This window comes from Lithobates pipiens, unplaced genomic scaffold, assembly GCF_037356315.1.
Source record: "Lithobates pipiens isolate NorthernLeopardFrog02 unplaced genomic scaffold, aLitPip1_a1.2 Scaffold_25, whole genome shotgun sequence".
NCBI lineage: Eukaryota > Metazoa > Chordata > Amphibia > Anura > Ranidae > Lithobates > Lithobates pipiens.
The window spans coordinates 96,088,670-96,160,758 of NW_027507787.1; the positions used below are offsets into that span (position 1 = coordinate 96,088,670).

General features: G+C 46.4%; 1 protein-coding gene, 1 long non-coding RNA gene and 1 other non-coding gene across 4 annotated transcripts; 1 reads left to right on the plus strand and 2 right to left on the minus strand.

The window, feature by feature from the left end:
• Positions 1–15,200: 15,200 nt before the first annotated feature.
• Positions 15,201–55,357, minus strand: LOC143929922 (uncharacterized). Of its 2 annotated transcripts, none has more exons than XR_013262646.1 (3): positions 55,259–55,357; positions 55,021–55,102; positions 15,201–15,361 (listed from the first exon to the last, which is right to left on the minus strand). It is a non-coding gene; the product is annotated as an uncharacterized LOC143929922 (long non-coding RNA). The 2 variants fall into 2 exon arrangements; XR_013262645.1 differs by lacking the exon at positions 15,201–15,361 and adding an exon at positions 42,675–42,746.
• TRNAE-UUC (transfer RNA glutamic acid (anticodon UUC)) lies at positions 22,809–22,880 on the plus strand. The gene has a single exon. It is a non-coding gene; the product is annotated as a tRNA-Glu (tRNA).
• On the minus strand, positions 34,774–35,783 carry LOC143929921 (zinc finger MYM-type protein 1-like). Its single transcript, XM_077453860.1, has 2 exons — positions 35,736–35,783; positions 34,774–35,306 (listed from the first exon to the last, which is right to left on the minus strand). Exon 2 carries the CDS (start codon positions 35,277–35,279, stop codon positions 34,779–34,781), a length of 501 nt encoding a protein of 166 aa, XP_077309986.1. The 5' UTR covers positions 35,280–35,306; positions 35,736–35,783; the 3' UTR covers positions 34,774–34,778.
• Positions 55,358–72,089: the final 16,732 nt, after the last annotated feature.

The window sequence follows — 72,089 nt, forward strand, 5'->3', positions numbered from 1 at the left end:
TTATATTTAAAAAAATAAAAACCGCTGAGGAGATGAAATACCACCAAAGGAAATCTCTATTTGGGGGAACAAATGATACAAATGTCATTTGGGTACAGTGTTGTATGACCGTGTAATTGTCACTCAAAGTGCGACAGCGCTGAAAGCTGAGGATTGGTGTGGATAGGAGGGGGAGGGGGGTTTAAGTGGCCGGTAAGCAAGGGGTTAAACATGACAGCATTTTCTACACATATGAGATGGCTGTGTGCTGTGCAGGTTTTATGCCCCTTACACTGTTAGGAAAATGTTGTCACCCACTCATTTCTTCACAGAGCACACCACCTCCTTTTCCTCTGCTGGCTGAATGTGATGTGGGGGGCGCAGGCTCAGGCCCTGGCTCTTATAGGTGGTAGGGGGCCCAGTCATGTAAGCTGATTTCTAGCAGCGGTCCTGGGTGTGGGCGAATGGCCCTGAATGCAGACAGTGCATGTCATATTAGGAGAAGTGGCTGCGTGCGTGCAGCTGTGCGTTTCTACTCATTGTCAATGGACTGCCTGCATGCAGCACCTGGAAGATACAGATGTTGTAGAAACGTCCCGTTCATGTTATATGGGCCTCATCACCCTTGTAAACAAGGCCAGACAGACGGACAAAACCAACACAAATAAAACCGCACTAATTCATTATCCATCAGCATTTTAAAGAGGAAGTAAACCCCTACAAACAACTTTGACCTACAGGTAAGCCTAGATTAAGGCTTACCTGTAGGTCCAAGAAATATCTCCTAAACCTATATGTAGACAGCGGCGCGCAGGCGCACTAAAGGCGGCAGTTCCAAGAATGGAGCTGCCGCATTTGTCGACTCCCGTGCGCTTGCGCGGGAGTGACGTCATCGCGGCTTCGCCGAATGACAGCGGCGGAGCTGCGAGACGCCGCTCCCGTGCGTATGCGCGGGTGTGACGTCATCGCGGCTTCGCCGCTGTCATTCGGCGGAGCTGCGAGACGCCACAAGCAAGATGGATGCTGCGGACTACAGGGGACAGCGGTGACTTCGCTGGCTCCTGTGTCAGGTAAGTGACACATAGTAGTCCATTATGCTTTACCTTTGCAGGGAAAAAAAGAGGAAGTAAACTCATCAGGGTTTACTTCCTCTTTAATATGCACTATGCCTTTACCCCAAGTGCTGTCATTAGAAGTGTCTGCGCTCCTAAAGCCGGCCATAGACACTTCCAATCTCACCCGGCTAAGCAAGGACCAGCCAAGATTCTAACCATGTATGGGCAGGCTGATTACGGGCTGGGTACAACCAGCCCCTCTGATTTTTCATGCCATTATTGCCAGCCAGTGGGTCGGGATGAGTGGCAGGCAACCAGCATTTTTATACAAAGTACAACATTAGTCCTCCTTGTGTCCCTGTCCTGTAGAGTTTATTCATGGTCTCTGGCACCAGCGTTTTCATCTCTTCTCTCCATAATTTGATGTTCTACAAAGAAAAATATATGAAATGTAGGTGAAGGTGCTAAATCTAATTCCTCTCTTTTTTTATTGTAGGTGTACGCGGTATTGACTGCGACCAATTCGTGTCCGCTCCTCCAGAGTGCGACCGATTCGTGTCCGCTCCTCCAGAGTGCGACCGATTCGTGTCCGCTCCTCCAGAGTGCGACCGATTCGTGTCCGCTCCTCCAGAGTGCGACCGATTCGTGTCCGCTCCTCCAGAGTGCGACCAATTCGTGTCCGCTCCTCCAGAGTGCGACCCGGACGTGTCCGCTCCTCCAGAGTGCGACCCGGACGCGTCCGCTCCTCCAGAGTGCGACCCGGACGTGTCTGCTCCTCCAGAGTGCGACCGATTCGTGGCCACTCCACCAGAGTGCGACCCGGACGTGGCCACTCCACCAGAGTGCGACCCGGACGTGGCCACTCCACCAGAGTGCGACCCGGACGTGGCCACTCCACCAGAGTGTGCCCAAGACGTGGCCACTCCACCAGAGTGTGCCCAAGATGTGGCCACTCCACCAGAGTGTGCCCAAGACGTGGCCACTCCACCAGAGTGCGACCCGGACGTGTCCACTCCACCAGAGTGCGACCCGGACGTGTCCACTCCACCAGAGTGCGACCTAGACGTGTCCACTCCACCAGACTTTGACCTACATGTGTCCACTCCACCAGAGTGCGACCAAGACATGGCCACTCTACCAGAGTGCGACCAAGACATGGCCACTACACCAACATGCCAGGGGAACGTCTCCAGTGAACATAGGGGCAAGGTTACAAGACAGGATAGGCACATACTAGTGGTAGGGGATTCAGTTATTGGAGGGATACAGAAGGCATTCTGTCACCAATCCCCTTATCGCAAAACAGTATGTTGTTTACCGGGCGCCCGGGTTCGGAATATTGTAGATTGCATTGACGGCTTATTGGATGGGGCTGGGGAGGACCCAGCTGTCATAGTACATATTGGAACCAATGACAACATTAGAAGAAAATGGAGCGCCCTACAAAATGATTTCAGGGACTTAGGGGCTATACTAAAGAAAAGGACCTCCAAGGCAGTATTTTCAGAAATACTGCCTGTACCTCGAGCCACACCAAGGAGGCAGCAGGAGCTTAGAGAGCTTAGCAGGTGGCTGAAGAACTGGTGCAGGAAGGAGGGGTTCGGCTTCATGGAGACTTGGACCGACTTTTCAATTGGTAACTTTCTCTACAACAAGGATGGATTGCACTTAAATGAGCAGGGTGCAAATCTGCTGGGCAAGAAAATAACCAAAAAGTTGGAAAAAATGACAAATCAACCAAGTGTCATTCACATCGAGACCCCTCCAGCATGCAACGACGTGTCCACTCCACCAGAGTGCGACCCGGACGTGTCCACTCCACCAGAGACGGTAACACAAGCAGTGTGAGACGGTAACACAAGCAGTACTGAGTGAGATAATTTGGCACACTGGCAATGATCTCCCTACACCATACATAGAACCATACATAGAATGTATACATAGGGCCATACATACCACCATACTCAGCATGCCCACCTAGTACCAAACATACCACTATACATACCACCATCAGGGCCACCAATAAGGGGGTACCACTGGTTCTCCTGTAGGGGGCTGGGCACAGAAAACATGAGGAATCGGTGCGGCGGGCGGATGCACTGATCAGTGGGGGAGGCACTGATCTGTGCGGATGCTCAATGCATATATTCTGAATGATCCCCAAATATGATTGTAAACAAGCAGGTAGGTGTGTTTTATTGCATACATACCTGCGTATATAGCACCATGCATACCATCATACACAGCATGTCTACATACCACCACCAGGGCCACCAATAACGGGGTACCACCAGTCCTCCTGTAGGGGGCTGGGCACAAAAAACATAAGGTGCGGAGGCACTGATCAGTGTGGGGGCGCTGATCTGTGCGGATGCTCAATGCATATATTCTGAATGAGCCCCAAAGATGATTGTGAGCAAGCAGGTAGGTGTGTTTTATTGCATACATACCTGCAATACATATGTTCTGTATGGTTCTATGTATGTTTTTTTTCTCTATATGAGATGAACTGGGCACCCTAGACTGATGATTCAGGGACAATCCGATCGCCTTAGGGGGTCAGGAAGGAATTTTTCCCCCCCTTGGAGCCCTTGGGGGGTTTTCGCCTTCCTCTGAATCATCTTAAGGTTTAGGCTTAGTGTAAAAAGGCCCTGCCTTTGAGGAGTCCTAGGACAACCGTCACTGATCTCCGATGTTCTCCGAAGCCCGACAATCATTTCCATCTATAGATTTATCTCCAATAAAGATTGGTCGTACCTTAATTGTCTTTGTATGTGTTTTTTTTTCTTCTTTTTTCTAAGAAATATAATGAGGAATGGCAGCAGGGTGAGGAATCTTGCCCCATACTTCACCACTAGGGATGAGCTTCGATTTCAAGAGGAAGATCGAACATTATGGTCCGTTCGTGCCAAATTAGAGCGGCGTGTCACCGCCCATAATGCACTGCGTCATAGCAGTGTATTGCTGGCTGATGATTGGCCAAGCATGCACGATGACCCGCATGCTTTGGCCAATCACAGCTCTGTCAGCGAAGAGAGCCATTATTGGTCACAGGCCAATTTTTGATGCAATACTTTGCAGCAGGGCTCATTCCTGCGCCCCAACTAGAGGATCTGTAAGGGGTTGCAGTGTTGTGGCACCAGTGCCCAATTTTTCTGCCCCTGTTCAACAGAGGCATGTAATTACAATTCTTGATCTAATATTTCACAGCAGGGCCCATTCCTGCGCCCACCCAGAGTAACTGTGAGGGATTACAGTGTTGTGGCAACACCAACACCTAAGGCCCACATTTTTGCGTTTATATTTTGAGTATATAGGGCAGGCCCCTACTTTCAAACATCCAACTTACAAACAACTCCTACTTTCAAACAGAAGGAGACAACAGGAAGTGAGAGGAAATCTACCCCTAGGAAGGGAAATTCTCTCCTGTAAGAGTTCCTTGTTTCACAAAAAAACACAAATTTTAACAATCCAATTGTCATTGGGACAGAAAGTGAGGTGAAATCTTCTGAACAGGTGCGCACAGACAGCAAAACAAATTATACAGGGGTGATAACCCTTCCCTATGTTTTACAAAAAGCTTAAAAATAGATTTTTGGGCTGGAGCGACACTTTAAAAATGTACCAGTTAAAAATTACAAACAGATTCTACTTAATAACAAACCTACACAGTCCCTGTCTTGTTTGGACCGCCTGTATACTGCTGTTCTGAGTATATAGGGCCTGGGGGCCTCAGGCCTTTCCTTTTTATAATTTGGGTGTGCGGTTCTCCTTAATGTCCATACAAGACCCAAAGGGGCTGGTAATGGGCTTGGGGGCGGGGTACCCATGCCTTTGTTCTCAATGATTTTCATCCATATTGCCGGGACCAGACATTACATTAAAGCCGTAAACAGTTTTAAATGACTTTTATTCCTTTAGAAATGTCATTTTGTGCAGGGACAGTTCTAAACACGGGAAACACAGGCCACTTTACAGGCATACTATAGACACCCCCCAGGCATGATATTTAAAGGAATGTTTCACTTTTATTTTTTCACTTTAAGCATCATTAAAATCACTGCTCCTGAAAAAACAGCAGTTTTTAAAAATTTTGCATTAATACATGTACCCTGGGGCAGGACCCGGGTCCTCAAACCCTTTTTTAGGACAATAACTTGCATATTAGCCACTTCACACTTTTGATTTCTCACGTTCGAGTCCCATAGACTGTAACGGGGTTTGAAAGTTTGCGCAAACTATCGGTCCGTTTGCAAGTTCTGGTGCAAACAGAACCGGGGGGTGTTTGGCTCATCCCTATTCACCACCCTTCAGCCATGGGATAGCGATAGGAAACACCCCAAGTCTAGACTCTGTAAATGAGTCATATTATGACAGCAGGTATAATGTTTGCAGGTACAGGCTGTGTATATATATATACACACATGGAGTGTAGTCTGGGGCCTGATTGTCAGGGCTGGTCAGCCCTTCCTTCTCTGAGCTGGCCGCTCAGCTGTCAGATAATTGGCAGTTCTCATCTCTCTCCACAATTTAGCAGCTGTTGTGGATGTGCTCGTCAGTCCCGCCTACTTAACCACTACAATACAGGGCACTTTCGCCCCCTTCCTTCCCAGCCCAATTTTCAGCTTTCATCGCTCTAGCGCTTTCAGTGACAATTGCGCGGTCATGCTACACTGTACCCAAATTAAATTTTTATCATTTTGTTCGCACAAATAGAGATTTATTTTGGTGGTATTTATTCACGTACGCAAATGATCATGTACATATGTGTGCAGGTGATCACGTACATATGTGTGCACATAATCATTGGGACAAGTGATTTTAGTGGGACATATGTGGGGGACATGTTTTTATTATTAGGGACATGTGTTTTTATTTTTGGGGACATGTATGTTTTGGGGACATGTGTGTTATGGGGACATATGTGGGACTGTGTTTACACTGTGTGGTGTGTTGTGTGTTTACACTAGACTGAAGATCAGTGAGTAAAAAGCTGTAAAAAACAGCTCATACTCACTGATCAACAGCCGGCTGCAGCGATCTGCTCTCCTCTCCTCAGCGATGACTTCTGTGTGAGGAGAGGAGGAGCCGATTGCCTAGCAACCGGCTGTTTGTTTACATCACATGACGGCCGTGATTGGACACGGCCGTCATGTGATCAGGAGGGCCAATCACAGAGCCCTCCTGCCGATCTGAGATGCGCCGTGTCCCGGTGACACGGGCGCATCGGGATCGCGCCGCTGCGCGGGCACGCGCGTGCGCGATCCCGCTCCTCCTGATGGACGTTCCTGAACGTCCTATCAGGAGTAGACGGCTCCCACCCGGCCGTATATGTGCATTGGCCGGGTGGGAAGTGGTTAAAGATCTGCAGGTCTCTTCATTCCTGCCTTCGCCTTGGTCACATCACAAGAAACCATCTCCTGCGTTCCTGTTTAACCACTTAACAACCGGCCCATAGCCAAATGACGGCTACAGGGCGGTTGTTTAACTCTGGGAGGCCGTCATATGACGTCCTCCCAGAATTCCGCTCTCGCGTGCGACCCCTGGGGCACGCACTCCAGAGCACCCGCGACCGCCGGGTCCTGTATCACGGATCACGGTAAATGGCCGCTCATCGCGTCAAATGACGGAGTGATCACTTGTAAACAAACCGGCGTCATGTTATGACGCCGGTTCCTCCCTCCCCCTCTCTGTACCGATCGGTACAGAGAGGGGGAAGAGATCGGTGTCAGCAGCGCTGTGGGCTGCATCTGCAGTGCCCACATCGCTGCTCACCGAACTGTAACCCCTCAATTCCCTGCCAATACTCTGCAATACCCGCCAATACGCCAATACTCTGCAATACCCGCTGTGAGGGGGTTCGCTCGGTAGCGGGTGTGTGTGACCCCCTGGATGGGTTCACAACACAAAGTCAGGCACAGCAGACAGCGGTGTAGGTGCAAAAAACAAAAGATCCGGTTTATTTAGGCTACATGCAGTGATACATATAACAGCCAAACAAAATAAAACAAGAAAATAAATCCTGGTCAGCTTGACCTCTAACTACACACGTAGACTCCCTGTCTAACAACTGGGTGCAGCCTTGTGCTGCCCCAGTCCCTGTCTCTATTGTAGGGGTTTGCCACACAGGCGTTAACTCACCGCACAGAACAGATCTCAGACTCCCCAGTCTATACACACAAAACTGGTTCCAGGATGGAGCATCTCCCTATGCATGCTGGGGTTTTTTGTAGAGGTCTTAATGAGCCCACTTACTACAGCTGGGCTCATTAACTCTTCCCCTCTAATTGTAAAAGTCTGCATAAAGCCTGAATCTAGGACACACATATTTCCCATCCTGAATACAACCAGGTGATTTTACCTGCGTGCTGCCACATAACCCCCCCCCCCTCTTGTTTCAACCTTGGGGTTGTAACACAAGCAGCCAGACACGCATGTATCCGAGACAAAGCATCCACATTCCCCATTTTAACACCAGGGCGATGCTTAACTGTAAAGTTAAATTCCTGTAGGGCCAGGAACCACCTATTTACCCTTCTATTGGTCTCCTTGTTTTGAGCCATCCACTTTAAAGGAGCGTGATCAGTCACCAGGTCAAAGTGCCTACCTAGCAGATAGTACCGAAGGGAATCTAGAGCCCACTTCACTGCTAAACATTCCTTCTCAATCGTGGAGTAATTTACCTCATGGGACTTTAACTTCCTGCTGAGGTAAATGACTGGGTGCTCTTCCCCGTTCCAGACCTGGGATAACACTGCTCCTAACCCAACGTCTGATGCATCAGTTTGTACAACAAAGTCCTTAGAGAAGTCTGGTGAGTACAACACTGGCTGGCTACATAAGGCTGTTTTTAAGGACTAAAATGCTTCCTCAGCCTCTGGGGACCATTTAACCATAACCGACTCTTTCCCTTTTGTCAGGTTGGTGAGGGGCACAGCCTGAGAAGCAAAATGGGGAATGAATCGTCGATAATAGCCAGCGATTCCCAGAAAGGCTCGTACCTGTCTCTTGCTGTTGGGACGTGGCCAACTCTGTATGGCCTCGACTTTATTGACTTGGGGTTTTATCACCCCCCTCCCAATAGTGTACCCAAGATATTTGGCCTCCTCCTGTCCAATGGTACACTTCTTTGGATTGGCCGTAAACCCAGCTTCCAGGATAGAGTCTAGGACTGCTTGTACTTTTGGCAAATGTGAGACCCAGTCTGTGCTATGGATAATCACATCATCCAGGTAAGCTGCAGCATATTTATGATGGGGCCTCAGAATCTTATCCATTTTCCGCTGGAATGTTGCCGGTGCATTCTGTAACCCAAACGGCATTCTCTTATATTGGAATGCCCCATCTGGGGTTACAAACGCAGTTTTCTCCTTGGCCGACTCGGCCAGGGGAATTTGCCAATACCCTTTGGTGAGATCAAGAGTTGTCATATATCGGGCTGTTCCCAGCCGGTCAACCAACTCATCTATACGTGGCATGGGGTAGGTGTCAAATTTTGTAACTTTATTTAATTGTCTAAAATCGTTACAAAAGCGCCAGCTCCCATCAGGTTTGGGCACTAGTACAATAGGACTGGACCAGTCACTCTGGGACTCCTCTATCACACCCAATTCCAGCATCCTTTGAACCTCCCCACGTATTGCCTCCCGTCGGGCCTCTGGTATTCTATAAGGTTTTAGTTTTACCCTTTCTCCTGGCGGGGTGATAATGTCATGCTCTACGCCAGATGTTTGTCCCGGAAGCTCAGAGAAAATCTCTTTGTTACGAAGTACAAACTCTTTAACCTCCTGTTGTTGGGGTTTCGATAAGGTGTCTGCTATTCCAACCTCAGGAACTAAGCAATCAGGCTGTACTTGTGACAAAGTCTCTGCGACTAGGGATTCCCTATCCCTCCAGGCTTTCAGCAGATTGACGTGATAGATCTGCTCCGGCTTTCGCCTTCCTGGCTGTCTAACCCTGTAGTTCACCTCACTAATTTTTTCAATTACTTCATATGGACCTTGCCATTTGGCCAGAAATTTGCTTTCAACCGTAGGGACTAGCACCAAGACCCTATCCCCCGGGGAAAAAGTACGGGTCTTGGCCCCACGGTTGTACACTCTCTGCTGTGCTAACTGCGCTTGGGTTAAATGTTCCTTTACAATTGGCATTACCTGTGCAATTCTATCTTGCATCAGGGCGACATGCTCAATCACACTCCTGTGAGGAGAACTCTCATTTTCCCAAGTTTCCTTGGTGATATCCAGCAGCCCTCTTGGGTGTCTCCCATAGAGCAACTCGAAGGGTGAGAAACCCGTAGAGGATTGGGGTACCTCCTTAATGGCAAACATCAGATAGGGTATTAGACAATCCCAATTCTTTCCATCTCTATCCACCACCTTCTTTAACATTTGTTTTAGGGTTTTATTGAATCTTTCAACCAACCCATCTGTTTGGGGGTGATACACAGATGTACGCAATTGCTTCACTTTGTACAACTTGCATAATTCTTTCATAACCCGGGACATAAAGGGTGTACCTTGGTCCGTAAGCAGTTCCTTACAAATACCCACGCGGCTAAAAACAGGGGATAGCTCTTTGGCTATGGTTTTGGCCGAGGTATTTCGGAGAGGAATTGCTTCCGGATAACGGGTGGCATAGTCCAATATAACCAAAATGTACTGATGCCCCCTAGCGGACTTCATTATCGGAGCTACCAAATCCATTGCGATCCTCTCAAAGGGGACCTCAATGATAGGAAGAGGTACCAGTGGGTTACGGAAATGTGGCATAGGTGCCGACTTCTGACACACAGGGCAGGAGGAACAATACTTTTCTATTTCCTTCATGACCCCAGGCCAATAGAATCTCTGCAGTACCCTCTCTCTGGTTTTCTCTGTCCCCAGATGACCTCCCAGAATGTGTCCATGAGCCAATTCTAACACCAACTTCCTGTAAGGTTTGGGCACCACAAGTTGCTCAATGGTTTCTTCTGCCCTTTGAGCCACTCGATATAGCAGGTCCCTTTCCATAGTGAAGTAAGGATAAGGGCAAGTCTTATCTGGGTTCACTAACTCGCCATCTATTTTCACCACATTTTCCCGTGCTTTTATTAGGGTGGGGTCTTTTAACTGTTCTGTGGCAAAATTTTCCCTGTGAACCTCAAGATCCGAAAACTCCACAGACGGCATGTTTTCATCTGAGGATGTTGGCTCCTCCCCAGTTTCTCGAGTTTCCCCCGCCAATACCGACAAGGGAAATTCAGGAGAGTCCTCACCACTCCCAGAGGAATTCTGGTCATCTTCCTGGTTTATAGGGGCACCAATGGGGGCCTCAGGACAATCCCAGAGTTCCCAGAATTTTGGAAAATCCCTTCCCACAATAGCATCATGTGGTAACTGAGACACTAACCACACCTGATGAGAGAGGTTACCTTTGGGGGTCTCAAAAAACACTGAAGTTACAGGATACTCTCGGGTGTCCCCATGCACACAAATAACAGCCACCCTGTTCTTCCCAGAGACCTCTGTAGTAACTAATTCAGCTTTTATCAATGTTACCAGGCTACCTGAATCTAGCAACCCATCAACATGTCTACCATTAATACACATTTTACATAAATGTTTCTCAGGTCCCCGAATGGCAGTGCATGCAACTGTCGCAAACAGCGACTGACGTCTCTCCCTTATAAAGTCACATTGCATAGGCTCATCCACAACTGGGCAATTGGCTGCAATATGTCGGTAGCAAATAATTTTTTTCGCTGCCTCTTGCAGCATGGGCTTCCTGGGCTGCTCCCGCCAGACCTTAGGTAGAACTCCCACCCTCTCACTCTCTCCACCCTCACCCCTTGGAGTCATCTTACCCGCCACTGGGGATGATCTGGTCTTAGGGGGGAAAGTCCGTGAGTCCCTGGAAGAGGTGGTCAGGTTCTCTGTAGCCAAGTACCTCTCAACCAGATCCACAAGTTTATCTGCATTTTCTGGGTCTCCATGGCTTACCCATTTTTGGATGGCAGTAGGAAGAGCTCTCAGGAAACGATCCATAACAACACGTTCCACAATGTTTGGTGCGGTCAAAATCTCTGGCTGCAGCCACTTCCTGCTCAGGTGAATGAGATCATACATTTGAGACCTGGGAGGTTTTCCAACCTGAAAAGTCCAGTTATGCACACGCTGAGCCCGGACTGCCAGGGTGACACCCAGCCGTGCCAATATTTCTGCTTTTAGCACCACATAGTCTTTTGCTTGGTCAGGCTCTAGGTCATAATAAGCTTTCTGCGATTCCCCAGTTAACAGAGGGGCCACCAGTCCAGCCCATTGCTCCTTAGGCCACTTTTCCCTTTCAGCAGTCCTTTCAAATGTGGTCAAAAACACCTTCGGATCATCCTCTCCAGTCATTTTTGTCAGTAAACGGCTCACACCAAAGGTTGCGGTATTATTGTACCCACTTGCTTCATTGGTCTGCGGACGTTGCTGTATCAATGTCTCTATTTGCTGTTGAAAACTCTGCTCTTGCTTCTGCAACAGGTCTATGAAGCGGGCTTCAGATCGCTGCTGGGCTTGTTGCTGAGCTTCCAAACTCTGCTGCAAAGTTGCATTTGTCTGCTGCTGATTTGCATTTGCCTGCTGCTGGGCTTGTTGTTGAGCTGCAAGGCTCTTTTGTAAAGCTGCATTTGTTTGCTGCTGGTTTGCATTTGCTAGAGCCAGCTGTCTCAGTATCTCCTCCATGCTGGCCTTAACAAAAAAAAAAAAAAAAACTGCCAAAATTATCCACCAACTGTGAGGGGGTTCGCTCGGTAGCGGGTGTGTGTGACCCCCTGGATGGGTTCACAACACAAAGTCAGGCACAGCAGACAGCGGTGTAGGTACAAAAAACAAAAGATCCGGTTTATTTAGGCTACATGCAGTGATACATATAACAGCCAAACAAAATAAAACAAGAAAATAAATCCTGGTCAGCTTGACCTCTAACTACACACGTAGACTCCCTGTCTAACAACTGGGTGCAGCCTTGTGCTGCCCCAGTCCCTGTCTCTATTGTAGGGGTTTGCCACACAGGCGTTAACTCACCGCACAGAACAGATCTCAGACTCCCCAGTCTATACACACAAAACTGGTTCCAGGATGGAGCATCTCCCTATGCATGCTGGGGTTTTTTGTAGAGGTCTTAATGAGCCCACTTACTACAGCTGGGCTCATTAACTCTTCCCCTCTAATTGTAAAAGTCTGCATAAAGCCTAAATCTAGGACACACATATTTCCCATCCTGAATACAACCAGGTGATTTTACCTGCGTGCTGCCACACCGCCAATACTCTGCAATACCCGCAAATACTCGGCAACACCCGCAAATACTCCGCAACACCCGCAAATACTCTGCAGTACCAGCAAAAACTCTGCAATACCCGCCAATACTCTGCAATACCCGCCAATACTCTGCAACACCCGCCAATACTCTGCAACACCCGCCAATACTCTGCAACACCCGTCAATACTCTGCAATACCAGCCAATACTCTGCAATACCAGCTAATACTCTGTACTACCCTCCAATACTCTGCAGTACCCGCCAATACTCTGCAATACCCTGCCATAAATTGCCATACTCGGAGATACCCAGCCATACTCAGATATACCCAGCTATACCCAGCCATAGTCGGAGATACCCTGCAATACCCAGCCATAGACATCCCCCCCTCCCGCCGCCCTCCGTTGCTTCTACCGACTCGCCAATACGATCAAAGCCAGAATCTTTTTTTTTTTTTTTTTTTTCAGGCTTTCCAGCCTAGAGGTGAGATGTGGGGTCTTATTGACCCCATATCTCACTGTAAAGAGGACCTGTCATGCCATATTCCTATTACAAGGGATGTTTACATTACTTGTAATAGGAGTAAAAGTGATCAAAAAATGTATTTTTGGGGAAAAAAATGTCAAACTAAAATAAATAAAGTAAAACGAACAATAACATTTTTTTTTTTAAAGCGCCCCTGTCCTCATGTGCCCCCCCCGGGGGCCGGGCGGTTGCGGGTCCCCCCCCCCCGGGGGCCGGGCGGTTGCGGGTCTCCTCCATGTCGGCGATCGGAGAGGAAGAACGAGGAGATGACAGAACACCGATCCATCTCTGTGATCAGTGACGTGTCACACACAGCCCCTCCCCCCACAGTTAGAATCACTCCCTAGGACACACTTAACCCCTTCATCACCCCCTAGTAATTAACCCCTTCCCTGCCAGTCACATTTATCCAGTAATCAGTGCATTTGTATAGCGCTGATCGCTGTATAAATGACAATGATCCCAAAATGGAGTCAAAAGTGTCTGATGTGTCCGCCGTAATGTCGCAGTCCCGATAAAAATCGCTGATGGCCGCCATTACTAGTAAGTCCATAAATCTCTCCTGTATTTTGTAGACAATGTAACGTTTCCACAGACCGATCAATAATCACTTATTGGGATTTATATATTTATTACCAGAAATCTGTAGAAGAAAACGTGTCGCCTGAACTGAGGAAATGATTTTATATTTTATTACAGCAAAAAGTAAAAAATCAAATCCCACCAATAGAGATCTCTGTGTGGGGGAAGGGCGTCCGCTGTGATTGGGAGCCGCGTCACACCACCGCGCAATTGTCAGCTAAAGCGACGCCGCGCCGAATCACAAAAACTGCTCTGGTCTTTGGGCAGCCAAATAGTCGGGGGATGAAGGGGTTAATACAAAGCCCCGCCTCTTATGATGGACAGAACAGTCGTCCAATGGCAGCCCAGGAAGGGGGACTTCTTATGAGATGTGTCCATTTATGAAGCGCAGTAGATCTCTTCTCCTCCGAGTGCCAGTTTATGAAGAGCAGTACATCTCTTCTCCTCCGAGTGCCAGTTTATGAACCAGAGATCTCCTCCAATCATCGTACAGAAGAGAGAAGAGAAGATTGTACGAGGTGACGGTCTATGGAGGAGACATCTCTACCCCCCCCTCTACACCACTTCGATCACTCTATAGCCGCCATCTTCCTCCTCCCATACCACTTCCGGGATCTCACCTCCACCGGAAATACATCACCGGCTGGAACTTCCTGTCACCCTCAGCCGCCATTTTCCTCCTCCCATACCACTGCCGGTGTTCTAAAATTTCCTGCGACTTGTGAAAAACACTCATCCCGTCACTTCTGATGCGGCTCCGTCACTGTAACAGCTGACCGCGGGCCGTTAATGCGCATGCACCAAGTCCGTGATATTAACGGCGCATGCGCAACATCTTTATTTAAGCGGTGGTTAAAAATTATACACTCAAGTGGGCGGAGACTTGCGGGTGGGCGGGCGGAGCTGAACAGATGCTTAGAACGTCAGCAGCAGCCCCGCCCACCCCACTAACATGCCCCTGAATCGCTGGATGTTTGTTTATGGGTCGAGAAAATTTATGGCTTCAGCTGCTATTAACAGCAATCGCGCATGCGCGGGATCTTTGTTTACTGACCAGAAAAATTATGCACTCAAGCACATTCTTATTGGTGATGAAAATTGATAGACTCGGGCGGGCGATGGCTTTATTATATCATCGGCAGCACCAATATGTATAGTATTTATTAAAGCGGGACTCCGCCGGGACTCCGCGTTTTTGTTTTTTTTAAAAGCCAGCAGCTACAAATACTGCAGCTGCTGACTTTTAAAATAGTGACACTTACCCGCCCAGATCGTCTCTCGGGGTGCTGCCGCCGCCATCTTGGGTATGGGAATCAGGAGGTGGAGCCTTTGCGGCTCCATTTCCCGGTTCCCTACTGCGCATGCGCGAGTCGCGCTGCGCAATAAGGACGGTCCCCGCTGTCTCTGGGACCCGTGTGTTTCCCAGCAGGCAGCGGGGGACTTTCGGAAAGGGGCGTAATCTACGCCCCTTTCCGCAGAGAGCTATCCCGGAAGTGGGTGCAGATACCTGTACTGTACAGGTACCTGCACCCCCCTCCCCCCTGAAAGGTGCCAATTGTGGCGCCGGAGGGGGGAGGATTCCAATGAGCGGAAGGTCCACTTTAGGGTGGAGCTCCGCTTTAAATCAGCAGAATATGCAGAGTGAATACACTAGGGGGGGGGGACTCTGGTGACCAGAGACCACCTTCCGCAGACTGAATACACTAGGGGGGGGGGGGGTGTTACTGAGATGATGGGAAACCTTTATATGAGTGCCCTCTTGTCACTGACCTCCTCTCCAGTGCAGGGCTCAGTTAGACGGCTCCAGGTTGGTGCTTCTGGTTTTTATTCTATAGTCTCTTCTCCACAGTCCATACACATCTGACTCCTCGCGTAATCCCAATCCCGGCGGTGCTCTCACTCTTGATTCCTCTCCAGACTCCCCCTAAGAGACTGCAGACATGTTAAAAGACAAGAGATAGTCAGAGATTGCAGACAGGACACAGGAGGTGGCTAGAGGCTACAGACAGGACACAGGAGGTGGCTAGAGGCTACAGACATGGTACAAGAGGGGGTCGGAACATGTGCACAGGATACAGGAGGCAGTCAGTGGATGTGAAAATGGTACAGGGAGTGGTCAGAGTATGCAGACATGTAGAGGGAGCAAACAGAGGGGTTCCCTGTGTAAGTTTTGGACACAGAGGGATCAGTCATGTAGGGGGATCACACAGTGGGGTGAAGTCCTTATAAGAGCTGTCACAGGAGGGCCCTCACACAGGACACATGGCTGGCAGGGCAGTGAGGTTGGCGCACACAGGGTGATCAGGTTCCTGTTCTTAGGGGAGGTGGGGTCCTGATCCCCAGGGCAGATGGGGTCCCTAGGTGAGATGAAGTCCCCTTTCCCAGGGGAGATGGAGTTCCTGTCTCCAGGAGAGAAAGGGGTCCCTGTCCCCAGGAGAGAAGGGGTTCCCTGTCCCCAGGAGAGAAGGGGGCCCCTGTCCCCAGGAGAGAAGGGGGTCCCTGTCCAAGAGAGAAAGGGGTCCCTGTCTCCAGGAGAGAAGGGGGTCCCTGTCCCCAGGAGAGAAGGGGGTCCCTGTCCCCAGGAGAGAAGGGGGTCCCTGTCCCCTGGAGAGAAGGGGGTCCCTGTCCCCAAGAGAGAAAGGGGTCCCTGTCCCCAGGAGAGAAGGGGGCCCCTGTCCCCAGGAGAGAAGGGGTCCCTGTCCCCAGGAGAGAAGGGGGCCCCTGTCCCCAGGAGAGAAGGGGGTCCCTGTCCCCAGGAGAGAAGGGAGTCCCTGTCCCCAGGAGAGAAGGGGGTCCCTGTCCCCAAGAGAGAAAGGGGTCCCTGTCCCCAGGAGAGAAGGGGGTCCCTGTCCTCAGGGGGGAGAAGGGGGTCTCTGTCTTGGGGGGAGGGGGTCCTCAGAGGGGGGGGTTCCCTCTCCTGGGGGGGGGTTGGAAGGGGGTCCCTGTTCTGGGGAAAGATGGAGTGGGATATGGGATGGTCTCACTTACCATGACATGCAGGTCCCTCATTTATGCCCGTCTGGGCTCCCTCCAGCAGCACAGATGGGTGATCAGCATAACCCCAGGGAGCACAGCTACGGCTTGACAATCTGGCAGCAATTGATGGGTACAGTGGCTGTGTTTGATAGCACAGTGGTGGCAATTTATGGGCACAGTGGTTGCGTTTGAAGGGCACAGTGGGCCAGGGTTTGCTGGGCACGGTGAGGCGGTGTTTGCTGGGCGCAGTGAGGCATATTTATTGGCAGAACAATGTACTGTATATGTAGTCAGTGCTATGCACGGGGCCCCGCCCCCCTCTCCAAGTCCCGCCCCCCTTTCTAAGCTCCGCTCTATCTCTCCCTCCCAGCAAGTCTCCGCCCGCTTGAGTCCATAATTTTGGTCGACCGCTGAACAAATATCCCGCGCATGCGCTAATACAGCTTGAAGCCATAATTTTTCTTGACCAGTGAAGAAAATCTTGGGGTGGGCGGGGCTGCTGCTGACGCCCGCTTACCCGCAAGTCTCCGCCCACTGGAGGCTGGAACGCAGGCATTGTGCCGCAAACGCACACACTGTCCCCAAACGCAGGCATTGTGCCCCAAACGTACACACTGTCCCCAAACGCAGACATTGTGCCCCATACACTGCATATTCTTCTGATTTAATAAATACTATACATATTGGTGCTGCCGATGATATAATAAAGCCATCGCCAGTCTATCAATTTTCATCACCAATAAGAATGTGCTTGAGTGCATAATTTTTCTGGTCAGTAAACAAAGATCCCACGCATGCGCGATTGCTGTTAATAGCAGCTGAAGCCATAAATTTTCTCGACCATAAACAAATATCCAGCGATTCAGGGGCATGTTAGTGGGGTGGGCGGGGCTGCTGCTGACGTTCTAAGCATCTGTTCAGCTCCGCCCGCCCACCCGCAAGTCTCCGCCCACTTGAGTGTATAATTTTCAACCACCGCTTAAATAAAGATCTTGCGCATGTGCCGTTGATATCACGGACTTGGCGCATGCGCAGTAAAGGCCCGCCTTCAGCTGTTACAGTGACGGAGCCGCACCGGAAGTGACGGGGTGAGGGTTTTTCATAAGTCGCAGGAAATTTTACCACACCGGAACTTCCTGTCACCCTCAGCCGCCATTTTCCTGGAGATTTATTCTTCCTCTGTAATGACACATTCAGCGACCAGGCGCCCTTTGCTACGGAAGTGACGTTCCGGTGTAGTAAATTTTCTGCGACGCATGCAGAAAACATGCGCGGGAGCTGATCCAGAAATAGTATGCTCACACGCTGCGAACTGCACATGCGCGAAACGTATGCACGTACAGGGTCCAGAAAAATTATGGACTGGAGGGGGAGGGCGGAGAGTTGGTTGGAGAGGGGGCGGGGCCCCATGCATAGCACTGAGTACATGTACAGTACATTGCTCTGCCAATAAATACGCCTCACTGTGCCCAGCAAACGCCTCCATTTCAGCCATGGGACTGTAAGGGTTAAATCTCATTCACAATAACATGTTCTCCCAGGAGCCGTATATCCCTATTACATCCGTATACCCATCCTACAGGCTGAATTCACAAAGCTCACAAATAAGGACGTGGCCCTTTAAGAAAAATCGCCAGTTAATTTTTTTTAAAAAAAGGACGTGGCCCCTTTAAGAAAAATTGTCAGTTATTTTTTTTAGAAAAAGGACGTGGCTCCTTTAAGAAAAATTGTCTGTTTATTTTTTCAAAAAAAGGACGTGGCTCCTTTAAGAAAAATCGTCAGTTAATTTAAAAAAAAAAGTCACATGATTTCATTGGCTGAGTCACTGTGATTTCATTGGCTGAGCCAAAGTCACTGTGATTGGCTGAGCCAAAGTCACTGATTTCATTGGCTGAGCCAAGAAAAAAAAACAGCTGAGTCCCCTATATATATTCAGCGGCTGGGACAGAAGGCATCAGAAGCTGACTGACCACTGACCAGTGAGCAGCTTGGCTTTTATCTCTCCTGAGAGATACCTTGTGATATTATTGGATTTGATTTCGGTCGATTCAATTTCATTGCAATATCTATTCTCATACATTTAAAGCGAGTTTCTTTATTCTTAATAAGGAACCGATTTAAATGTAATCAGATTCTTTCTCTGAAAAACACCAAAGAGAAACCCAGCAAAGGAAGGGCCATGGTAGGAGGTATTAGTGAGCAGCCTGCAGATACCCCAACCAAAAAGCCCTCCAAGATGAAGAGGACCGGAGCGTTTGTGCGTGGCTGTTTCAGAACCGTTGTTGGATGTTTCGGTAAAGTCAATAGACATCGCCGAAATACAGACACTGAGATTGGTAAGTGTTTTTTTTCGAAGATTATTTTTTTTTTTCATAGATTTTTTATTTTTATTTTTTCAAAATTTTTGTTTTTTTTCAACATTTTTTTTTTCAATTTTTTTTTTTTTTCAAAAAATGTTTTGGGGTCACATTCCCATAGGTACAAATGTTTTTTTTTTATATATTTTAAATCAAGTCCTTTTTTATGACATTTTTTAGTTACAATCAACACAAGACATACACCAGGGCTCCACAAACCCCAGGTGCTAGGTCGCCAATGCCACCAGAAATCACAACCTGGCGCCTAAGCTGACACCAGCCCACTCACTATGTGGAATCAGGAAGTGGAGCCTTTTCGGCTTCATTTCCCGGTTCCCTACTGCGCATGCGCGAGTGGCGCTGCGCAATAAGGATGGTCCCCGCTGTCTCTGGGATCCGTGTGTTTCCCAGCAGGCAGCGGGGGACTTTCGGAAAGGGGCGTGGATTCTGCTGAATCTATGCCTGAAGTGGGTGCAGATACCTGTACTGTACAGGTACCTGCACCTCCCTCCCCCCTGAAAGGTGGCAATTGTGGCGCCGGAGGGGGAGAGAGTTCCAATGAGCGGAAGGTGCACTTTAGGGTGGAGCTCCGCTTTAAGCTCAATTCTGACAGCTCCTCTGTTACATTTCAGTAACAGAGTGCTCCACGTGAAACCTGCCAGTGCCACCTGCCAGCGCCAACCAGTGGCATCTGCCAGTGCCACCGCCAATCAGTGCCACGTGCTAGTGCCAACCAGGGCCACGGCCAATCAGTGCCACCTGCCACCACCAATCAGTGTTGTATGACCGTGTAATTGTCACTCAAAGTGCGACAGCGCTGAGGATTGGTGTGGATAGGAGGGGGAGGGGGGTTTAAGTGGCCGGTAAGCAAGGGGTTAAACATGACAGCATTTTCTACACATATGAGATGGCTGTGTGCTGTGCAGGTTTTATGCCCCTTACACTGTTAGGAAAATGTTGTCACCCCCTCATTTCTTCACAGAGCACACCACCTCCTTTTCCTCTGCTGGCTGAATATGATGTGGGGGGCGCAGGCTCAGGCCCTGGCTCTTATAGGTGGTAGGGGGCCCAGTCATGTAAGCTGATTTCTAGCAGCGGTCCTGGGTGTGGGCGAATGGCCCTGAATGCAGACAGTGCATGTCATATTAGGAGAAGTGGCTGCGTGCGTGCAGCTGTGCGTTCTACTCATTGTCAATGGACTGCCTGCATGCAGCACCTGGAAGATACAGATGTTGTAGAAACGTCCCGTTCATGTTATATGGGCCTCATCACCCTTGTAAATAAGGCCAAACAGACGGACAAAACCGACACAAATAAAACCGCACTAATTCATTATCCATCAGCATTTTAATATGCACTATGCCTTTACCCCAAGTGCTGTCATTAGAAGTGTCTGCGCTCCTAAAGCCGGCCATAGACACTTCCAATCTCACCCGGCTAAGCAAGGACCAGCCAAGATTCTAACCATGTATGGGCAGGCTGATTACGGGCTGGGTACAACCAGCCCCTCTGATTTTTCATGCCATTATTGCCAGCCAGTGGGTCGGGATGCGTGGCAGGCAACCAGCATTTTTATACAAAGTACAACATTAGTCCTCCTTGTGTCCCTGTCCTGTAGAGTTTATTCATGGTCTCTGGCACCAGCGTTTTCATCTGTTCTCTCCATAATTTGATGTTCTACAAAGAAAAATATATGAAATGTAGGTGAAGGTGCTAAATCTAATTCCTCTCTTTTTTTATTGTAGGTGTACGCGGTATTGACTGCAATCAATACGTGTCCGCTCCTCCAGAGTGCGACCAATTCGTGTCCGCTCCTCCAGAGTGCGACCAATTTGTGTCCGCTCCTCCAGAGTGCGACCAATTCGTGTCCGCTCCTCCAGAGTGCGACCGATTCGTGTCCGCTCCTCCAGAGTGCGACCAATTCGTGTCCGCTCCTCCAGAGTGCGACCGATTCGTGTCCGCTCCTCCAGAGTGCGACCAATTCGTGTCCGCTCCTCCAGAGTGCGACCCGGACGTGTCCGCTCCTCCAGAGTGCGACCAATTTGTGTCCGCTCCTCCAGAGTGCGACCAATTCGTGTCCGCTCCTCCAGAGTGCGACCAATTCGTGTCCGCTCCTCCAGAGTGCGACCCGGACGTGTCCGCTCCTCCAGAGTGCGACCCGGACGTGTCCGCTCCTCCAGAGTGCGACCCGGACGTGTCCGCTCCACCAGAGTGCGCCCAAGACGTGGCGGCTCCACCAACATGCCAGGGGAACGTCTCCAGTGAACATGGGGGCAAGGTTACAAAAAAGGATAGACACATACTAGTGGTAGGGGATTCAGTTATTGGAGGGATACAGAAGGCATTCTGTCACCAATCCCCTTATCACAAAACAGTATGTTGTTTACCGAGCGCCCGGGTTCGGAACATTGTAGATTGCATTGACGGATTATTGGATGGGGCTGGGGAGGACCCAGCTGTCATGATACATATTGGAACCAACGACAACATTAGAAGAAAATGGAGCACCCTACAAAATGATTTCAGGGACTTAGGGGCTATATTGAAGAAAAGGACCTCCAAGGCAGTATTTTCAGAAATACTGCCTGTACCTCGAGCCACCCCAAGGAGGCAGCAGGAGCTTAGAGAGCTTAGCAGGTGGCTGAAGAACTGGTGCAGGAAGGAGGGGTTCGGCTTCATGGAGACTTGGACCGACTTTTCAATTGGTAACTTGCTCTACAACAAGGATGGATTGCACTTAAATGAGCAGGGTGCAAATCTGCTGGGCAAGAAAATAACCAAAAAGTTGGAAAAAATGACAAATCAACCAAGTGTCATTCACATCGAGACCCCTCCAGCATGCAATGATTCTGTTGAGACTCGGGCAGAATGTAACGTTCCCACTAAGACACCGGCAGATTGTTTCCTTACCACTGAGACTGAAGAGAGAATCTTCAATTAAAGCCCATCACCAAAATCCACCATGTCATCAATCTCTTGAAAGATTCTCATCAGCAGCTTCTGAATCACAAACTATCATTGGAATTGGACAAACAAAACAATTGGCCCTCCATTTTTGTTTTTGGAACTTCTAAATCACCATCGATGTAGCGGGACAAACAAGACAATTGCCTGTTCCTAGAAGAAGACTCAACAAAAAGTCTGAGGAACCTTCAAACAAATCACATTCTAAAAGGGAAAGTTAGAACAAAGGGAGTATGGAAGAGGGAGAGAGGGAGGAAAAGGGGGGGAGGGAAGGTTGGAGGAAGAAGGGGGATGAGGGTTGGGGGGAACCCCCACACCCCTTCCTTACCCCCAATCTCCCACCCCCCTCCTTTCCTCCCTCTCTTCCTCTTCCATACACCCCCCTCCCCCTTATACCTTTCCCAAGTTTGTAGGCTGATAGGCTTTTGAGGCATGTGCTGGACCGCCAATGGGGGGAGGTTGGAGGCCGGTATGTTTTTGAGGTGTGTGTTGGACCGGCTAAAGGGGAGGTTGGAGGCCGGTATTTTTTTAGGGTGTATGAATCTGTAACCCATGTGGGGGCTGTGTTTACCCTAAAAAGGACACCCATGCGGGTGAAGTTGCCCGAACGCGGGCCGTGCACTGGCACCCACACAGATGTCACATTGGGTACAGCCGCTACACCCCAGTTGACAGCAATGGGACTGCCTACACAGGATGCTGCGAACACCTGTGCATCCGTCTTTCCGGTAAACGCAGCCCTCACACGGGGTACAGATTCATACCCTCCATGTAAATAAGACCTAAGTGTGAATGGAATAATTTGCTCCATTGTTTTACCTTGACAACCCTTTGGATTTTTTCCAGAGGTGCTTTGAGTGGACATAACTGATGTACTCTGCTCAGCGGGGGAGGGCCTTAGAGAACAGAGGAAGCATGTGGGCAGCACAGAGGCTTAGGGGTTAGTCTTGCAGCACTGGGGTCCTTGTTCCAGATTCTGACCAGGACACTATCTGCATGGAGTTTGCATGTTCTCCCTGTACTCGCATGAGTTTCCTCCAGGTACTCCGGTTTCCTTCCACAATACAAAGACACGCTACCTTGCGTTGGTGGTGCAGTGGTGAGCATAGCTGCCTTTCAAGCAGCTGACCCGGGTTCGATTCCCGGCCAACGCCATCTCCAATACTTGGAGTCCTCAGAGAGGAAAGCGCTATACAAGGTCAATGCGGGTTATATATTAGCGGTGGAATAAAGAGCGAATGTGTGGAATGTTTGAGGAAGAATCTATAGAAGGTGAACCCAACAACTGATAGAAGACGCTTAGGCTGCAATCACACCTAGGCCTTCCGGATCGCGGGCGCAATTACTGATTGTGATCCCATTACTTTCAATGGCATCCCAATCACGGGACAATATTGTCACCTGACAAATCACACCAACAAAATCCTGGGCCGCCTGTTTACCAGAAGAAATCCTGTCATTTTGTTGCAATTTGTCAGGTGACAATCACGGCAAAATCACCCCTCAATTGGGGCAATATTGAAATTAAAGGGATTTCAAGTGTGTGCCATGTGACCAGATCCTCGCCGTGTCCATCAGACAAAGAACTTCCTACCCAGATGCCCCCCCAACATGAATATTACACCCATACCCCCCAACATGAATATTACACCCATACCCCCCCAACATGAATATTACACCCATACCCCCCAACATGAATATTACACCAATACCCCCCCAACATGAATATTACACCAATACCCCCCCAACATGAATATTACACCCATACCCCCAACATGAATATTACACCCATACCCCCCCAACGGGAATATTACACCCATATCCCCCCCCCCCAACATGAATATTTCACCCATACCCCCCCAACATGAATATTACACCCATACCCCCAACATGAATATTACACCCATACCCCCCAACATGAATATTACACCCATACCCCCCCAACATACATATTACAACCACACCCCCCAACATGAATATTACACCCATACCCCCCCAACATGAATATTACACCCATACCCCCCCCAATATGAATATTACACCCATACCCCCCCCAACATGAATATTACACCCATACACCCCAACATGAATATTACACCCATACCCCCCCCAACATGAATATTACACCCATAGCCCCAACATGAATATTACACCCATACCCCCCCAACATGAATATTACACCCATACCCCCCCAACATGAATATTACACCCATACCCCCCCAACATGAATATTACACCCATACCCCCCAACATGAATATTACACCCATACCCCCCCCCAACATGAATATTACACCCATACCCCCCAACATGAATATTACACCAATACCCCCCCAGCAGAAATATTACACCCATACCCCCTGAAAGGTTATGTTAAGCATCCATCTTGTTTCTGTCAGCCATCTTAATATTCACAAACTTCCATTTTACAATATGTACAGTTTGAACACCCCTTTAACTTCTCAGATAACTGTCTCAACATGAGATTCTTCTAACTCATGTGTTCTCACACACTTATCTATAACCTTCACACTGTTTCTCAGGCCGCGTACACACGCGGGGACTGTTCGCTCGTGTGTGGGCTTTCAGCGGACAGTTTCAGCGGACAGTCTGCTAAACAAAGTTTTTCGGAAATTCCGAAAAACTGTCCGCTGAAACTTTGTTTCAGCGAACAGTCCCCTCGTGTGTAGGCTTGTTCGTCAAACTAAGTTCCGCGCATGCTCAGAAAGGATTTACACGCCGAAGTTTGCATTGCAGTGTATAGGACGTCGTTTTCTAGTCCCGTCGTACGTGCCGTTCACGTCATCGCGCACGGTTTCAGCGGACTGTTCGTTCGTCGTGTGTGGGCAAGTCCGTCCATGCTAATTTTGAGCGGACTGTCCGCTGAAACTGTTTGACGGACAAAGTTGGGCGAACAGTCCCCGCGTGTGTACGCGGCCTCAGCATTCTTTAGCTACAGAAGGAATTATGTATCTTTTCTTATATTAATTCAGCTAGCTTAGAACAAAGAACAATAGCGTTTTTGTCTTGACCAGCTGTAATCGTCTTGATGTCTACTGCGCATGTTTTATTCTGTATGACGTGAAATATACTATATCAACCACTTTGTAATAACTCAATACAATTAGTTCTCGAAGGACGCCATGGTGTGTGTGTGGTTTTATTTGTCCTTTGAGAATTGATTCCAGAGCGCTCTGAATTTATACAATACATTGGATCTAAGGTCTGAGAGGTTGAAGGGACCACCCTAGACACAGGATTAACCCTTTCAGAACTGGGGGCTTGTCCCCGGATGGATGTTTATTTACCCTTAACGGACGTGGAAAGCTCGGTAAGTGAATTCTATTCTTATTGAGTGAAATTGACTTGCCGGGGTCCGGGTGTCAGGTGTGTGACTTGGCTTCCATCCCACAGAGATTGCTGTTGGGTTATAGAACCTCTTATAAGTATACATAAGTTGACCGGTCATGACCTTGGGGGTCATATAGTGTTTTGGGGACACTTGTAAAGATTTTGGTAATCTTAAAAGAATAGGTTTTGGGACCTAGAAAAATTTACAGAGTACTCTAGAGTTTTAGTTCTGTTCGGGACAGAACTGGTGACTGATGATCAATGTATTGTGTAAACTTTGTGTATGATTGTATAACTGCTTCGCTTTAAAAGTATCACGCTGAATGAATTGCGCTGAGTGTGTATATGTGGACTGCTATTTTGTTTCCAGAACCAAAAGGCATACTTGGTGAGTAGTATTCCCGGAGGTTATAAAGTTATAATTTGGGTAAAGTTATTTTGTGAAAGGTAAACAGATTCATGTACATTGCAAGTTAAATTCATCTGTGGTTTAAATTTGTCTGAAACAAAACAGCAGCTCCATGAGCAAGATTGTGCGTTTATTGTATGTCTGAAATACTCTTGAACTTGTTCCAAATTTATTCTGTTGCAGTCTTGAAGTGATTGTAGCTGTATTAGTATAAAAAAAGTATCACGGACAGTACTGATTTCTTTTTGTTAAAGGAATCTAAGTTGAGTTATTGTCTGATTGATTCACACCGTTGTCTGATTGTCTGCACCGTTAGGTGGCAGTCAAGCATGGTAAATTGTTTTGTTTTCATAGGAAAATTAAATGTGCGGAGCAATGCCTAGTTAACCCTTGGGTGGATCATATGGCAGGATGGACAGAAAGCCGGTTTGGGTGTTCTGACAATTTTGGATCCATTATTGATCCAGACTTTCCTGAGTAATCTCAAACCCCATTTAGTGGTCCCAGTCAAACAAATGATTACTGAATGGTCAACACTTTCTAGAACTGACTTTGGCAAAGCTCTTTCACAGAAAGATGCAGCACAACATTTCCAAGGGAATACGAAGGGGAACTTTAGAGGCAGAGGAAATTTTAGAGGCAGATTTAAAGGCAGAAATGGAAGAGGGATGAGTCGCTCTAGAAACAATGGATGTTTCAATTGCGGGGCTGAGGATCACTGGGTGAGTCAGTGTCCTCACCCCACCCCTTCTCAGACTCCCGATTCCAGCTCTGTCCCTAACCAGACACAACAACCACAGGCATCCATCCAACAAGGTCCAACATTTCCAATCAAATAGGGAAATCAACAACAATGATGGGGTCCGGAGGGTAGTGTCCCAGCTTTTCCTTTTGTCTCAGATGATTTCACTGACAGTCCAATGGTTGCTATTTCAATAAATGGGATACTCCTCCCCTATCTCGTTGATAGCGGGGCCACTAGGAGTACTATTTGTGAAGATCATTTCAGAGGCAAGTGGGAACCAGCGGAACCCTCTTTGGGAATTAATGGGATACTGACAAAAACATATAGGACTCCACCCCTACCAATAGAAGATGATGAAGGGTACACCATATGCACACATTCTTTCAGGATAATACAAAGGTGTCCTGTAAATTTGTTGGGAAGAGACTTGTTTGGGCCACTAGGAATCACAATTAGAACCAACTCAGAAGGAGGTCTAGACATTTCCTCAGATAAAATCACTATAGTAGCATGCAAACCAGGTTTTTTTGATGCTGTCACAAGAAAATAGTGAAGAAGATTTTGAGGATATAGACCCCCAGGTCTGGTCTACATCAGATCTGGATGTAGGACTTGTTTCATGCACACCATACAGGGCCACTCTCAAAGAAGGTGCATTTCCTATCTATTACAAACAGTATCCACTTTCTAAAGAAAAAATGGATGGCATAGTGCCAATGGTGAAAAGGTTTCTGCAGGATGGAATCCTGGAAGAAATTATTTCTCCATACAACACACCTGTTAACCCTGTAAAGAAGCCGGATGGCTCCTTCAGATTTGTACAGGACTTGAGGGCCATAAATGACCTCATAGTCCCAATAGCACCCATTGTACCTGATGTTCCATCTCTACTGTCCTCCATTCCAGCAACAGCCAAATGTTTTACTGTAATTGATTTAAAGAATGCTTTTTTTCTCTGTCCTTGTAGACAAGGAGACAAGGCCACTCTTTGCTTTTACTGTGTCGATTGACCAACACAATCGCCAGTTTACCTGGTGTAGAATGCCCCAGGGATATATAGACTCACCTGTGGTCTATTCTATAGTACTCCAAGCCACCCTCAGGCCTTGGACTGCCCCTCATGGTTCTGTACTGTTGCAATATGTTGATGATCTTTTGATTTGTAGTTCTTCAGAGGAGGACTGCCGAGCTGATAGCCTATCCTTATTGAAATGGTTACATACGTGTGGTCACAAAGTGTCTAAGAAAAAATTACAATGGTGTAAACAGGAGGTTGAGTACCTAGAGTTTGTGCTGTCTCCGGGAGTTAGGAAAGTCAGTCACAAAAGAACTGTTGCTATAGTGGGTCTGCCCCGCCCACTTACCAAGAAAGACCTGCTAACCTTTCTTGGAATGATTGGTTACTGCCGCCAATGGATACCTGACTGTTCTTTCTATGACAATATATTGAGACAAGCAACCCTCTCTGAAATGTCTGATATTGTAAAATGGTCTGATGAAATGTTAAATGCTTTTACCATGTTGAAAAGTGCAATGGTTACCAGCCCGAGCCTCGGCCTCCCTGATTTTAGCAAAATCTTTCACTTGTTTGCTAGGGAAAATTGCAGAACCATGGCGGGAGTACTGGCCCAGGAACATGGTGGGAGACTGCGCCCTGTAGCTTTTTTCTCAAAGGTGGTTCCAGTACAGGTGCAAGGCATGCCTGCTTGTCTCGTTGAAGCTTGAAGCGTTGGCTTCTTGTTCTATGGTTGTAGAGTTGGCAGCACCATTTACCTTGGGCCATAACACTACTTTACACACCTCACACAACGTTACCACACTCCTCAAAACTCAGCATATGTCAGCACAAAGATTGAGTGGGTATGAAGTCATCCTCCTGTCCATTCCAAACCTGAAAATAAAAAGTTCAAACATAAACTCTGGCCCAGCTCCAATTTTGAATGCCTTATTAGGTCTTAAAGGAGAACAGGATGACTTACCACCACCTCATGACTGTATACAATCAATACATCAGGACACTTCACCTAGAGCAGATATGCTTTCAGTACCAATTCCTACTGCACAAACTGTTTTTGTTGATGGCTCTTGCAGCAGACCAAGTGATAATGTCTATCATGCAGGATATGCTGTTGTCCAACTGCCGGATACTGTCCTCAAGGCCAATCCAATACCCTATCAGTCTGCACAAGCTGCTGAATTGATAGCATTAACCCGTGCATGCCAGCTGTTTGCAGGAAAAGAGGTAAACATTTACACTGATTCCAGGTATGCTCATGGTGTGGTTTGAGACCATGGTGTAATATGGCTTCGCAGAGGATATGTGGCAGCAGATGGAAAGAGCATCTCACACTCTGACCTAGTCACAGCATTACTAGATGCAATTCAGTTGCCTCCAAAACTAGCTATCATGCACTGTAAGGCACATACAGGCCAAATGACTGATATAGCCAAAGGTAATGCACTAGCTGACAGAATAGCTAAAGAAGCTGCATCTACACAAAAGGCAAACATTCAAATGCCCATGCTAACACCTCAGCCATGTTCCCTGAAAGAGACACATTGGCTCACGGAACTACAGGCTTTTGCCACCCCTGATGATATTGCGCAATGGAACTGTGATGGGATGGTACAAAAGGATCCTAAAACAGGATTAATCTGCAAAGAGGGGAAGCCCTGTATTCCTGTTGCTAGCGCCCCCCCTGTTCATTGCACAATACCATGGACTGGGTCACAAGGGATGGCAGGCCACATGTGAACTTCTAGATGCAGATTTTTTCATTGCAGGATTACCTAATCTAGTCAAAGCTTTTGTAAGGGGATGTGTCACTTGCATTAGGAACAATCCAACAAACCCAAAGAAATCAAAGCATGAACATCTTGAGTACCCAACAACACCGTTTACCCATTTACAGATAGACTTTACACATATGCCCAAAGAAGGAAAGAAACAACAATATCTTTTGGTCATAGTGGACATAATGTCACGCTGACCAAAAAATCTTTGTCACCAACAATGAAAACGCACAAACTGTAGCGAAGATCCTCACACAGGAAATTATTCCTAGATGGGGATGTCCATTGCAAATAAATTCAGACAATGGCCCAGCTTTCACAGCTAAAATTTGCCAAGATCTTGTAAAAGTACTAAAAATAGACTGGAAATTTCACCTCCCCTACCATCCACAGAGTTCAGGAATTGTAGAGAGAATGAATAGAACAATTAAAGACAGGATAAGGAAAGCTACGGGTGGGAATTTTGGCAAGTGGAAAAAAGTTCTCCCAGCTGTATTAGCTGAAATCAGAATGACCCCTCACAGTGTGACGGGTTATTCCCCCTTTGAGGTACTCATGGGTAGGCCATTCCCCACACCGTGGGCTAATCATCCCTTGATGGTAGAGAAAGGTGATTTGGAACAAATACTGGAGGAATATGTAAAAAAACTGATTGAAACTCTTGATATTGTTGAAAGAAGAGTTGCTCGCACCTCTCCTTCTTCTTCACAGGTACCAACCCACCCGTTCCAGGTCGGTGATCAAGTTGTGGTCCAGAGGCTTCAGAAAGGTCGAAAGCCGCAAGAGGTTCCATTCGGACCAGTGACCAAAGTGGTAGCCGTCACCAGGACCGCCATCCTTACAGAGGAAAGTCCTACTTGGATCCATGCCAGCAGAGTAAAGAAGGTTGATCTAAGCCCAGGAATTCAAGAAAGGCTGAAAAGAGGTGAAGCAGGTGTTTTAAGTCCTCAAAAGACAAGCACAGACATAAAGGACAGTGATGTCACTCATTTCACCACAGACTTCTGGGAAGGCCTTTTGCCTTCTGGTGATGTTTCTACTTCTGATCTTTGTCCCAGTGTGGATAATAACTAACTGTATCTTTCATCCTGAAGACTTAGGTGCCTTGAAACTCATATGTGGTAAAAGCGAAATACACACCAACCATACTGACTTTCACCTCAGAAATCGCAGTAAAAGAGATGTCTCTAATGAATTGATCAAAGAAACAAGTTTTTTCTGAAAAAATGTTACTGTTAAAATTTAAATATGCTTATGCTAGAAAGTCAGGATATGAAAAATGCTGGATTTGTAGTAAGTTGCACCCAGAAACTGCTGTCCCTCTGAACCTCAAGTCATTATTGGAAAATACTCTAGTCTTAAGTATTAAGAATGTCTCGGAAGGGTACCACAATCAGAGTATTATGTTTTACACTTTAGGAAAGACACATGAACCTGAGTGGTGTGTTCAGTTAGGCAATACATCCAACGGAATAGATATGTGTTCCAAGTCTGTATTTAACATTTCAAAGGGTATTCCCTTCCACACCAGTAACATTATCATAGGTCATATGTGTAGTTACAAAAATCAATCCCTTAACAACACCATTAGTGAACTTACTACATACAGGAACACAACATCTGGGATACTTGTGAGTAAACTTGTAAGTGCTGCATTTGAGGCTGGAACTGAGCCCCAACGTAGTTCTCTAAGAAGTTTTTCATTGGGAAACAATACATACGTATGCTGTGCTAAAATTTGTTACCCATGGATCCCCGCAGGAGTGAAAGGATGGTGTTATTTAGCACAGTTGGTACCAGTCATGTCAGCCCTAGGCCAGAATCAGGAACATCACATACAAGTTACTTCAAGTCCAGTACATAGGTTAACTTATAAATACAAGAGAGAAACCCCACCTATGTTTTCTACTTCAGATAAGTCATGGACATGGTTTCCATCCTGGACAGGATGGGGCATAACCATGATGGACAAATTAAATAACTACACTAGTTTAATAAATGATGTTATGGAAAAAAACTCCCAAGATATAGGACTACTCAATGTCGAGCTCAAAGCAATTAGAAGACAACTAGAGTTACACGAATTGGCTATTGAAAGCTGAGTGCAGCTCTGACAGGTTTATGCGAAATGACCCAAGATTATGAATGTTGTACATGGTTTCACAATACCAGCCTGGAAATTCCAGACTACTATGATGTTATTAGTCAACACCGAACACAGGTAAATGAATTAATGAAACAAGCAAGGGACATAGGTAATTATGGTTGGAACCCCTTTTCTAGTTTGGGTTTAGGTGGAATGTTTTCATGGTTAAAGGACATAGTGATTATGATTATCATAGTACTATTGTTAGGATTGATAGGCTACCTGATTTTCAAGCTTATTCTACTTTGTATTAGCAAGTGTACTACACCAGACCAACCTTCTCACGCATATACACAATATCTGCAGCTTTATGTAAATGAATATAACAAACGTAGCAAGAACCGTAGATTTCAGGTGGCTGCGGATCTGTAGAAGTCATTCCATGACTTAAGAGGGGGTTGAAAGGTTATGTTAAGCATCCATCTTGTTTCTGTCAGCCATCTTAATATTCACAAACTTCCATTTTACAATATGTACAGTTTGAACACCCCTTTAACTTCTCAGATAACTGTCTCAACATGAGATTCTTCTAACTCATGTGTTCTCACACACTTATCTATAACCTTCACACTGTTTCTCAGCATTCTTTTAGCTACAGAAGGAATTATGTATCTTTTCTTATATTAATTCAGCTAGCTTAGAACAAAGAACAATAGCGTTTTTGTCTTGACCAGCTGTAATCGTCTTGATGTCTACTGCGCATGTTTTATTCTGTATGACGTGAAATATACTATATCAACCGCTTTGTAATAACTCAATACAATTAGTTCTCGAAGGACGCCATGGTGTGTGTGTGGTTTTATTTGTCCTTTGAGAATTGATTCCAGAGCGCTCTGAATTTATACAATACATTGGATCTAAGGTCTGAGAGGTTGAAGGGACCACCCTAGACACAGGATTAACCCTTTCACCCCCCATCAGGTATATATGGGAGATATAGTATATAGAGATATATACATAGGACAGTGGATATATAATATATATCCCTTTCATGACTAAGCCTATTTTTGACATTTGATGTTTACAAGTTAAAATACATATTTTTTGCTATAAAATTACTTGGAACCCCCAAACATTATCTACATTTTTTTAGCAGAGACTCTAGAGAATAAAACGGCGATTGTTGCAATATTTTATGTCACATGGTATTTGCGCAGCGGTGTTTTAAACACAACTTTTTGGGAAAAGGGACACTTTCATGAATTAAAAAAAATTAAACAGTAAAATTAGCCCAATTTTTTTGCATAATGTGAAAGATAATGTTACACCGAGTAAATAGATACCAAACATGTCACACTTTACACCTAAAAATCTCAATAGGCGATGCTTTAAAAAAAAATTCTGGTTACCAGGTTACAGTTACAGAGGAGGTCTAGTGCTAGAATTATTGCTCTCGCTCTGACGATCGTGGCGATACCTCACATGTGTGATTTGAACACCGTTTACATATGTGGGCGGGACTGAATGTAGAAGAATGTAAACATCCCTTGTGACAGTAATAGGTGGTGACAGGCACTCTTTATGGAGAGATTGGGGATCTAAAAGACCTACATATGACATTAAAGACATATGCCGCGTACACACGAGCGGATTGTATGGCGTACTTAGTTCGTCATACAATCCGACGGACAGTCCGTCGTACTTTCCACTGAACGGACTTGACCACACACGGATGCACAAACAGTCTGTCGAAAGCTTGCGCGATGACGTGTACAGCACGTACGACGGGACTAGAAATAGGAAGTCCAAGACACAGCAAAGCACCCTTCCGCCGTGTAAATCCTTTCTGGGCATGCGCCATTCTTAGTCCGTCGAACTAGCATACTGACGACCGTACTGTCCGCTGAAACCAAAGTACGATGGACAGTATTTCGGAAAAACCGAAATTCTTAGTACTCCGGACTGCACGCTGAAAAGTCCGCTGAAGCCCACACACGAGCGGATTGTCCGCTGAAATGTGTTTCGAAGGACTAAGTACGCCATACAATCCGCTCGTGTGTACGCGGCATAAGTCTAAGTTCACACTTATATATACCCCTATTCCTGAGCACCCTCATACCACCCCCAGAGCCCCATCCCCTTTATACTGCAGGGGAGAAAAGCCCACGTCTGCTGTCAACTGGCCCTAGAAATCACAGCGATCGAGATGTTGCGGAAGGTCATCTTCCGAGGTCCTGGCTGCCCGTCACATTTCCATACAAGTGTATAGACCCCTGGTGCCAAACCTGCATCCTGAGGGCAACATGTGGCCCTTGGGTACTTTGTGTGTCCCTCAGGGCCCCTCCAGATACTAACCCGTGTTTTCCTATAGCAATGGTTATAGTTTTGATTTCTAGCAGCCTGCCCCAACGCGCGCCCCCGACCCAGCCTGCCCCAACGAGCGTCCCCGACCCAGCCTGCCCCAACGAGCGCCCCTGACCCAGCCTGCCCCAATGCGCGCCCCCAACCCAGCCTGCCCCAACGAGCGCCCCTGACCCAGCCTGCCCCAATGCGCGCCCCCGACCCAGCCTGCCCCAACGAGCGTCCCCGACCCAGCCTGCCCCAACGAGCGCCCCTGACCCAGCCTGCCCCAACGAGCGCCCCCGACCCAGCCTGCCCCAACGAGCGCCCCCGACCCAGCCTGCCCCAACGAGCGTCCCCGACCCAGCCTGCCCCAACGAGCGCCCCCGACCCAGCCTGCCCCAACGAGCGTCCCCGACCCAGCCTGCCCCAACGAGCATCCCCGACCCAGCCTCTGAACATCTTACACCATGTCTGCACTTGAGGTCCCCCATATCAAGAAAGTTGACCATCACTGGTGTAGACAGACTTGCTTCTATTGGCCAACTCTGACGACAGTAAATTTAACAATGGTGCCAATTATGATCGCTATAAGCTTCTTTAGCAATTGAGGTACATAAAAAAAAAAAAAAACACAAAAAAAAAAAAAAAACACACACACCACACAACCATAAAAGATATTCAGTCATCCTGAACCAGTTTCCACATATCAAAAACGGAAAGATTTAGATAGCTGCAATGATTTTCTTTCACCGCCCCTTTGAGTTTTGGCCTGGGTTCACACTAGACTGTGGTGCCAGAAACTTGCACTTCATTCAAAATTGCACCGCCCTTGTGATCCGCAGCAAGTGACAATGCAATCCTGACACCCCAAACACAGATAAAGGGTTTGCATGCACCGTTCACATGGTCCAAATCAAATGCTGTGGTCAGTGGCGGCTGGTGAAGTTTTTGGATGGGGGGGCGCAAGACCCCGCCCATCATGACCCCGCCCATCATTTTGGCCCCTCCCACTTCTCACAAACCACGCCCCTTATGTAATCCACCTAATCCGTCCCCTGTATTCCACTTCCTTCCACCCATAGTGTCACGAGTATACAGCTCAGATCACAGGACAGAGTATACAGCCCCAGAATCACAGGACAGATTATATATCTGGATAAAATATTGAAAATGTCAATGTTTAAACCAACTGTTAAAGAATGCAATAAAGGTACCACGAATCAGTGATTTTTTTTTACAACAGAAAACAAACTTTATTGTACAACAAACAACAAAAAGACTCAGAGTAAAGGTGACTGAATACAAATTCACTTTAGCAACAGTCCAACTATTTGAAAATAAATTTTGCTCTCCTTTCTTTCTGGCTTGCAAATTTCTCAATGACCTTCTGGTTGAAGTCAGTCATCTCTGTCACCACTCTCTTTTCCATTGACAGCATGGCCAATGCATTCAGCCTTTCCTGGGTCATGCTATTTCTCAGAAAAGTCTTTATTCTTTTTAAGGTTGAGAAGCACCTCTCAGCTTCTGCTGTGGTCATGGGTGTGGTGATGAGGATCTTTAGCAAAGTCACAGTCTCTCTAAATACATGAGCAAGATTGTTGTCCACAAACAGCTGGAATAGGTCCAAAGCACCATTACACTTTTTGAACTCTTGTGTGCGGTAGATGAGACCAAGCTCTGTCTTTAACTTATTTTTATTCAGAACTGGATAGGCCTTCAAAGTCTCACTCAGTGCATCCTCGGGAAACTCCACTGCGTACTGTTCAAACCTGTCTGCTTGAAGCAAAGTGGCACTAACAAGGTGTTTTGTGAAGGAGAAACGTTGCATGGTGTGCAATAGTATGGTATCACAGACCTATAGAGTGAAGGATAAAAACAAAAATTAGGCAGTGATGTCAATTAGGGGTGTCAATGTCATCTCTGTTAGCTCCCTGACCATCATAAATGCATGCAACCTGACATATTTACTAAGAATTTCTTGTCCATGTGTATGGAGTCATAACTTAAAACTGGTCATTTTAAAATGTTCACTTTAAAGTTATAAAGGGAGATCAGTTTCAGTGGTTTGGAATCCATAATTTCTCAGCACTCCATACACATGGACATTGGACAACAAGACATTCTTAGTAAATATGTCAAGTTTCATGCATTTCTGATGTTCAGGCAGCTAACACAGATGAAGGTTGTAATACTAATGTTATCCACTAGAGGGAATAACAAATCCTTTTAGATCACATCAAGGGAGCTATCAAAAAGACAAATATTGCAACAAATAAACACTCACCTCAGATGCAATGCGTTTATGGTCTCCTGGATTCAGTGAGCCCCGCCTCTTCGGATGAGAACCACCTTGCTTTCGTCAACCAGGGATGGGATAGAATCTCTGCAAAATGTATGAGCAATAATAATTAAAAAAATAATAATAATAACAACAACAACACATGGAAAAAAGGAGGATTACGGCTGCTACCTGATCATCTGTATGTCCCGCTGGAACTGCTGGATGCTCCCCTTAATGTGGACTGAATCTATGTCCTTCTTCTGGAGTTTGGCATAAAGGAGGTCAACATGCGGCATAATGTTGTGGAAAAGCGCAAGAAAATATTTAAAATCCTGATCCTCCAGCAGCACGGCAAAGCCTGCTGCTTCTCTCATGGTAACTGAGTCAAAATCACCTGAGTCTCTCATGGTTTCAAAACAGCAGATGAGGTCCTCTCTGTGCTCAAACACTGTATTGACGGCACGGCTGTGGAAGTTCCATCTAACACTGCTTGATGTTGGTAGTCTATGGGCAACTACTTTATCAAGTACATCTGTGCGCTTGGGTGATCTGGCAAAAAAGCTGGCAAATCCTCCAAGGTTTGCAAAAAAAAGTCTCACTTTGGGCATTTGAGAAGTGGCCTGTTGCATTATCAGATTGAGCTGATGTGCATAGCAGTGGATGTAATGGGCATTTGGGTAAATATCCTGAATCTTCTTTTGAACCCCTGAAGTGGCACCCCTCATCACGCTGGCTCCATCATATGCTTGGGAGATGAGCTTATGTTTCTGATCCCCTGGAAGGATGACAGCAAGGCGCTCTTGTAGTGCTGTAGCAATGGAATCTGCATTAGCGGAATGTAGAGGAATAAACTCAAAAAACCTCTCTTGTACATTGTTTTTGTCATCTATGTAGCGCAGTACAAGCACAAGTTGGCAATGGGTGGCAATATCAGTGGTCTCATCGGCCTGGATTGAGATGAAATTGCTGCTCTGTGCTTCTTGGATAATGTGCTCCTTCACTACAGACAGCATACAGTCCAACAGCTCATTCTGCACAGTTTTTGAAGTGCCCTTAAAAACAGTGACATTCTCAAGGTGCTCTTTCAAAACTCCATCAAGAGAAGCAACAAAATCAACCAAGCCACGGAATATCCCACGATTTTCGGAGCTCTCACTCTCATCATGACCACGCAAAGCCAGCTCAAATGCACCACAAAATTTCACACAGTCTATTATCCTAGACAGGATGTGTCGATTTTTTGTGACCTCTTCATTGTGTCTTCTAATGGAAATTCTGTAGCCTGCATCTAGCTGTTCACCAATGCTATGCTTTCCAAAAAACTCAAGCCTCATAACATTGTCAAGATGGCTTTGGGTAGTTTCATGCCGCTTGCATTTTTCAGTGAGATGCTTTAGGTCGTTAACCCCTGTTGATATCCACAGCGTGTCGGTGCCATGACTTTGGAATAGCAAACATGGAAAACAATAATATGCATGAGTCACATCACATCCAGCTAGCCAACTCCATTTATTATAAGAAGTGGTGGAAAAGCTTCGCGTGTAAACTCGACCACGATCGCTTGACCTCTGCTGAATTTGCAGTTTGGGTTGATATGGTCCAAGCTCCTTTAACCTCATTTTTTCCTCATCTGTACGGCTTGTGAAGGGAAATAGTTTCAAAGATGGAACCGAATTTTTCAGTCATTTTGAAAATAAATTGCACAATGTTCAATACCTATGAGTCAAATGAAAGTATGGGTAAGTTTAAAAGAGAGATTATGGCGCTGCCAAATGCAAGTGTCTATTTCATCAAATGCAGCCTCACCTTGCCCATCAATTGCAGCCTCACTGTGCCCATAATGAGGGGTTCCCACCATGGCTGTGCTGAGTTCCCGGGCCTGTACAACTGCTGGCTGCTGTGCCCATTATAAGTGGTTCCCCCCATCCCTGTGCTGAGTTCCCGGGCCTGTACAGCTGCTGGCTGCTGTGCCCATTATAAGGGGTTCCCCCCATCCCTGTGCTAAGTTCCTGGCTGGCTTTTATACAGTGGCAATAGACTTCAGAGGACTAGTGTACAGGGTACATAATGTAGGTTCAATCTGATCACAACATTTTTCCTGCTGTTCTGGATGCATATTTATTCAATATTGCCATGTGAAAAACACAGCCAGAAATTTGAAGTTTATCTTGGAAAAACAATAGCTATCAGTTATTATTATACACCATACCAGGCTCTACATTATACACAGGACCCTGCACATCATATATAGATTTGTGGGTCCAGCCTTTTGCATCGGAAGTTCATCCTTTTACATAAAAATAAATAAATACATAAATAAATAAAAAAGCTTTAATATTGATTGGACCCTGGGCAAAAATTTGTATTTGGTATGATATACATATGAATGGCCACTCTATTATTTACATATCAATGCCACCAGTCCGCCGCTATTTACATATGAATGCCTGTATTTACATGTAAACACAGGGTCTGCACTCTGCAGGTGAGTTATCTGTACACAACAATAGGGCTGGGCAGCTTTAGTAACAGAACTTCACACTGAGATATTGGGACATAGCACAGGACTAAAACCTCAAGGGACAAGGGAATTTAAACTGGGATAGTTTGCAAGTATGAGTCAGCTGCTTGGGGACATACAACAATGCCAGGGCCCAGGGCAGCTGCCCCTTTTTCCCTTTTTTTTCTAACACCCTAGAGAATAAAATTGCGGTCATTGCAATACTTACTGTCATACTGTATTTGCACAACGGTCTTACAAGCGCACTTTATTATGAAAAAAAATAATTTTTTTAAATAAAAAAATAAGATAACAGTAAAGTTACCCCAATTTTTAGATATATTCCGAAAGATAATGTTACGCCGAGTAAATTGATACCCAACATGTCACGCTTCTAAATTGCGCCCGCTCATGGAATGGCGTCAAACTTTTACCCTCAAAAATCTCCATAGGCAACGTTTAAAAAATTCTACAGGTTGCATCTTTTAAGTTATAGAGGAGATCTAGGGCTAGAATTATTGAGCTCAGTCTAACGATCGCGGCGATACCTCACATGTGTGGTTTGACCGCCGTTTTCATATGCGGGCGGCCGGGCGCAGTACTCACGTATGCGTTCGTTTATGCACGCGAGATCGTCGGGACTAGGTGCTTTAAAAAACATTTTTTTCACAGTTTTAAAAAATAAATGGTGTCACTTTTATTCCTATTACAAGGAATGTAAACATTCCTTGTAATAGAAAAAAGCATGACAGGTCCTTTCAAATATGAGATCTGGGTCAAACAGTCCCCAGATCTCACATTTACACTAAAATACAAAAAAGGTTTATAAAATGTCTTTGCCAGCAAATTAACTGTGAGTAACAACAAGCAACAGAGCATCAGCAGACCATTACTTTTTGCACTTTGCTGAATAAGAATACCGCATTGAGGCTGGGTTCACACTGGAGCGATGCGGGAACGCCGCGAATCCGCAGCGTTTTCCCGCATCGCATGCCTCCCACCGGCAGTTCACACTGCCCTATGCGGACTGCTGGGAGTGTCAGTGAAATGTTAATGACACCCCCAGATCAGTTCGCATATCGCAGTGCGATCTGCAAACTCGGACAGGAATCGGATCGCATGGTCTGAACACCCATGCGATCCGATTCTGCTGCGGAGCAAAAAAAGGGTCCCGTGCGAGTTTGCGGCGGGTGCGATGCAAATTCAGCCATACTATCTGTATGGCTGAACTCGCATCGCACAGAGATCGCATGTGATTTGCACTGCAGTGCGGTGCGAATAACATCCGGTTCTCGCTGCCGCAGCGGTGACAACCCAGCCTCAGAGGGAACTATTAGGGGATTTAGAGCTGGAGGGACCCAATACAGCTAGACTGCTCCCCCTGTGTATGGGATTTCCCATGTCATGCTGCAAAGCAGGAACAGCACTCAGGTCAGGAGAATATAAGGCAAGTTCTTGAGTACTCCTAAATGGGATGCATGTAGCAGGAGAGCTTTAGGTGACATGGGTGACTAGGCCACTAGCAGTATTAGTAAGGACTAGCAAAGGTTAAAATGTATATTTCGTGTGATTAGGAGCAGTGGCAAGAAGGGAGGCCAGGAGTCCTGACTGAAGACATTTTTTTTAAAACAGTAAAAACTTTCTTCAGTGGAAAAAAGGTGTCTATAGTATTTTATTATCTTAAATTTCAATGTGGTATACAAAAGATTCTTCAACCTCTGTGCAAAAAATGTTCTAGACAAGCAGATCATGAGATACCAGTTTTCTAAAGCGATTAATTTCCACCCATGACCTTGGACACACACCATAAGGCTCGATTCTCACAGGGGCGACTGCGATCCGACTTCAGGTCACCCCTAAAAGGGGAACTCCACGCCAAATTTCTGAAAAAAAAATTGGCGTGGGTTCCCCCTCCGAGAGCATACCAGGCCCTTAGGTCTGGTATGGATTCCAAGGGGAACCCCCTACGCCGAAAAAACGGCGTGGGGGTCCCCCCCAGATCCACACCAGACCCTTATCCGAGCACGCTACCCGGCCGGCCAGGAAGGGGGTGGGGACGAGCGGGCGCCCCCCCCCCTCCTGAGCCGTACCAGGCCGCGTGTCCTCAACATGGGGGGGTGCCTTGGGGGAGGGGGGGCGTGCGGCCCCCCCACCCCAAAGCACCTTGTCCCCATGTCGATGAGGACAAGGGCCTCTTCCCGACAACCCTGGCCGTTGGTTGTCGGGGTCTGCGGGCGGGGGGCTTATCGGAATCCAGGAGCCCCCTTTAATAAGGGGGCCCCCGGATACCGGCCCCCCACCCTATGTGAATGAGTATGGGGTACAATGTACCCCACCCATTCACCTGTGAAAAAAAAGTACAAAAAAAAAACACAACACAGGGTTAAAATATTTTATTGCACAGCTCCGGGGGTCTTCCGTCTTCGGGGGTCTTCTCGCCAGTCTCCTCCGCTATCTTCTTGTAGCTCTTTTGCTAGCGGAGGAGTCCGGCTTTCTTCCTCCCCGCCGGCCTCTTCTTCCGACTTCGGGGGTCTTGTCCCCCTCTTCAGTTCTTCTGTCGCTGCCGCCGCCGCCTTCCATTCTTCTTCTTCTTCTTCTCCTCCAGGAGATGTTGATTCGACGAGCTCTCCGGCCGCAATGCCAGAGCCGCGCTGTGCTGCCACTTATATAGGGACAATGGGGCGGTGTCACATGGGTTGATGTCACATGGGTTGATGTCACATGGACTGTCGCCATGTGACATCAACCCATGTGACCAACCCATGTGACATCAACCCATGTGACACCGCCCATTGTCACTATATAAGTGGCAGCGCAGCGCGGCTCTGGCATTGCGGCTGGAGAGCTCGTCGAGTCAACATCTCCTGGAGGAGAAGAAGAAGAAGAAGAAGAACAAGAAGAAGAAGAAGAAGAACGGAAGGCGGCGGCGGCGGCGACAGAAGACCGGGCCACCGCCTGTAAAAGAGCTATAAGAAGGCGCGGTGGCCCGGCAGAAGAACCGAAGAGGGGGACAAGACCCCCGAAGTCGGAAGAAGAGGCCGGCGGGGAGGAAGAAAGCCGGACTCCTCCGCTAGCAAAAGAGCTACAAGAAGATAGTGGAGGAGTCCGGCGAGAAGACCCCCGAAGACGGAAGACCCCCGGAGCTGTGCAATAAAATATTTTAACCCTGTGTTGTGTTTTTTTTTTGTACTTTTTTTCACAGGTGAATGGGTAGGGGTACATTGTACCCCATACTCATTCACATAGGGTGGGGGGCCGGTATCCAGGGGCCCCCTTATTAAAGGGGGCTCCCGGATTCCGATAAGCCCCCTGCCCGCAGACCCCGACAACCAACGGCCAGGGTTGTCGGGAATAGGCCCTTGTCCTCATCGACATGGGGACAAGATGCTTTGGGGTGGGGGGGCCGCACGCCCCCCCTCCCCCAAGGCACCCCCCCATGTTGAGGGCACGCGGCCTGGTACGGCTCAGGAGGGGGGGGCGCCCGCTCGTCCCCACCCCCCTTCCTGGCCGGCCGGGTAGCGTGCTCGGATAAGGGTCTGGTGTGGATCTGGGGGCATAGGGGGTTCCCCTTGGAATCCATACCAGACCTAAGGGCCTGGTATGCTCTCGGAGGGGGAACCCACGCCAATTTTTTTTCAGAAATTTGGCGAGGAGTTTCCCTTTCAGAGCTCATTCTCTGATTGGCCACGGCAAAAGTCGCCTGGCCTGGGGAAACCTTTCTGGCTGTGAAGTGTGAAAGCTTTTTTTCCATTCATTCAGCTAAATGCATGAACATTTAACAAAGTAGAAACTATAAGGTCTTTATGCGGTGACTTGACTCACCTCCTGCCTGTCTTGCAGCTCCACTCGGGCTGAGGAACGGAGCTGCCGATGTCACTTCCGGGTTTCGCAAAGCAGCCGAAAGCCGGAAGTGACGTGCCTGTCTAAGAATGACAATGCTACCGCCCGTAGAATCACAGTGATTTTACGGGCGGAAGCCAGTCGGCGTTCTGCAGTGCGCCGCAAGGCGGGTTTTTAACCCGCAAATGAAGCGCCATGGATGCAATCTTGTGATTGCATCGACGTGGCGCTTCTCATAGTGCACTGTGACCGGCGCCACAGTACACTCTGTCAAATTGTTAAACGACATTTTTTTTTTTTTAAATGTCTTAAAGGGCCCGTTTTTATTTTTTTATTTATTTTATTTTTTTAAACTTTTTTAAAACGTTTTATTTTTTTTTTTACTTTTTTTTTTTTACACCTGGGGGAGGGGGGGCGGCGCCCGGGCGCCCCCTATGGGCGGGCCGCCACTGGCTGTGGTAATTGTTGGAATATTTGCTACACCTTAAAAATGAAACAAGCAGAATTTCTTTGGACTGGGGAGGAGACAAGCACCGTCACATTTACTCCATGCATCTCATCTCCATTTAGCAGGGAATGGAGCTTACGGTTTTATTGACTTACTTCGGACTAGCGTGATGCTGATATCCGGGCCCCAGATTAGAGCCGGCTCTCATCTCCATAGCAACAGAGCACTGCAAGGGAAAGAAATACAGTAAGATATCGATTGCTAGAATGTTTTTTTTTTTTGGGAGGGTACGTGTGATGTGATTGGCACAGGGCCAATTAGCACTGTCCAGTCAGGATAATGAAAACTCCTCCTACAAGCTTAGTTTAAGCAGACACTAACAGAAGTCACAAGACTGCTATATACTGCTGCTGAGAAAAAAGGTATTTAGCAGTTTATATTTACTAAAAATAATTGCATTTCCATGTTCTGTGTACTGTAGGAGACGAGATATAATGCATGCAGGCTCCTGGGTTTAGTAGCACTTTAAAAAAAAAACACACACAAAAAGTCCAGGCACACGAGTCACTGTTCAAAATGGAAAAATGCATTAACTGAAGGTTGCTGCTGTCCTAATATTCATAACCATTGAGATCGATAGAAAAAAACAAAAAATTTGAAAAAAAGTGCTGACCACAGAAGAGGAGTTATGCTGTTCCTCACTAAAAGCATAAACGTTTATCAATAAATCAATGCATACAGAGGCAAGAGATGGCTGCATGCAGCATCGTCAACCCAATTGAAGTACCTGGAAGCGGGGGCTGGAAGCGTGACCGGGTGGATCCGTGTACCAGCTTGGGCTATCAGATGGAAAGTGTGCACAGCCAGACTTCTAAGGAAGGGGGTGGGGGGGTTGTTGGAGGAGGGGCCCGGGGGCCTGAAGGGCCTCAAGGTCGGCTCCTGGGGGTGCGATTAGGCCACTGATTGACAGCCGTGTAAGGATCCAGCGACCGGGGATGACATCACAAACCGGGTGGAAGAGGATACTTGTGGTGCACAAGCTGTGGGCAACACTGGGATGGAAGTCAAGCCGAGTGTGCCCAAGAAAAGTAAAAAGCCAGCTGCAAAGACTAGATGTTTTGGGGCAAAAAGACCCTTCTTCAGGTCTTAGGATGCTGGCAAAACGTAAATTGGTGGTTTAAATAGTAAAAAGGAGACTAAAGGGGAGGAGGGGCAGAAGCCGTCTCACTCATGCTGAACAGCCCTCCCCAGGTGGAATACTGCATTAAAAAAAAAAAAGGGACACTACCAGGCAATTATGTCCATAACGTCTTAAGGTCATGACAAACAATAGTCGAATACTGTAAAGGAAAATAAAGAATACCTATATGTATTTCAATGTGTTCCTAAAATGTGTCCTCCATATGCATATATTGAGATATATTGTTGAGATGTATTTTTCTCCATAGGTATTCTTTTCTTTATTCAACCATTGCTTACTTGTCATTATGTTTGTTATGACCTTAAGAGGTTTTAGACATAAAATTGTCTGGTAGTATCCCAATAAATGTAGTATTCCACCTAAAGAGGTCTGTTCGGCATGAGTGACAGTCCTCCTTCCCCCCCCCCCCTTCCTTTGGTGTCCCCAGGCAGCAGATTTGCACACCCAGGAGCCGACCTTGCCATAAGCCCTTCCAACAGGCCATTGGCCTGGGACACAGACCTCTATCTCCTCTTCGGGAGTCTGGCTGTGCACTCTCCATCTGACAGCCCAAGCTGGTTGCTTGCAATACGAGGAGCTCCCCGGTCACTCTTGCAGCTCCCACGTCCAGGTACTTTAATTGGGTTGGCAATGCTGCATGCAGCTATCCCTTGCCTCTGTATGCCCCGGTTCATTTAATAAAACTTATCTTTCTAATGAGGAAAGATTTTCACTGGCCCTTGTCTGACATGATAGTAAAAATAAAAATATAGAAGAACCGCGCTATTCAACAACAGGAGTAGCTTAAGCCAGATCAGTATAAAACCTCTGTATAAATATAGTATACCTGTATGTAAAACACTATATAGGCTGCTGCCCCCCAGAAAAAAAGGGAATCCCAAACTACATATACAACCTAATGCGATTATAAATCAAGTCGCAGAAATGCGAAAAAAATGCAAAAAAAATTGTCACTCAATGGTAAACCTGCTACCAACAATACCATAGGTCCCCTATACCAGTGTAAAGTGATAAAGGTATATATGTATATTTAATGTAACGTTCATTAATAGTCAACCTAGAATCACATAGGTATACTCAAACAGTGTTTAGTGACAAAAAATATATATATATCAGCCTAAAACAGTGTTTATGTTAAACCAGTGTTTAGTGACAAAAAAATATATATATAGACCTAATAACTAAATATAAGGAATATGTAAACACTTCACAAACCAGAACCCATGGCAATTATAAATAAGAAATGTGTGTGTATTGGTGCACACAAGGGGTGAAAGATACGATAATAAAAAACCTTTTAGCGATAAAAGCTAAAAAAAATTCTCTAAACCATAAAAAATATGTGAAAAGTGCATATACACATAAAAAAGTGAAAAAATAACACTAAAAATAAAAATAAAAAATATAAAAATAAAGTGCAGAAAAATACCAAAAAATATATATATATGAAGTATACAGGACAAAAAATATATATATAAAATAAGTCCCAAATAAAAGTTCAATGGTGCTAATCCAGAAAAATCCTTAAAAATCCTTAAAGTGACTTTTGTGCTTCCTATGCAGTCTTCACTGTGACTTCTGTGCTCCCCACCAGGAATCCTACTCACCAGAAGTAAATACCCCTGCAGGGGTTGTACGCCTTAAAGATCAATCTCCAGATATCCCGTTCTTTACTTTGTAATAGATGACTGAGCATGTATCAGCATGGATTCCATAAGTCCTCATGAGAAAAAAATGGAAGCCTCCATAGTGTAATCCGTATAAAAATGATTTATTGGAACAGTAAATATAAAAATATATATATAAAAAACAACCATAAGAGGCAAAAAAACAGCACAACAAAAAAATCAAAACAAGAAAAAACAAAAAATACTAAAAAATGGCAACAATTCTAATAAAGTGAGTTATATTGTGAGACCACAGTTCATCAGGGGGTTGGTGTAATAATCTCCCCAAAAAATTCCGGATTGACCCCAGAAAATACCATAAAAAATATATATAATATTGCTACGAACATAAACGTAAAGTGGAGTCACTATCTAGGGAAACCAGAACAAACCTCCCTATAGAGGTGATGGATCTCAGCTGTGTTCCCCCTGGGATAGAGTCCTTTCCGTAGTGTTCAAAACCAAAGCACAATTCTTCCTCGGGAACCGTATGATGGATACGCGGTTTGCGCTCCACCTGCGTACCAAACACCGACGGCAACCCGGAAGTGACGTAAAAGCGTAGCTCAGTCGGACGCGTTTCGTCATAGACGTCTTCAGCGGCGGTGCCACGCTACCACGTCCCATACGTTATATAGAAAAAATTCCAGATGATCTAATTGGCCATTGCTCAGGTACAAGGTCCAATCAGGCACCAGCGGGGAAAACCTAGTATACGAGCGGGCAAGCAATCTTTCCACACAAATGGCAGTAAGCTCATACAGGAGAACAGTCTTACCCCCCTGGAGAGCGAACGGGCCCGGTGCATATTCCCGATCCGACCCAATAAAAACTTTCGCTCCTACGGTTTCGAAGGAATAATGGAGCCTATTCCATGAACTCCTAATTAAAAATAATAAAAAAATAAAAATAAAAATAAAAATAGATTTGGCCAACTCATATATGGTAATGAGTAAAAGAGTAAAAGAAAACCGTGTCAAAGTCAAATGCAATTTATCATATTAGAACACCATTCAGGTCTATCGACCCAAAGGGTGATCTATCCCAAGGGGGAATACAGCACCAATTTTACTACACCTTTCTTATAAACCATAAAGGCCCTTGGTTGTTTTATAAAAGTTTTATGAAACTGAATAATTTAACTAAGTAAATTACCGGCCATTTTACGAATAACCTCAAAAAGGGTTCAGTATTCCAGGAATGTTTAAACGGAAAACTTATATCTATCTAATTACAGTTAACCTATTATGCAATAAAGATGTTAGTACATGTTAAACAAACACCTTCTAGGAGTAATGCCCAAAAAATTGTTTCCTCATTACGACTAAAGGAATTTCTTTAAAAAGTGATGATTAATTAAAAAGAGTACTATATGCGACACAATACAGGACAGCTATTAAGCGATAATCCTCACCAACTGCAGGTTAGTCAATATTTGCGTCATATTGTACAGGACACAACTAAATACTTCACAATGGACATTTTCGTCCACACCATGCAGAATCTGCATTATACACTTACACTATACGTGCAAAAAATTATTATTATTTATATGCAGACTGGCATTTCCTCTCTCTGCACATAAAAACCGTATATTTCTCTCCATACCATGTGAACTTGGAGTAGCAAACGGAAAACAAAAATAAAGGTGTGGCACTTAATGTCCGAAATTTTTTTTTAACAGAAATATCTATATGAAAAACCATGGGAGCTCGCTATGCTCCTAGTGTGGCGAATCTCATGATGAACATGTGGGAGGAGGAGTATATCTATGGTAGGAATTTACCTCAGTTGAGGTTCTACCGTAGATATATAGATGACCTCATCATATTATGGGATGGCACCCCAGCAGATCTTGATGTATTCCTGAACAATCTTGATAACAACGTTTATGGATTGACCTTCACTGGCAAATATAACGAGCATAGTGTTGATTACCTAGACCTTCAAATCTCAAAGAAGGACGGGATTTTTTATACCAAGACCTTTTTCAAAACAACCGATAGAAATAGCTATATCCCAGTTACCAGTTGCCATCACCCTAAATGGAAAAACAACATTCCGAAGGGTCAGCTGCTAAGACTGAGAAGAAATTGTCACAGAAGATTACCATCGGCAAGCAGATTTGATCATAGAGAGATTTCAAGAGAAAGGATATAAGTTGGAACCCCTCCTACAACTAAAGAACAACATCGGAGATTTAGAGAGGAATTCGTTACTTGAGAAACAAAAGAAGAAAGAGGAAAAGAGGGAACTAGCATTTATTACTGGGTTTAATACTCAATACAGAGATCTAGAAAAAATTATTAAAAAATACTGGCCCATACTTCAAGAAGATAAAGTATTATCTAAGGTTCTTCCCAAAAAGCCTCTTTTTGTATACAAAAGGGCCCCTACCTTACGCTCTTTCTTAGTACATAATGCTATTGATCCACCAAGACAAATAAAAATATCGAATGATCTGAAGGGTTTTTATAGATGCCAGAAATGTCTTCCATGTAAAGTCAGCAAGAAACAGCCGCGGAGGAAAGAAACTTTTAAAGCAAAGACAGATTTTAAGGAGTACAGAATAAAAGAATTAATCACTTGCCGGAGCACACATGTAACATATGTTATAGAATGCCCATGTAATTTACAGTATGTGGGCAGGACCACACGCCCCCTTTTCGTTAGGATTAGGGAACATATTAATAATATCAAGAAAGGGTTTCCAAATCATAACCTTTCTCGTCACTTTGATGAATTCCATAAAAGAGACCCGTCTGGTCTAATATTCTATGGGATAGATTGTGTGAAAGGCAATTGGAGGGGAGGGAACAAAACCACCCTCATCTCGCAGAACGAAACCGCTTGGATATACAGGTTGGGTTCTCTGGTGCCGCGGGGCCTCAACCTGGATATAGACCTGAACTGTTTCATAGCCAACCCATAGTTTGTTCTGGTTTCTTTCCTTTTAAGGGGGTTCCCACATTATTTTAAGTTACGCCCCTTAATCAGTCTTATTTTATTTTATTTATTTCTATCTTTCAATCTTTATACCTTGACATTATGGTGTATGGTGTTGCAGGTGTTGAGTAATGGCATTTTGGTCCATTGCATTCTAGAACACACTAATCTTGTTCATTTGCTTTTTTCCGTGATAGGTTTTGACTATGCGTATGTTTGGGTCATATCTTCCTCTTCTGTTCCTCCTCTGTGTGATGCATGAATTTTCCCATGCACATTTATACATGTATATGCATTAGTATATATATATATATATATGCATGCACTTTTTGACATATAGTTCTACAGATATGAGCATTGATGGTTATGTTTCTGGGTCTCCAACCCCCTGGTTTTTCATATAGATATTTCTGTTAAAAAATTTTTTCGGACATTAAGTGCCACACCTTCGTTTTCCGTTTGCTACTCCAAGTTCATATGGTATGGAGAGAAATATACGGTTTTTATGTGCAGAGAGAGGAAATGCCAGTCTGCATATAAATAATAATAATTTTTTGCACGTATAGTGTAAGTGTATAATGCAGATTCTGCATGGTGTGGACGAAAATGTCCATTGTGAAGTATTTAGTTGTGTCCTGTACAATATGACGCAAATATTGACTAACCTGCAGTTGGTGAGGATTATCGCTTAATAGCTGTCCTGTATTGTGTCGCATATAGTACTCTTTTTAATTAATCATCACTTTTTAAAGAAATTCCTTTAGTCGTAATGAGGAAACAATTTTTTGGGAATTACTCCTAGAAGGTGTTTGTTTAACATGTACTAACATCTTTATTGCATAATAGGTTAACTGTAATTAGATAGATATAAGTTTTCCGTTTAAACATTCCTGGAATACTGAACCCTTTTTGAGGTTATTCGTAAAATGGCCGGTAATTTACTTAGTTAAATTATTCAGTTTCATAAAACTTTTATAAAACAACCAAGGGCCTTTATAGTTTATAAGAAAGGTGTAGTAAAATTGGTGCTGTATTCCCCCTTGGGATAGATCACACTTTGGGTCGATAGACCTGAATGGTGTTCTAATATGATAAATTGCATTTGACTTTGACACGGTTTTCTTTTACTCTTTTACTCATTACCATATATGAGTTGGCCAAATCTATTTTTATTTTTATTTTTATTTTTATTTTTTTATTATTTTTATTTTGGAGTGCATGGAATAGGCTCCATTATTCCTTCGAAACCGTAGGAGCGAAAGTTTTTATTGGGTCGGATCGGGAATATGCACCGGGCCCGTTCGCTCTCCAGGGGGGTAAGACTGTTCTCCTGTATGAGCTTACTGCCATTTGTGTGGAAAGATTGCTTGCCCACTCGTATACTAGGTTTTCCCCGCTGGTGCCTGATTGGACCTTGTACCTGAGCAATGGCCAATTAGATCATCTGGAATTTTTTCTATATAACGTATGGGACGTGGTAGCGTGGCACCGCCGCTGAAGACGTCTATGACGAAACGCGTCCGACTGAGCTACGCTTTTACGTCACTTCCGGGTTGCCGTCGGTGTTTGGTACGCAGGTGGAGCGCAAACCGCGTATCCATCATACGGTTCCCGAGGAAGAATTGTGCTTTGGTTTTGAACACTACGGAAAGGACTCTATCCCAGGGGGAACACAGTTGAGATCCATCACCTCTATAGGGAGGTTTGTTCTGGTTTCCCTAGATAGTGACTCCACTTTACGTTTATGTTCGTAGCAATATTATATATATTTTTTATGGTATTTTCTGGGGTCAATCCGGAATTTTTTGGGGAGATTATTACACCAACCCCCTGATGAACTGTGGTCTCACAATATAACTCACTTTATGAGAGTTGTGGCCATTTTTTAGTATTTTTTGTTTTTTCTTGTTTTGATTTTTTTGTTGTGCTGTTTTTTTGCCTCTTATGGTTGTTTTTTATATATATATTTTTATATTTACTGTTCCAATATATCATTTTTATATGGATTACACTATGGAGGCTTCCATTTTTTTCTCATGAGGACTTATGGAATCCATGCTGATACATGCTCAGTCATCTATTACAAAGTAAATAACGGGATATCTGGAGATTGATCTTTAAGGCGTACAACCCCTGCAGGGGTATTTACTTCTGGTGAGTAGGATTCCTGGTGGGGAGCAGAGAAGTCACAGTGAAGACTGCATAGGAAGCACAAAAGTCACTTTAAGGATTTTTAAGGATTTTTCTGGATTAGCACCATTGAACTTTTATTTGGGACTTATTTTATATATATATTTTTTGTCCTGTATACTTCATATATATATTTTTTTGTATTTTTCTGCACTTTATTTTTATATTTTTTATTTTTATTTTTAGTGTTATTTTTTCACTTTTTTATGTGTATATGCACTTTTCACATATTTTTTATGGTTTAGAGAATTTTTTTAGCTTTTATCGCTAAAAGGTTTTTTATTATCGTATCTTTCACCCCTTGTGTGCACCAATACACACACATTTCTTATTTATAATTGCCATGGGTTCTGGTTTGTGAAGTGTTTACATATTCCTTATATTTAGTTATTACCGTATATACTCGAGTATAGGCCGACCCGAATATAAGCCGAGGCCCCCAATTTACCCCCAAAAAAACTGGCAAACTTATTGACTCGTGTATAAGCCGAGGGTGAGACATGCCTGTCCATCCCTGTGTGTGTGTCCGTCCATCCCTGTGTGTCCGTCCATCCCTGTGTGTCCGTCCATCCCTGTGTGTCCGTCCATCCCTGTGTGTCCGTCCATCCATCCCTGTGTGTGTGTGTGTCCATCCATCCATCCATCCCTGTGTGTGTGTGTCTCCATCCATCCATCCATCCATCCCTGTGTGTGTGTGTCTCCATCCATCCATCCATCCATCCCTGTGTGTGTGTGTGTCTCCATCCATCCATCCATCCATCCCTGTGTGTGTCTCCATCCGTGTGTGTGTGTGTGTGTGTGTGTGTGTGTGTGTGTGTGTGTGTGTGTGTGTCCAGCCTACCTTTGTCCCGAGCCTCCGTCCCGTGCCTTGCCTCCTTGCCTCCGTCCCGTGCCGTGCCTTGCCTCCTTGCATCCGTCCCGTGTCGTGCCTTGCCTTGCCCCCGTCCCGTCCCGTCCCGTGCCGTGCCGTCCCGTGCCCTCTTCGTCGGCGGCCATTGTAAAGTTCAAAAGCTGCGCCGCCGCCTTCGCCTGTGATAGGCGGAACACTGAATTTCCCAGCAGCCTGTGTTCCGCCTATCACAGACGTCGTATCATCCTCGTCCGTAGTACGAGGATGATACGATGTCCGTGATAGGCGGAACACAGGCTGCTGGGAAATTCAGTGTTCCGCCTATCACAGGCGAAGGCGGAGCCGGAGGCGCGGCTTTTGAATAGAATGGCCGCTGTCTGTCTGCTCGACACGCTGATCGAGCGGGCAGACAGCGATGACTCGAGTATAAGCCGAGGGGGGCACTTTCAGCCTCAAAAAAGAGGCTGAAAATCTCGGCTTATACTCGAGTATATACGGTAGGTCTATATATATATTTTTTTGTCACTAAACACTGGTTTAACATAAACACTGTTTTAGGCTGATATATATATATTTTTTGTCACTAAACACTGTTTGAGTATACCTATGTGATTCTAGGTTGACTATTAATGAACGTTACATTAAATATACATATATACCTTTATCACTTTACACTGGTATAGGGGACCTATGGTATTGTTGGTAGCAGGTTTACCATTGAGTGACAATTTTTTTTGCATTTTTTTCACATTTCTGCGACTTGATTTATAATCGCATTAGGTTGTATATGTAGTTTGGTACACGTGGTTTTCAGGTTTTTGGCCTAAACTTATAATTTATTTGAGATTGAGGGTTTGATTATATTTTGTAAGGAAGTATTCGGGCCTGTTCCAACATCATCAGTTCCTGATATTTCCGCTGCTTTGGAGACTTAATATGTAATGGGTTTGATTATTAGTCCCCGATATTAGAATTCTATGTTTTGTGACCACTGTCCCTGGTGGCCTATAGATTTATTACACTCACTGTTTGATATAATCTTCTCTGGGTGAAGCTGATGTTCTTTCTGTTTTCCTGAGTTTATCAACATAGAGTTTAATTAGTATTAGGCTGAGGGAGACTATTGGGTTCTTTGGAAAAAAGACCTTGGCCTTTATTGCTATCTATTTATCCTCTACGAGTCCACTTTGGAATGGAAACCTGTTTTTAGGTAGCGCCACTTAACCCGATACCATTTCAGTTATTCCTTGTCTGACATGTTTTACTTCGACCTTGCGGCCCTTCCCATATGCGCTAGATGGATTTAACGATGGCCACTCATTTCGCGGCACGTGCATGTCTCTTAACAGAACGACATCTTCTTGAATGTTCTGTTTGATGGCTTGCCATTTGCGACGTTCCTGAAGTGTCAAAGTTATTTGCACCTCTAAAGCCCCGTACACACGAGAGGACTTATGTCCGACAGACTTCCGAAGGAGTCCTGCCGGAGTTCCGACAGAGTTCTGACGGACTTTTCGACTGAGCGGACTTGGCCACACACAATCACACTAAACTCCGACGGATTGGAACGTGATGACGTACGACTGGACTCGAATAAGGAAGTTCATAGCCAGTAGCCAATAGCTGCCCTAGCGTCGGTTTTAGTCTGTCGGAATAGCACACACACGAGCGAATTTTTCGAAGGGACTGGGTCCGGCGGAGTTCCCTCGGAAAAATTTGAAGCATGTTCCATTTTCTAAAGTCCGTCGGACTTTTGCGAATCAAAAGTCCGTTGCAGCCCACACACGATCGAATAGTCTGACGGAATCATTCCGTCGGACTTTGGATGTTGAAAAGTCCGCTCGTGTGTACGTGGCATAACAGTCCCAAAATGTGCTAGCGAGGCGCCGCATCTGTCTCCATTGGCGTTTATACATGTTTTTTTTTTAATTTAAAGCGGAGGTCCATCCTAAAGTGGACCTTCCGCTCATTGGAACCCTCCCCCCCCTCCGGCACCACAAATTGGCACCTTTCAGGGGGGAGGGGGGTGCAGGTACCTGTACAGTACAGGTATCTGCACCCACTTCCGGTGTAGATTCTGCAGAAGGTACGCCCCTTTCCGCAGAATCTACGCCCCTTTCCGAAAGTCCCCCGATCCCAGAGACAGCGGGGACCATCCTTATTGCGCAGCGCGACTCGCGCATGCACAGTAGGGAACCGGGAAATGAAGCCGAAAGGCTCCACTTCCTGATTCCCATATCCAAGATGGCGGCTGCAGCACCCGAGAGACGATCGAGAGATCGGCTTCGGGTGCCGACATCGCGGGCACGCTGGGCGGGTAAGTGTCACTATTTTAAAAGTCAGCAGCTGCAGTATTTGTAGCTGCTGGCTTTTAAAAAAATAAATAAAAAAAAAATAAAAAAAACGCAGAACTCCTGGCGGACTCCCACTTTAAGTTCCCGACTGGAGTGGGAATGTCTCCCATCTTCTGTGAGAGGAGCATTGCTTGGCGATTCTGGAATCAAAGGCCTTGCGTTGACAATGGCTGACACTTCAGCCATAAATGTGAGGCAAGTCGAGCTAAAACTAGTAGATTTACTTTCTGCCTGAAACGGCTACGCTCAGCTGTGAATGGGAAGTCTCGTTTTCAGGCAGAAAGCCGTGCGTTTTAGGCCACGATTTTGTACAGGTCAAATGGTCACCAATGTAAAAAGAAAAAACATGCCTGTAAAGCTGCCTAAAAAAAAGCTCCAGAACTTGTTTGAGCTTCATGACATCTATAGGACTAAGCCCAGTGTATTATAAACCTTTTACTCCTCCAAATACCTTTAACCACTTCCCGTGACCCACCTTAAACAAACAACTGGACTACATATGGATTAAATGGCCATCCGGCCGTATTTTATTTAACAAATCTGTTTCATAAATAACATAAATAACTTTAAATAAACGTAAACCTTCCCAGCCTCTAAACGGGTCATGGGTACTAGCATAATAACATACTGGTCACTGCAAACGACTTTTGAACTTTGACCTCTTGACCTCCAGATGGAAACCCCTGTCTCGGAGGCTATACCTAAATCGTCGCAGTGACCTACCCCTTTTAACCCTTCCAGGTTAACCCCTCGTAACCTGGAAGTACCAATAAACCACCCCCATCCATGGATGGGTACAACAGTTCACTACCCGTACCTCCCATTATTACTTTAAAACTGCCAAAGAACCGCCTGTCTCCCCTTGTATCATTAACAAACCTCCCAACAAAAGGACCCTCATTCCACAACCAGGGAGGGTGGGTGGGGATCACTTCCTCCTCCGCTCGTGTGACTGAGCGCAGCACGTCCTGACTCACGGAGCTACGCGCTAGGCTCCGCCCATGGCTCCGCCCACCTGGCCTCCTTAAAGCAGCCCTGCTCTACACTAAAGATGGCGACTGTGCAGTCCAGCACATGTCATGCCGTCCCTACGCCCACCCCCTGCGGCTGCTAGCTCCGGGACTCTCTGGCGTTTTGGAGTGGGGATGTGCGCCATCTCCATAGACAATACATTCTCTCCTCCTCCGACCCCTCTCCAGCGTTTTGTAGCTTCAGGCTTGCAGCTGCAAAAACGCTCAGGTGTGAATGGGGCCTTATACTGTATAAAATGTTACACATCGTATCAAACTTACTCTGGTTTCTACATCTGTCCACTCCGATTCTGTGCTCTCTGCCAGTTGAGGCCGATTTGTTTCAGAGGATCTCCTCTTGTGACTGTAAAACAAGTTACAAAAAAATAAAAAAAATTTACTAAAAAGCTCAAGAGCGGTTAATGCCTGTAATTCTAGAGCCATCAGAAGATCGCCAACAGAATGCTATAGTTCTTTGTAGATCGCAATCCACAACGTCTGCATGGTGACTGCAGCATACCCATTTCCAGGAGGAGATTCCTGCCTGAGCGTTTCAACGTCTGTGAACTGTACAGACTGACCGCCACCTCGAGTCCGGAAGACGTCACCCTGAAAACAGATTTATACACAGTTAGCCACAAACATAAAACACAGACCGTCACAGACATCATAAAAAAGGTGCTCACCGAATGTGCAGGATAGGACAGGTGTAAAAAAAATACAAATAAAACCACAAACACACCCCACCAAAAATTGACCACATTATAGAATAAAAGTTAAAGATTGCATGCAATACATATTGCTCCTCACATTACTTGCTAGGGCAGTTTTAGATTTTAAAGCATTCTCTTCTTCATACAAAAAAGGAATAATAATAATAATAACAATAACCCACACACTCCTCCTCTTCCCCCCCCACCACCACTTTGAATATCTGTTATCTTAATAAGTTTCGTTTCCATCTCCCCATCCGAGGCCAGCTGCTGGTGCGTCAGCTTGTACTTGTCACACTTGGCCAACGCCTTTTCGCTAGCCACAGATACTTTGATGGCATTGGGGACATGAGGCTGCATAACCGTCTCGGTCTCCACACTACCAGATGGCTTATGGTCTACCCATCTCTCCCCTGCGGAGCGAGAGCGGCGGTGCCTCGTGTGCACCGGGGGAATAGTCTAAGCAGGACCAGAAAAATCAAGATCAAAGACAAACAGAAGAAAAATCAGTCAATAAAAAATTATTCAACATGCAAATGTAGGTGCAGTTGTTACCGGCCTCAAAATGTGAATTAAGAGAGCCGATGATTGTAGACGCGATGAGATAAGGTGATCAGCTTGGCGTGGACTGCAAAGAATCACACAAACAGCATGAGATATGACCACTGACTTTATGGCTGGAAGTAGTTTAATTTCCAGTCACATGGTGTGTGGCCTTATATAGACTCTGTTTGTGTACCTTCTCTGCCATCTACTGGTTATTAATAGAATAGAAGGGACATGTTTAGAAATATAAAAAAAAATGAATATGTACTTTGCTTTGGGGTGTCTGTTTTGTGACCATATAAACCCCAGTCCGTCACACAGTCATCGGGCCTGGTACAGGTCATTGAAAAGGACAGGAAGTTGTGTGTACAGGGGAACCCAGAGTCCAATGTGCTGGAACTGGCTTTGTGGGGGTGTAGAAGCTCCATTCTCAGTGGTGAAAATTGCACCAAGTGAACAAAACTGGTACTACACCCCCTCCCCCCCCCACCCCCACCGGTATACAAGACCTTAACGTGACAAAAATGTACCCATCTGGGTTCAGAATGATACTTTGAACTCATTGTCATCTTGCTTAAAAACAAAAAAACTCCTCACTGCATTTATTACAAAATGAAGCAGAGATCAAAATAACTAGTATGGGTTCCAGTTTCCATCACTCCAGTAATGCATTTCAGCAGTTAAAAAGGACAATGGCAACTAGCTGCGGTGTGGGACCTGGTCATAAGAATACATTCCTGCTCATCACTATATTGGAATAGTAGGGCCCCCTTCACACGGCCAACTAGGCCGGATTCACACCGGTGTTTTGTCAGATTGGACGACCCGTCAGATTTTGTAAGTTAAAGGACGTTCCATCGCCACCATCTTGCTACACCCCGCACTCATCCACAGTAATGATACTGTGAGATGGCGGCAAGCGAACATCTTGTTACACCCACTGGAGTCTTGCAATTCACACTTATTTTTAACAGTAAGCTCAGCTTATATGGTGAAATACAGTATTTAAAAATCTGTTTAGATTTAGAATTTTAAAAGCAGCAAACCTGATCTCAGAGGTTTAATATGACAGACCACTGCTTTGAAAAAAAATAAAAATATAGATCATCAAAACAGTGAAGGATTTCTCAATACTGAATTTCTCAGTTTAATGTTAAAAAGAAGAAGTGTGAAATGCAAGACTCCGGAGGGTGTAACAAGATGTCCGCTTGCCGCCTACTCACTGTATCCTTACTGTGGACGAGTGTGGGGTGTAGCAAGTTAACGGCGATGGAACAAAAATCTGACAATAGTGGGCTTCGATTTTGTGAGCACGTTGTGTGTAAATCAATGGCTATGAGAGATGTCTTGTTGGACCAACTTTGAAAAAGGTTCCTGAACTACTTTGGTCCTACTTTAGCCCACTGAATATCACTGAAGTCGGATCCTTGTCCTCACCATCCAACTTGTGCCATCAGACATGATTACAGTAGCAGTAAAAAGGAATTTGTCACACCAAGATTGTTTTGATTGGTCAAAAGGACAATTTGGATTATCTCAAAGTTGTAGGAAAATATTATCCTGTTCATTCAAGTCGGATGGAAGTAGGACCGATGTTGCAGGGCAGTCTCGTTGTACCAGTGTGAACCCGGCCTAAACCACATACCAGTTGCAAGGATCGATTGACTCTTGTGGCTGGACTGACAAGTGCATAAGAATAGTGGCATGTTTCACGTGTAGCTGCACACCACAGGGGGTGGGGTCTACCTGCAGTTGGGGACATCAGTTCTTAAATGCTTGGTGTGTGGCTACATGCAAAGGGTGGCAGCCGATCTCAGCCCTGTCTTTAGTTTATATAGTCCCGGGGTCTCCAAACCTAAACAAAAAAGGGCCAGGTTACTGTACTTTAAGACTTGAGGGTGCCAGACAGTGGCCACTGGGAGTAGAAATGGTCTTGTGTCAGTGCGAGGAACCGTGCCTCATCACCGACATCAGTGCGAGGAACCGTGCCCCATCACCGACATCAGTGCGAGGATCCGTGCCCCATCACCGACATCAGTGCGAGGAACCGTGCCCCATCACCGACATCAGTGCGAGGAACCGTGCCCCATCACCGACATCAGTACGAGGAACCGTGCCCCATCGCCGACATCAGTACGAGGAACCGTGGCCCATCGCCGACATCAGTGCGAGGAACCGTGCCCCATCACCGACATCAGTGCGAGGATCCGTGCCCCATCACCGACATCAGTGCGAGGATCCGTGCCCCATCACCGACATCAGTGCGAGGATCCGTGCCCCATCACCGACATCAGTGCGAGGATACGTGCCCCATCACCGACATCAGTGCGAGGAATCGTGCCCCATCACCGACATCAGTGCGAGGAACCGTGCCCCATCACCGACATCAGTGCGAGGAACCGTGCCCCATCACCGACATCAGTGCGAGGATCCGTGCCCCATCACCGACATCAGTGCAAGGATCCATGCCCCATCACCGGCATCAGTGCGAGGACCCGTGCCCCATCACCGACATCAGTGCGAGGATCCGTGCCCCATCACCGACATCAGTACGAGGAACCGTGCCCCATCGCCGACATCAGTGCGAGGAACCGTGCCCCATCACCGACATCAGTGCGAGGATATGTGCCCCATCATTGGCATTGCTGTGGGGTGGTTTTGGGGGACAGTGCCCCGACATTGGTATTACGGGGGGGACACAAATAGTGCCCCATCATTGGTATTACTGAAGGGGGGGTTGTGGGGTGTGGGTGGACAAATAGTACCCCATCATTGGCATTAGTGTGAGAAATCATGCTTTGTTGATGCAACAGGAATTAAATCCCATCGTTGGTGTCAGTGGGAGGAAACGTGCCCCAAGGGCAGAATTCAAGGCAAACAAAGGGCCACAGTTTGGAGACCACTGATCTAGACTGAGCGGCCATCGCTATTTGCAGGCACCCGTCATACCAGCTGCAATACTCTGCTGATCCTTGCCGCTGGAATTCAGTTCAAGTGGCTAAATGGCTGTGTGAAGGAGGCCATAAAGTACCAGAAACAGACAGCTGAACTCCAGGCAAACAGCTGAACATACACCTGAAGGGTCACAGGTGTGTGTATTGTTTATCTACTGTGCTAAAAAATAAAAAAATAAAAATAAAATAATCCTGTTCAACCAGGTACCCACAGCAGGCAGCATAGCCAGGTCCTTGGAATCTGCTGTATAATACTGCAGCCGAGAGACACCACCTGGTCTATATGTCTCAATCTGTAACTGTAGAGTAAAATAAGCAGCAATAGAAGCCAAAAGGTCTGCTTGCACTTTCTACTCCTTGGCATTAAAATGACAGGTGTACTATACCAACCCACCCTTTCTTGTCCTGAATCTACACTACAAGCTCCCACCCCAAGCTGCTTATTCGTCTACTCCATGTCTTCATCCTCTGTCACTGGCTGTGACCAGTGGTGAACCGAAATGAAAATTCCAATGCCAAAAACGAAGATTTAGGATGCAGTTGGCCAAAACTGAAAACCGACAGTTAAAAAAAAAAAAAAAAAAAAAATTGAAATGACTGAGGCGGGTGTAATGTTGCATTGAAATCAATGGAATGCGGTTTTACATTGAAGTCAATGGGAGGCAGCATGCCGTTATCAGCACTTCTTTTTCTTCTATCTGCAAAAACGGTGATAACCCCCATTTTTTTTGGAGGCGATGATTTTCGGTGGCCGATATTATCAGTGCATCCCTAGGTGCAACTATTCCACAGACTTTTATAGGTCCATAGTCTAAGATGTTCAGAATAAGGCCCCAATACAAGTCTGATGACTCAATTTGCAGACAGAGCCCACAATGTGGACTATTTTGGCCTGGACAGGATGAAGACAAAGCCGCAGGGGGTGGGGAGTTTTTGGTACATATTTCAGGAGGGCGAGGGATTAAAAAAAAAGGTGTTTTATCTGCCTGGAGTCCAGATATGTCCATTCAATTGGGCTGATTTACTTAGGACCCTTTACACCAGGCATATGCAATTAGTGGACCTCCAGCTGTTGCAAAACTACAAGTCCCATCATGCTTCTGCCTCTGGGTGTCATGCTTGTGGCTGTCAGAGTCTTGCTATGCCTCATGGGACTTGTAGTTCAGCCACAGCTGGAGGTCAGCTAATTGCATATCCCTGCTTTACACGAACGGACAGGCAGACCCGATCAGAACCTCCATGAAGCGGCGGGAGTAAAACGGACACGTGTTAGTCAACGCTCACCCACATCCATTCCAATCAGCCAAAAACAGAAGGATGGGGATAGCAGTCGGGTATAAGAAATGGATAGGAAGTCCATTTACATCCGATCGCCCATAGAGAGGGGGGCGCTGTCTGCTCTGCATAAAAACGGAGAAGGACCTGCCACCCTCCTGCTGAGTAGTGATCAGCGGACCGACCCCCTGCTGGCCGCAGGCGGATTCCACCCAGTGTGAAAAAGGGGCCTAAAGAATTTGAGAATCATCATAACTGCGTAATTATTCGCTTTGGTTATTCAGTCATTCAAAAATCAAAAATTCCAGCTCACTTTGAATACCCAATTGTGCAGATGGAATAAATAGAAAGGGGGTTTGGTTTGGGTGACTGAAGTGAATATTTACAAATGTAATTTGAAATTCTCAATTCCTCTAGTAAGCCAGCCTCATTGCGTGGACAACAGTCTTATAATGCTATTAAAAAAAAATAAAAAAAATAAAAAGTGTAACCAACATTACCAGGCCTAATGAACAGCAACCATACAAAGATTTACATTACATTTTTAAAATAAAAAAAATCATTAATATTCATATTTAGTGACATGCAGCATAATTGAAAGCTAAAGCAACAAGCCGGGTCCTCAAATGAAAGCAGCTCAACCCCCCACCACAGCTCACCCATCAAATAAAGAAAAAGCAGAATTTGCTTATTGATCTTTTCAGTATTATGTTAAACAGGATTGATGTACAGATAAGCACACGGTCCCTATGAGTTTTACATCAACAGCCAATGTCCCATATAAATAAATAGGTTTGTTGGATGTTACACACTAGTAAAAACATTAGAGGACACTTTTGTAACTGACATTAATGCAGGAAAAAAAAAAAACACTAGTCCTTTTGGTTTTCAAAAGAGGGCGGCAGTTGGGCAGAGTGAGAGGTCGGCAGTTGGGCAGAATGAGAGGTCGGCAGTTGGGCAGAGTGAGAGGTCGGCAGTTGGGCAGAGTGAGAGGTCGGCAGTTGGGCAGAGTGAGAGGTCGGCAGTTGGGCAGAGTGAGAGGTCGGCAGTTGGGCAGAATGAGAGGTCGGCAGTTGGGCAGAGTGAGAGGTCGGCAGTTGGGCAGAGTGAGAGGTCGGCAGTTGGGCAGAGTGAGAGGTCGGCAGTTGGGCAGAGTGAGAGGTCGGCAGTTGGGCAGAGTGAGAGGTCGGCAGTTGGGCAGAGTGAGAGGTCGGCAGTTGGGCAGAGTGAGAGGTCGGCAGTTGGTCCCCAACTCCCCTATATATTCAGCGGCTGGGGCAGAAGGCATCAGAAGTTGACTGACCACTGACCAGTGAGCAGCTTGGCTTTGATCTCTCCTGAGAGATACCTTGTGATATTATTGGATTTGATTTCGGTCAATTCAATTTCATTGCAATTTCTATTGTCATACATTTAAAGCGAGTTTCTTTATTCTTAATAATGAACCGATTTAAATGTAATCAGATTCTTTCTCTGAAAAACACCAAAGAGAAACCCAGCAAAGGAAGGGCCATGGTAGGAGGTATTAGTGAGCAGCCTGCAGATACCCCAACCAAAAAGCCCTCCAAGATGAAGAGGACCCGAGCGTTTGTGCGCGGCTGTTTCAGAGCCGTCGTTGGATGTTTTGGTAAAGCCAATAGACATCGCCGGGATACAGACACTGAGATTGGTAAGTGTTTTTTTCAAAGATTATTTATTTTTTATTTTTTTTCATAAATTTTTTTTTTTTTTCCCAAAAATTATTTTTTTCAATTTTTTTTCAAAGTATATTATTTTTTTAAATGTTTTTTTTTTCAAAAAAAAATTTTCTTTTCATAATTTTTTTTTTTCAAAAAAAATTTTTTTTCATAATTTTTTTTTTTTTTCAAAAAATGTTTTGGGGTCACATTCCCATAGGTACAAATGTTTTTTTTAATATTTTTTAAATCAAGTCCTTTTTTATGACATTTTTTAGTTACAATCAACACAAGACATACACCAGGGCTCCACAAACCCCAGGCTCCGGGTCGCCAATGCTACCGGAAATCACAACCTGGCGCCTAAGCTGCCACCAGCCCACTCACTATTGATGCCCCAGACATGCAGAGCATTAACACTGACTGCCGTCCTCCTCCCTCCTCCGGCCGGGGTGGGTGGGACCCGGCAGCTATCAAACACCAGCCAATGGAATCTGGGCAGGCCGATACGTGTATGTGGCCGCGCCTCTTTTCTTAAGCAGCCCAATCGTTGGCCGGTGTTTGATAGCTGCTGAGTCCCGCCCTACCCCGGCCGGGTCCCGCCCCCTACCCCGACATATCCGCTGTAGTGTCATATTTTGCTCCCATCATAGAATGCTCCAGAAGGGACGTTGCGGCTAGAAATTTTGCACTGCGCATGCGCGATGCGTTCCAGAGGATTTCCGACAATGTAGTTCAGTGAAACCGTCAGATAATGTCACGGGAGTGAGGGGAGGTAATCGTGACATTAACTTTAGACAGAGCAGAGAGCGGCGGAGAGAGAGCGGGTAACTGTGGCTCAGGGAGGGGATTACCTCCCCTCACTTCTCTGCCATTATCTGACGGTTTCACTGGTCTGCATTGTGGCAAATCATTTGGAACGCATGGCGCAAGTGTTGGGAACGCATGGCGCATGCGCAGTGCTAAATTTCTGGCCGCAGCGCCACTTCCGGAGCATTCTATGATGGGGAGCAAAATATGACACTACACCGCCTCTCTGTTACTTGTCAGTTTCACACCCCGGCCGAGTCCCGCCCATTCCGACATTAAAGCGGGAGTCCGCCGTTTTTTTTTTTAAAAGCCAGCAACTACAAATACTGCAGCTGCTGACTTTTAAAATAAGGACACTTACCCGCCCAGCACGCCCGCGATGTCGGCACCCGAAGCCGATCTCTCGATCGTCTCTCAAGTGCTGCCGCCGCCATCTTGGGTATGGGAATCAGGAAGTGGAGCCTTTCGGCTTCATTTCCTGGTTCCCTACTGCGCATGTGCGAGTCGCGCTGCGCAATAAGGATGGTCCCCGCTGTCTCTGGGATCCATGTGTTTCCCAGCAGGCAGCGGGGGACCTTCGGAAAGGGGCGTGGATTCTGCGGAAAGGGGCGTAGCTTCTGCAGAATCTACGCCGGAAGTGAGTGCAGATACCTGTACTGTACAGGTTCCTGCAACCCCTCCCCCCTGAAAGGTGCCAATTGTGGCGCAGGAGGGGGGGAGGGTTCCAATGAGCGGAAGGTCCACTTTAGGGTGGAGCTCCGCTTTAAGCTCAATTCTCACAACTCCTCTGTTACATTTCAGTAACAGAGTGCTCCACATGAAACCTGCCAGTGCCACCGCCAATCAGTGCCACCTGCTGGTGCCAACCAGTGCCACCGCAATCAATACCACCTGCATCCACCAACCAGTGCCACCTGCCACTACCAATCAGTACCACCGCCAATCAGTGCCAACTAGTGCCACGCCAACCAGTGCCACCTGCCAACACCAACCAGTGCCACCACCAATCAGTGCCATCTGCCAGTGACAACTAGTGCCACCGCCAACCAGGGCCACCTGCCACTTCCAAACCAGTGCCACCTGCCAATCAGTGCCAGTGCCAATAGTGCTACCTGCCAGTGCCAATATTGCCACCTGTCAGTTCCAAATCAGTGTCACCTGCCAGTTCCAAACCAGTGCCACCTATCGATGCCCACCAGTGCCACCTATCGATGCCCACCAGTGGTGCTAATCATTGACACCTAGAAGTGCTGCCTATCAGTGTAACTGATCAGTGCCCATCACTGCCACCCATCGGTGCCCATCAGTGCCACCTCATCAGCGTACATCAATGACAGACAAAAATTACCCGTTATAACATTTTAAAAAAATGTAAAAAAATATGGTTTTAATTCGGTCTTTTTATATTTAAAAAAATAAAAACCGCTGAGGAGATGAAATACCACCAAAGGAAATCTCTATTTGGGGGAACAAATGATACAAATGTCATTTGGGTACAGTGTTGTATGACCGTGTAATTGTCACTCAAAGTGCGACAGCGCTGAAAGCTGAGGATTGGTGTGGATAGGAGGGGGAGGGGGGTTTAAGTGGCCGGTAAGCAAGGGGTTAAACATGACAGCATTTTCTACACATATGAGATGGCTGTGTGCTGTGCAGGTTTTATGCCCCTTACACTGTTAGGAAAATGTTGTCACCCCCTCATTTCTTCACAGAGCACACCACCTCCTTTTCCTCTGCTGGCTGAATGTGATGTGGGGGGCGCAGGCTCAGGCCCTGGCTCTTATAGGTGGTAGGGGGCCCAGTCATGTAAGCTGATTTCTAGCAGAGCGGTCCTGGGTGTGGGCGAATGGCCCTGAATGCAGACAGTGCATGTCATATTAGGAGAAGTGGCTGCGTGCGTGCAGCTGTGCGTTCTACTCATTGTCAATGGACTGCCTGCATGCAGCACCTGGAAGATACAGATGTTGTAGAAACGTCCCGTTCATGTTATATGGGCCTCATCACCCTTGTAAACAAGGCCAGACAGACGGACAAAACCAAGACAAATAAAACCGCACTAATTCATTATCCATCAGCATTTTAAAGAGGAAGTAAACCCCTACAAACAACTTTGACCTACAGGTAAGCCTAGATTAAGGCTTACCTGTAGGTCCAAGAAATATCTCCTAAACCTATATGTAGACAGCGGCGCGCAGGCGCACTAAAGGCGGCAGTTCCAAGAATGGACCTGCCGCATTTGTCGACTCCCGTGCGCATGCGCGGGAGTGACGTCATCGTGGCTTCGCCGAATGACAGCGGCGGAGCTGCGAGACGCCGCTCCCGTGCGCATGCGCGGGTGTGACGTCATCGCGGCTTCGCCGCTGTCATTCGGCGGAGCTGCGAGACGCCACAAGCAAGATGGATGCGGCGGACTACAGGGGACAGCGGCGACTTCGCTGGCTCCTGTGTCAGGTAAGTGACACATAGTAGTCCATTATGCTTTACCTTTGCAGGGAAAAAAAGAGGAAGTAAACTCATCAGGGTTTACTTCCTCTTTAATATGCACTATGCCTTTACCCCAAGTGTTTTCATTAGAAGTGTCTGCGCTCCTAAAGCCGGCCATAGACACTTCCAATCTCACCCGGCTAAGCAAGGACCAGCCAAGATTCTAACCATGTATGGGCAGGCTGATTACGGGCTGGGTACAACCAGCCCCTCTGATTTTTCATGCCATTATTGCCAGCCAGTGGGTCGGGATGAGTGGCAGGCAACCAGCATTTTTATACAAAGTACAACATTAGTCCTCCTTGTGTCCCTGTCCTGTAGAGTTTATTCATGGTCTCTGGCACCAGCGTTTTCATCTCTTCTCTCCATAATTTGATGTTCTACAAAGAAAAATATATGAAATGTAGGTGAAGGTGCTAAATCTAATTCCTCTCTTTTTTTATTGTAGGTGTACGCGGTATTGACTGCGACCAATTCGTGTCCGCTCCTCCAGAGTGCGACCGATTCGTGTCCGCTCCCCCAGAGTGCGACCGATTCGTGTCCACTCCTCCAGAGTGCGACCCGGACGTGTCCGCTCCTCCAGAGTGCGACCCGGACGTGTCCGCTCCTCCAGAGTGCGACCCGGACGTGTCCGCTCCTCCAGAGTGCGACCGATTCGTGGCCACTCCACCAGATTGCGACCCGGACGTGGCCACTCCACCAGAGTGCGACCCGGACATGGCCACTCCACCAGAGTGCGACCCGGACGTGGCCACTCCACCAGAGTGCGACCCGGACGTGGCCACTCCACCAGAGTGTGCCCAGGACGTGGCCACTCCACCAGAGTGTGCCCAAGACGTGGCCACTCCACCAGAGTGTGCCCAAGACGTGGCCACTCCACCAGAGTGCGACCCGGACGTGTCCACTCCACCAGAGTGCGACCCGGACGTGTCCACTCCACCAGAGTGCGACCTAGACGTGTCCACTCCACCAGACTTTGACCTACATGTGTCCACTCCACCAGAGTGCGACCAAGACATGGCCACTCTACCAGAGTGCGACCAGGACATGGCCACTACACCAACATGCCAGGGGAACGTCTCCAGTGAACATAGGGGCAAGGTTACAAGACAGGATAGGCACATACTAGTGGTAGGGGATTCAGTTATTGGAGGGATACAGAAGGCATTCTGTCACCAATCCCCTTATCGCAAAACAGTATGTTGTTTACCGGGCGCCCGGATTCGCAATATTGTAGATTGCATTGACGGCTTATTGGATGGGGCTGGGGAGGACCCAGCTGTCATAGTACATATTGGAACCAATGACAACATTAGAAGAAAATGGAGCGCCCTACAAAATGATTTCAGGGACTTAGGGGCTATACTAAAGAAAAGGACCTCCAAGGCAGTATTTTCAGAAATACTGCCTGTACCTCGAGCCACACCAAGGAGGCAGCAGGAGCTTAGAGAGCTTAGCAGGTGGCTGAAGAACTGGTGCAGGAAGGAGGGGTTCGGCTTCATGGAGACTTGGACCGACTTTTCAATTGGTAACTTTCTCTACAACAAGGATGGATTGCACTTAAATGAGCAGGGTGCAAATCTGCTGGGCAAGAAAATAACCAAAAAGTTGGAAAAAATGACAAATCAACCAAGTGTCATTCACATCGAGACCCCTCCAGCATGCAACGACGTGTCCACTCCACCAGAGTGCGACCCGGACGTGTCCACTCCACCAGAGACGGTAACACAAGCAGTGTGAGACGGTAACACAAGCAGTACTGAGTGAGATAATTTGGCACACTGGCAATGATCTCCCTACACCATACATAGAACCATACATAGAATGTATACATAGGGCCATACATACCACCATACTCAGCATGCCCACCTAGGACCAAACATACCACTATACATACCACCATCAGGGCCACCAATAAGGGGGTACCACCAGTCCTCCTGTAGGGGGCTGGGCACAGAAAACATGAGGAATCGGTGCGGCGGGCGGATGCACTGATCAGTGGGGGAGGCACTGATCTGTGCGGATGCTCAATGCATATATTCTGAATGATCCCCAAATATGATTGTAAACAAGCAGGTAGGTGTGTTTTATTGCATACATACCTGCATATATAGCTCCATGCATACCATCATACACAGCATGTCTACATACCACCACCAGGGCCACCAATAACGGGGTACCACCTGTCCTCCTGTAGGGGGCTGGGCACAAAAAACATAAGGAATTGGTGCGGCGGGTGGAGGCACTGATCAGTGTGGGGGCGCTGATCTGTGCGGATGCTCAATGCATATATTCTGAATGAGCCCCAAAGTTGTGAACAAGCAGGTAGGTGTGTTTTATTGCATACATACCTGCAATGCATATGTTCTGTATGGTTCTATGTATGTTTTTTTTCTCTATATGAGATGAACTGGGCACCCTAGACTGATGATTCAGGGACAATCCGATCGCCTTAGGGGGTCAGGAAGGAATTTTTCCCCCCCTTGGAGCCCATCTGGCCGGGGGGGTTTTCGCCTTCCTCTGAATCATCTTAAGGTTTAGGCTTAGTGTAAAAAGGCCCTGCCTTTGAGGAGTCCTAGGACAACCGTCACTGATCTCCGATGTTCTCCGAAGCCCGACAATCATTTCCATCTATAGATTTATCTCCAATAAAGATTGGTCGTACCTTAATTGTCTTTGTATGTGTTTTTTTTTTCTTCTTTTTTCTAAGAAATATAATGAGGAATGGCAGCAGGGTGAGGAATCTTGCCCCATACTTCACCACTAGGGATGAGCTTCGATTTCAAGAGGAAGATCGAACATTATGGTCCGTTCGTGCCAAATTAGAGCGGCGTGTCACCGCCCATAATGCACTGCGTCATAGCAGTGTATTGCTGGCTGATGATTGGCCAAGCATGCACGATGACCCGCATGCTTTGGCCAATCACAGCTCCGTCAGCGAAGAGAGCCATAATTGGTCACAGGCCAATTTTTGATGCAATACTTTGCAGCAGGGCTCATTCCTGCGCCCCAACTAGAGGATCTGTAAGGGGTTGCAGTGTTGTGGCACCAGTGCCTAAGGCCCAATTTTTATGCCCCTGTTCAACAGAGGCATGTAATTACAATTCTTGATCTAATATTTCACAGCAGGGACCGTTCCTGCGCCCACCCAGAGTAACTGTGAGGGATTACAGTGTTGTGGCAACACCAACACCTAAGGCCCACATTTTTGCGTTTATATTTTGAGTATATAGGGCAGGCCCCTACTTTCAAACATCCAACTTACAAACAACTCCTACTTTCAAACAGAAGGAGACAACAGGAAGTGAGAGGAAATCTACCCCTAGGAAGGGAAATTCTCTCCTGTAAGAGTTCCTCGTTTCACAAAAAACACAAATTTTAACAATCCAATTGTCATTGGGATAGAAAGTGAGGTGAAATCTTCTGAACAGGTGCGCACAGACAGCAAAACAAATTATACAGGGGTGATAACCCTTCCCTATGTTTTACAAAAAGCTTAAAAATAGATTTTTGGGCTGGAGCGACACTTTAAAAATGTACCAGTTAAAAATTACAAACAGATTCTACTTAATAACAAACCTACACAGTCCCTGTCTTGTTTGGACCGCCTGTATACTGCTGTTCTGAGTATATAGGGCCTGGGGGCCTCAGGCCTTTCCTTTTTATAATTTGGGTGCGCGGTTCTCCTTAATGTCCATACAAGACCCAAAGGGGCTGGTAATGGGCTTGGGGGCGGGGTACCCATGCCTTTGTTCTCAATGATTTTCATCCATATTGCCGGGACCAGACATTACATTAAAGCCGTAAACAGTTTTAAATGACTTTTATTCCTTTAGAAATGTCATTTTGTGCAGGGACAGTTCTAAACACGGGAAACACAGGCCACTTTACAGGCATACTATAGACACCCCCCAGGCATGATATTTAAAGGAATGTTTCACTTTTATTTTTTCACTTTAAGCATCATTAAAATCACTGCTCCTGAAAAAACTGCAGTTTTTAAAAATTTTGCATTAATACATGTACCCTGGGGCAGGACCCGGGTCCTCAAACCCTTTTTTAGGACAATAACTTGCATATTAGCCACTTCACACTTTTGATTTCTCACATTCGAGTCCCATAGACTGTAACGGGGTTTGAAAGTTTGCGCAAACTATCGGTCCGTTTGCAAGTTCTGGTGCAAACAGAACCAGGGGGGTGTTTGGCTCATCCCTATTCACCACCCTTCAGCCATGGGATAGCGATAGGAAACACCCCAAGTCTAGTCTCTGTAAATGAGTCATATTATGACAGCAGGTATAATGTTTGCAGGTACAGGCTGTGTATATATATATACACACATGGAGTGTAGTCTGGGGCCTGATTGTCAGGGCTGGTCAGCCCTTCCTTCTCTGAGCTGGCCGCTCAGCTGTCAGATAATTGGCAGCTCTCATCTCTCTCCACAATTTACCAGCTGTTGTGGATGTGCTCGTCAGTCCCGCCTACTTAACCACTACAATACCGGGCACTTTCGCCCCCTTCCTTCCCAGCCCAATTTTCAGCTTTCATCGCTCTCGCGCTTTCAGTGACAATTGCGCGGTCATGCTACACTGTACCCAAATAAAATTTTTATCATTTTGTTCGCACAAATAGAGATTTATTTTGGTGGTATTTATTCACAACTCCGTTTTTTATTTTTTGCGATATAAGCGCAAAAAAGCGGAAATTTGGAAAAAAAACAATATTTTCTTTTTTCTATTTTAAAAGAAATCCAATAAAATCAAATTTTGTCATAGATTTAAGCCAAAATGTATTCTGCTACATGTTTTTGGTAAAAAAAATTCCGTTAAGTGTATAATAATTGGTTTGTGTGATCACGGACATATGTACGCAAATGATCATGTACATATGTGTGCAGGTGATCACGTACATATGTGTGCAGATAATCATTGGGACAAGTGATTTTAGTGGGACATATGTGGGGGACATGTTTTTATTATTAGGGACATGTGTTTTTATTTTTGGGGACATGTATGTTTTGGGGACATGTGTGTTATGGGGACATATGTGGGGACTGTGTTTACACTGTGTGGTGTGTTGTGTGTGTTTACACTAGACTGAAAATCAAAAGCTGTAAAAAACAGCTCATACTCACTGATCAACAGCCGGCTGCAGCGATCTGCTCTCCTCTCCTCAGCGATGACTTCTGTGTGAGGAGAGGAGGAGCCGATTGCCTAGCAACCAGCTGTTTGTTTACATCACATGACGGCCGTGATTGGACACGGCCGTCATGTGATCAGGAGGGCCAATCACAGAGCCCTCCTGCCGATCTGAGATGCGCCGTGTCCCGGTGACACGGGCGCATCGGGATCGCGCCACTGCGCGGGCACACGCGTGCGCGATCCCGCTCCTCCTGATGGACGTTCCTGAACGTCCTATCAGGAGTAGACGGCTCCCACCCGGCCGTATATGTGCATTGGCCGGGTGGGAAGTGGTTAAAGATCTGCAGGTCTCTTCATTCCTGCCTTCGCCTTGGTCACATCACAAGAAACCATCTCCTGCGTTCCTGTTTAACCACTTAACAACCGGCCCATAGCCAAATGACGGCTACAGGGCGGTTGTTTAACTCTGGGAGGCCGTCGTATGACGTCCTCCCAGAATTCCGCTCTCGCTTGCGACCCCTGGGGCACGCACTCCAGAGCACCCGCGACCGCCGGGTCCTGTATCATGGATCACGGTAAATGGCCGCTCATCGCGTCAAATGACGGAGTGATCACTTGTAAACAAACCGGCGTCATGTTATGACGCCGGTTCCTCCCTCCCCCTCTCTGTACCGATCGGTACAGAGAGGGGGAAGAGATCGGTGTCAGCAGCGCTGTGGGCTGCATCTGCAGTGCCCACATCGCTGCTCACCGAAATGTAACCCCTCAATTCCCTGCCAATACTCTGCAATACCCGCCAATACGCCAATACTCTGCAATACCCGCCAATACTCTGCAATACCCGCAAATACTCGGCAACACCCGCAAATACTCGGCAACACCCGCAAATACTCTGCAGTACCAGCAAAAACTCTGCAATACCCGCCAATACTCTGCAATACCCGCCAATACTCTGCAACAACCCGCCAATACTCTGCAACACCCGCCAATACTCTGCAACACCCGTCAATACTCTGCAATACCAGCCAATACTCTGCAATACCAGCTAATACTCTATACTACCCTCCAATACTCTGCAGTACCCGCCAATACTCTGCAATACCCTGCCATAAATTGCCATACTCGGAGATACCCAGCCATACTCAGATATACCCAGCTATACCCAGCCATAGTCAGAGATACCCTGCAATACCCAGCCATAGACATCCCCCCCCTCCCGCCGCCCTCCGTTGCTTCTACCGACTCGCCAATACGATCAAAGTCAGAATCTTTTTTTTTTTTTTTGACCCCATATCTCACTGTAAAGAGGACCTGTCATGCCATATTCCTATTACAAGGGATGTTTACATTACTTGTAATAGGAGTAAAAGTGATCAAAAAATGTATTTTTGGGGAAAAAAATGTCAAACTAAAATAAATAAAGTAAAACGAACAATAACATTTTTTTTTTTTAAAGCGCCCCTGTCCTCATGTGCCCCCCCCCCCGAGGGCCGGGCGGTTGCGGGTCCCCCCCCCGGGGGCCGGGCGGTTGCGGGTCCCCTCCATGTCGGCGATCGGAGAGGAAGAACGAGGAGATGACAGAACACCGATCCATCTCTGTGATCAGTGACGTGTCACACACAGCCCCTCCCCCCACAGTTAGAATCACTCCCTAGGACACACTTAACCCCTTCATCACCCCCTAGTAATTAACCCCTTCCCTGCCAGTCACATTTATCCAGTAATCAGTGCATTTGTATAGCGCTGATCGCT

Bases quoted from the DNA above. Each gene is read 5' to 3' on its own strand.
- LOC143929921 (XM_077453860.1), bottom strand. From the start codon at position 35,279: ATGCAACGTTTCTCCTTCACAAAACACCTTGTTAGTGCCACTTTGCTT.